The following is a 54,616-nucleotide window of genomic DNA, read 5'->3' on the forward strand; positions in this document are numbered from 1 at the left end:
GGAAACCCTGTTTTCCTGTTGAAGCAGCGGTGGGAGCTGGGTGGAGGCTGCAGGTGGCCCCCCGGCTAGAGGGAGGACCCAGACCTGAGATACAGCCAGGGTGGGCTCACCCAGGCGGAGACGAGGGTGGGCCTGGTGCTGGTGCAGTTCAGAAGTGGCCCCTGGCTCCAGCCTCCAGGTGTGGGGGGCGGCAGGCGTGCCCTCTCCCCAGGCTCCATGGGTGTTGGGACCTGAGTGGCATCACTCTGAGTTCCCTGCTCACACGCTGTGATACGCCTCCTCATTCATGACATGTCATCCACGGTCACACATATGTGCCCCAGCCATAACGGATAAGCACACGCATCATAACATGCACACGCCCATTGTGGGTCCCGACTGTGTGGACACACACATGTGATCACCTGTCGTTCACATGGGCTCCCAAGACCTCAGGAGAACACACTCCCCATAGCACACGCGTGCACACACACACACACACACACACACGCACGCACACGCGCACAGAGGCAGGTGAGCGAAGTCTCTGTTTGACTCAGTAGTGTGGAGCACAGGTGTCCCAGCGACGCTGGGCACCGAGGCCCCTTCCTAGGCGCTGACTCCCAGTGACTCTGGGTCCCATGGCGGAGCCTTCAGCCCCCTAGTGCCTGCAAGGAGGGTGGCCCAGGACGAGGGGCAGAGGCCTGGGGCTTCCCCAGCCACCGGCCAGCCCTGCAAGTCCTCTGACAGCCGGCACGACCCGGGGCTGGCTCGGTTGCTGCTCGGGCCCTGCCCCGGGTCAGAGGTGCCGGTGGGGCCCCTGGGTGCTGGTCAGCTGGGCCCGCATGGTCTGGATGCTGCCCAGGATCTTCTTCTGGTGGCCCATGAGGGTGATGCCCAGCGCACGCACGTCCCTGGGGAGGAAGGTGGCACTGGCCAGGTGGCTCTGGGAGGCAGGGCCATGCCCTCCCCTGGAACTGCCTCTGGCTCTGTGCCCCTGCCCCAAGGGGCCCAGCCGCTGCCCGCACTCACTGGGCGTTCATGTGCAGCACCATGCCCAGGGAGGAGTAGCCGCCGGCAGCGAAGTGGTCTCGGTATCGGCCCATGCGGATGGAGTCCAGCCAGTCCCCGACAGTGAGGCCCCCGCCGCTGCCACCGCCCCCTCGGAGGTCAAAGCAGCTGCGGGCGAAGGCAGGGGCTGGGCACCTGAAGCACAGGGGCTCCTGGTGAGTGGCCGTCCTTGGGACTCTGGCACTAGCCACCCTCAGCCTCCGTCCAGGCATCCAGACCTGGCAGTGGGCAGAGCAGGGGTCTGAGAGACCAGAGCCCCGCAAGGAGCGGGCTGAGGAAGGGCCCACGCGGGGTCTGGTCCAGGGATCAGGGCAGAGCTGTCCCAAGGCCTAGATTGAGTCCGGGCCACGTCTGGGGTAGGGGCTCGCCTGGGGCAATGCTGGGACGGCAGCCTGGCCGCAGTGGGGCTGGGGTGGGTGCAAGGCACCTGCTGACGGTGGCCGTGGCCCTGAGACTCTCAGGGCTGCGGATCAGCGCATCGAGGACGCTGACGATCTGGGAGAAGCGAGGCCGCTGGGCCCGGTCCTTGTGCCAGCAGTCGAGCATGAGCTGGTGCAGGGCGCGGGGGCAGCCCATGGGCGCAGGCAGGCGGTACCCCTCCTCCACGGAGCTGATGACCTGCAGAGGCACAGCGCTGGCCCGGCCGTCCCTCCCTCCGAGGCCCCACCGCGCTGCTGCCCAGCCGAGGCCCCGCACTCACGTCTCGGTTGGTCATGTTCCAGTAGGGCCGCTCCCCGTAGGCCAGCACCTCCCACATGACCACGCCGAAGCTCCACACGTCGCTGGCCGAGGAGAAGGTGCGGAAGGCAATGGCCTCGGGGGCCGTCCAGCGGATGGGGATCTTCCCTCCCTGAGAGGCCACGGAAGCGTTGAGGGGCTGCCCAGGCCTGGCGGGCCCCGGGTCCCGGCTCCTCCCCCAGCCCGAGTCAGGGAGTGGCCTGGGGCCCGTTTCCCCTTCCAAGAGCCCCTGTTCTGGTGGGGACATCTGCCTCACAGAGTCGGATCGGAGGGAAGGGTGCCGGGTGCCTGGCACACCATGGCTGCTCAGCATGTGGCCATCAACAGGCCAATGCCCATGCGGGGGCGGAAGCTCAGGGAACGGGGCCTGGTACTTTCCTAACTCTTTCTCTCCCTCCTCGTGTTTTTCTTTTTACTTTTTGGTCACAGAATCCTTCCTCTGTGTGAAACCTTCCTCAGAGGCTCAGTGGGAGAGACCCGAAGGGGGCTCTGACTGCAGGGTGGGCACAGAGCCCGTCGGGCAGCCCCTAAGGCACCCCTAGAGAAGCCCCGACCTCCATGGAACACGGTTGAAAACGGCCGGTTTTTAGCCAAACTTTAGAGACAGATGCGGAGTCTGTGTGACTGAGAGAGATTCCAACCTGCCAGAAGTCTCCCAGGCAGTGAATGGCAGTGGGGCCCCTCCCCAGGGCTCCCCCAGGCCACCGGGGATCGAGAAGGGCAGGTGGGACTGTTCTCACTTCCCAGGGAAGGGACTGGGGTGGAGAGAGGAGACCGACGTGCCCCAGGTTGAAGGCGCCCCTGAAACTGCCAGCTTCACTCAACTCCCTGAGAAAGAGACCTCGGGCCCTGGGTCGGGGGGCGCACTGGTGCCTCCTTGCCCCCTGCCCCTGGCCCCATGGCGTGGGCCACGCACCGTGGTGGTGTAGGCGGCATCGGGGTCGTCCTCCAGCACCCGGGACAGCCCGAAGTCAGACACCTTGCAGACCAGGTTGCTGTCCACCAGGACGTTGCGGGCGGCCAGGTCGCGGTGGATGTAGCCCAGGTCCGAGAGGTAGCACATGCCGGCGCCCACGCCCCGGAGCATGCCCACCAGCTGCGTGATGGTGAACTGCCCGTCGTGGGTCTGTGGAGGGACACGGCTTGGGCTTCAGGGCGCCCGGCGAGGCGCCTGGTCCGTGGACGGGCCCCCTCCCATTCGTGCGATGCTTGAGAGCTGAGCCGGCCTTGGCAACTTGCAAAGTGCTCCCCTCCCTATGCAGCACCTCGCGGTCTAAGGTGGATGCTCTCGGCCCCATTTACACTCACGGCAACCCTGTGAGCCCGGTGGGGCAGCAACGACCGCTTATCCCCGCGGCGGAAGGACAGATGGCGGCCCGGGGAGGTTAGGCACTGCGCCTGACAGCACCCAGCACAGACAGGAGCCGGGGGTCCAGCCCTTCCCGCCACACCCTCGTGCTCCTGGCTGGGTGGGGCCTGGACCCCCACAGAGCCCCCCTAGCCTGAGTGCAGGGCAGCAGGGCCCGTGGAGCAGAGGCTGTGAAGCAGTCAGACCGGCTGTCCTGAAGGCCCTCTCCCTAGACCTGCTGCCCCCCTTCCCCAGGCCTGTTGGGTCCCAGCTGGGCAGGGGGTTCGGGGGCTTCGGGCTGTCGCCCAGCACCCAGACTGAGCTTCCCTCCCGCAGCCCACGGGGCAGGCCGGGCAGACACGCACCCTCAGGAAGGCGTCCAGAGAGCCGTTCTCCATGTACTCGGTCACGATCATGGCCAGGCGGCCTGGGGAGGGGCGTGGGGAGAGGGGCTCTTGGTGGGGGTCAGGACTGCTGAGCAGAGCCCCCAGGAGTGTCCCCCACCCCAGGAGCTGGGCCACCACTGAGGACCCCAGGGTGCCTAGGGTTCCTACTGGGTCCTGGGCCCCGGGCACCCCCAGAGTCACCCGAGCACCTGACCCAAGGGGACAGGGCCAGGGCAGAGCAGAGGGAACCAGGGGATGGACCTAGAGCCCTTTCGGGCAGGAGGGGCCCTGCAGGGTAAGGCTGTCCTTGCCTGGCACCTACCGCGGGTGACGACGCCCTCGAGGCGGATGATATTGGGGTGGTTGAACTGACCCATGATGGACGCCTCGCTCAGGAAGTCCCGCCGCTGCCTCTCCGTGTAGCCAGCCTTGAGGGCCTTGATGGCCACAGGCACGTCCCGCTGCCCCGGCACCCGCAGCCGCCCGTAGCAGACCTCCCCGGACTCTCCTGCAGACCCCGACAGCGGCGGGCGGGGAGGGCAGTGGGACCCTCCTCCCCCGCCCCAGACCCCCACGCTGGGCCTGCCAGGCCCCTCTGTCTCCCCTTCCTCTGCCCTGGGTGCCCTCTGTGCCCCCTGTGCTGTCCCCCCTCACCACCCGGGGCTCACCAGAGCCGATGATTTTCTCAATGTGGATCCTGGAGGCCTCGATCTCTCGGGTGAAACTGCGGCCCGGCCGGCCCGGCTCCTCGTAGTTGTGGGGTTCCGCATAGAACTGGGGCTCTGGCAGCTTCCCCGGGGGGTGGTGCAGGGGCAGGAAGACAGGGGGTGCTAGGGCCACGGGACAGGGGCCTTCAGTGGGGTCCGGGAGGAAAGTCTCTCTCCCGGCCCTGGGGTGGGTGTGGGGGAGGCAGAGGGGTGTTTCTGGGGATCTCTGGGTGTGGTGGCAAACAGTAGGTGCCCCATAAGTGCTTGCTCAGTGAAAGTGAGGTCTCTGTGGAGTAGCCCTGGGGTCTCTATCGGGCTGTGGAGTCTCTGGTGAGTTTTGAGCATGTCTGCCATTTTCTGGGGTTACTTCTAGAGTCCCTGAGATCTTTCTACGTTGTTCTGAGGTGGGGATGTGGCAAAAGAAAGTTTTCACCACAAGTGTCCCCTTGGACTGACTGAACCCGGTTCCCTGGAAGACTGTGTTAAGAAGGATTCTGAGGCTGCACTCAGGCCCAGTGGGAATCAGCACCATAACTGACACTGGCATCTGCCTGGGCACAGGAGTGGGGTGTGGAGGTGGCACCCCCAGATGTGCCTTGTTTCTTGGGGCCTGTACAGAACCCTGAAACTCTCTGTAGTAGCAGTCCTTGTCCAGGAGTACACGAACCTCCTGAAGCACAGGCAAATGAGTGTGCACATTTGTGCATCCCCAGGGAGAGGGTCTCTGGCCTCCTCAGGGAGTACTGCGAGCCCAAGCAAGGTGACAGCACTGTCCCCTGGGTGCCCGGTCCCCGGGACACCCTGCAGCCTGTCTCTGGGGCTCTGGTCTCTTCTGCGGGCACCTTTCTCCTTCCTGCCTGCACCACCCTCAGTCCAGCACAGGGTCCCACCCTGACTGCCTCTTTGTCCCCAGGTCCCTGGGCCCCTGCACTCACCCTGCCCGTTCTGATAGTGCATCTTTTCCTCGTCCGAGTCCTGGAAGGCCTTGCTGTAGCCACAGTGCCTGTGGAGGGGGGTCACCGCGCTGCCTGGGGCCAGGCCATCCCCAGCCCCAGCCTGACCCATCCGGGGAGTCAGGGCTCCTCCCCTCCACTCCCCTCCCCACAGCTCGGCTCCTGCCCTGCATGGAGTCTGCAGGGGAGTCCCCGCCCCCCGGCCTCAGGCTCTCAACCCAGCTGAATTGTGACAGCGTGACAGTCACAAGCATTTTGTGAACTACAAAATGCCCTCAAGTCCACCTGATCCTCACAGCAAAGCTATGAGCCCCGTGTTACGTGTTACGTGGAACCACCCCTGGGGGAGGGCTTGGGAGGTGGGGCTGCTGCTGCCAGCTCCCTGTGACCTCAGCGAGCTCCTTTCCTTCCCCGGGCCTTGGTCTCCCATCTGTGGGATGATCCTCCCATTCCCGCTGTCTGGGACCCTAAGCCAGCGTTCAGTACACTATCCCGTCTCCACCTCCCTCCAGGACGGAGTGGGAAAGGAGCAGGTGACTGAGCACGTCTTCAGTTTGACAGACCTGGGTGCATGTCCCAGCTCGGGCATCTGTCAGCTGTGTGACTGGGCAAGTGGCCTGACCTCTCTGATCCCCAATTTACTTTCCTGCAAAATGAGGTCAGAATCTCTACATCACTGGAGTGTCGTTAGGTTAAATGAGATGATACGTTTGTAAGTGAGCCAGCCCCAGGCGCGTGGGGACCACTGGCTCGGTGGGGCTGGGGGCAGGCAGGAGGCATAGCACGCTTAGGGGGGTTGGGGCACTGGGCCAGGCCACCCACCTCTTCTTACAGATGAGCAGGAGCAGAAGCACCACCAGGCCCGTGATGAGTGTCAGGCAGATCCAGACGATGGTCCGGGTGTCGTATCGGGGCCCTGCAGGGGAAGCCAGGGTCGGGGGACCAGGCTCTCAGCTCTGGCCTCAGGCCCAGAGTCTGGCAGCCCCACTGGCTTGTGTGGGCACCCTGGGGTCCGGTGGGCAGCCTCCTTAGCCATGAGCCAGCCCAGAGTCAGGGCACAGGTCCCTCCTCCCCTGCTCCTGCCTACCCTCTTTCCCCTCAAGACCCTGCTGCCCTGGGCTGCCTGGCTTCCCACCGCTGGGACCGTGTGATCTGGAGAGAGTCACGTCACTTCTCTGAGCCAAGTACAGATGAGCAAGGAAATGCCTGTCCTTCCTGTTACTCTGACAGTGACAAGGCCGAGAGATGGACACTCAAGCCTCAAAGAACCCTCCCCACACCCCCTCCAGGGAGATCGTGTGCTACCTTCAGTTTTCAGAGGAGAAAACCCAGGCTCAGAGAACTCAAGGAGTTTACCCAAGGCCACACAGTAAATGGGATTGGAGGGGCACATCCAGGCAGTCCCAAGGTGGCGCCAGGCCTATGAGCACTCAAGACACACAGGTGCCAAGGGGGTGCCCGGTGGGGCGGCTGTAATCTGCCCAGCACCAGCTCGTGGCAGGGGCCACGCACAGATGAGACCCCGACTGGCTGTCTGAGCAGGGGAGAGTGGCAGGGACAGTGGCAGGGACAGCCTCTAAGTCAGAGTTTCCCAAACGTGACAGTGCCTCGGGGTCCCCCACGTGGCTGGGCGCCCAGCCCCAGGGCTTCTCAAGGGCTGGGCCGGGGCCTGAGAATTGGCATTGCTGATGTGTGCCCAGGGGCTGCCGCTGGCTCCAGGTCACATTTTGAGAACTCCTGAAGGCCAGGAACAGGAAGACACTGGGAAAGGGGCCTGGAATTTGTCCCCAAACTGCCCAGGTTCAAATCTTGCTTCAATGGGCAACCTCGGGCAAATCATTTTGCTGCTCCGACCCTCATTTGGGGACGTGGACAAACTGCTCGCTAGTGTCGTCTCTGGGACGATCATGAGGCTATTCTCCTGCGAAGGGAATTGGGGCCTGCGAGTCACACTGGCGCCTGGCAAAAGCCGGCGGGTGACGGGCGTTGCGGGCTCTGGCGCCCTGGTGAGTAACTTCCCTCCCTGAGCCTCCGCTTGCCGCCTGTAATAACAGCCCCGCGGACAACCAGAGCGGAAATCCTGGCCGGCTCCAGCTCAGCAAGCACCAGTCCCTCCTCCGGCCCGGCCTGGGCTGGGTGCGTGCCCTGCCCTCCCCGCTCCCGGCACTCACGGGGTTTCCCAGTCTCCACCTCCATGGCCTGGCTGAAGCGGCCGCAGCCTGCCGAGGTGCGGGCTCGGACCTGGAACACGTAGCGCGTGCCCGGCTTGAGGCCCGAGATGGTGGCTCTGGTGGTGACGGCCTTGAGGGTGGAGTAGCTCTGCATCTCCTTGTCCTGCAGGGAAGGGTGGTCAGCCGGGCCCCCCCACTGCACCCCCGCCCGGTCCCCCAGCCCCGCCCGCAGGTACCTTCTCACCTTCTCGTAGTACTTGATCTCGTACTCCAGGATGATGCCGTTGGGCTGCTCCGGCTCCTGCCACAGCAGCGAGACGCTGGTCTGGCCCGCCCGCTCCTGCCGGATCACCACCACCTGCGACGGGGCTGGGGAGGCCGCCCGGTCAGACGGGCAGTGGGGAGACGATGGGCGGCCCCTCCCCCCTCCCCAGGCCCTGCCCGGGAGAGCCAGCGCCCTCCGTCCTGGCAAATGGCTGGCTGCCACCCAGGTCAGCACCCGGGGGGCCCTGGCCCAGCCTGGTCTGGGATGCCCGGGTCAGCCTGACCTAGCCGAGGCCTGGGGTCCCGGCTCAGGATGCTGGAGGAAGGAGGGAAGGACAGGCAGAGGGGGGAGGGGTGGGGAGAATGGAGGAAGCGGCCCCCACTGCTTGGGTTTGGAGGGCACGGCTGGGACAGCTCTGGGTTCCCAGGGAAGGTGAGCTGAGCCCCCAGGCCCATCTGAGATCAAGTATCCTTCCAGTCACACTAGGTCACTGGGCCTCCCTCGCTGACGGACTCACCTATCCCTTCAGTCATCTGTTCCCTCCCTCCCTCGGTTACCCCTGAGGTGAGTCTGCAGGGAGGTGCCGGATACAGACACGGCCACAGCCAAGCTGAGGACCTGCCCCCTCCAGCCCCCAGGCCTCCCGTCCCCTCTGCTCAGCCCAGTCCCACTCTGCCCGCACCTCCAGCATCCCCCACCTGCCCCGCATGGCCGGTTCTTCCCTCGTGTCTGGGCATCCTGTCTCCCCAGCTGGCCTGGGAGCTCCCTGAAGGCAGGGACTGCGCACAGTAGGTGCCTAATAAATATTGTGGGATGACTCTGACATGAAAGTGAAGAAGCAACTCCAGAGTAGGGTGGAAGGGTGTGGCCCAGCCTGGAACCAGGCGTGGGCTCAGCACTCGGCCCCCTCTCTTGCCAGCTGGGACTCGGCTAAGCCAGCAGGTGTCTCTGGGCATCGGTGTCCCCATCTGTAAAGTGAGGCTGGTGGGCACCACCTGCCAGGGCAAGGGGAGGGTTCGATGAGGCCACTGTATGGAGGGACACACAGGTAGTGTCTCTTAAAAACCAGGATGTCCCAAGGCGGGAGGTGCTGCAGGGGTGGGGCAGAGAGATGAGACCGGGGCTCGGGGGAGGGAATGGACTGTGCTTCCGGGCGGGCTCCAGGAGGAGGCGGCTGTGGAGGGAGGGGGCGAGGGGCAGGCAGGAGGGACACAGTCCTCCCCATTGGCTCAGGGCTGCCGTCCGCCCCTAGGCCCCATCCCAGAGCTGTGGGCTTCCACTCAATCCTCTCCCCAGGAGGCACTGCACTAGGACCCAGGGACACTGCAGTGCCCAAGACAGCCCCCAAGGAGCGATGGTCTAGGAAGGGAGACAGGAAGGAAACGAGAAAACCAGCCGGCAGCGTTGCTGCAGGTTGTTCCAGTGCCAGGCAGGCAAAAGGAGGGTGTTGTGCTGGAGGGGACCTCACGCAGGGCTGGGAGGGCACGAGGCCATTTTAGCTGGGTGGGCAGGGTGGCCTCCCAGGGCAGAAGAACCAGCCCCGGAACGTCAGCGGGCAGAGCGAGTCATTGGGAAGGAGAAGCAAGGCCAAGGCCCAGCGGCAGGGAAGGGCTCGGGCACTCAGGGACGAGGACCAGAGGCCAGCGCGGCTGGAAGGGCGACAGCCAGCACAGGAGAGGATGGGGCATGGCGGGAGGGTGGCAGGGGTGAGGTCACATGGGCCCACCTGGGTCCTGAGAGTCCGGCCGCAGGTGCACTCGGCCTGAGCTGTTAAAGGGTAAAGGCCCAAGCCCAGCCCCACCTCGCTTAGATTTCTGAAGCTCGCTCGGGAGCGGTACGGAGAGCGACTCTCGGGGGCAAGGCGGGAGGGGGACCTGAGGCGGTCTAGGTGACGGGGTCGTTCTGAAGGGAGGCCCCCTGGGACTAGCTGGTGGATGGGTGTGGAATGCCAGAGTCAGGGTGACAACCTGGGTTTGGAGCTTCAGTGACCCAGTGGTCGGGGTGCCAGGTCCCGGGCTGGGGCTCCGCGGGAGGGACAGGTGTGGGGGTGCTGTCTGTCTGTCACACACCTGAGCAGAGACGGGCATGGGCAGCTGGAGCCCCAGGGAGAGGTCTGCATGGGTGACAGCACGAGGGTGGAACTCAAAGCCAGCGGCCTTGACAAGGCCACCCGGAAGAGATGGGCCTTGGCACACAGGAAGGAGGACGCACCGGGCACCCCAGCCCTTAGAGGCTGTGTGACGAGGGGGCTGCAAAGATGCAGGGCAGGCCGGGCAGGGAGAGGGACAAGGCGGGGTGGTCTTGGATGTGGCTGCAAGAGAAAAGTGCTCCAAGGAGGAGAGAACAGGGGCAGAAGTGCCCAATGGATGTGGCCACTCGGGGTGTCAATTCCCGCAGAGGGTGAGGAAGACGCCCGATCGGAGCTGCCAGAACAGGCCACAGAGGGGAGGAAGCGGATGTGGTGGGCACAGGCAGCTCTTCCAAGGGGACTTCGTGGGAAGAGAGACAACAGGCTGGAAGGGAATGCAGGCTCGAGGGAGGGGCTTGTCCCCTGTCTGATGGAGGTGCTGCCTGAACACCCCCGTGCGGCCCACCCCTGGCCTCAGCTGCCCCGAGAGCTCTCAGCCCTGGGCTCGCAGGTCTCCCTCACTGTGTCGCCAGCACCTGGCACAACACTTGGCGTTCAGTGGGTGCTGCACAAATGCCGCTGGACAGGGGAGGCCCCTGCATAGACGGAGCCCTGGCCCAGCGAGCGGGGAGCCCTGGATTCAGAGCCGGGGGCTTCACTCGGGAGTGGGGCAGCCCTGGGCCGGACGCCTGGCTCTGCCACTTCCTGGGCAGCTCTCTGGGCCTGGGTCTCTTCCTCTGTGACGTGGTGGGAATAGTGTCAGGGCTGCGTGGTGTTGGGAGGAGACAGTAGGTGGGGGGGGGTCACAGGCACACTCGAGGGTGGCTGTTAACAGGAAGTTGCCCTCGCTGGGCTCTCGGGTCAGGCAGGACCCCCCAGAGTCTGAAAAGAAGGAGGTTCCAGGGGCTGAATCCAGTCCACTGACTGGCAAGAAACAGATAAATGGCTGTGCTCCAAGCCAGTGTGACCAAATCCGTCCCAGGGGCAGCAGTGGCAGCTGTTCTGGAAAATGATCATCAGAGTAATTTTATTTTTTAATGACATTTATTGAGCATTTACCCTGGGCCAGGTGCTGGGCTAGGCATTTTCATTCCTCTCCTCGAAGCCTCAGGACAGCACTGTCACTCCCATCGCACCAGGGAGGAAACAGGCCAGAGAGGGAAGTTCTGGAAGCCGGGCCTGTGGGGCCACGCTAGTGTGCTTTTGGATTCCTCCCGCTTACAGAACGTGTTCTACTTTTCTAGGGCATGAGGAGCCCCTGGCTCTGGGTCCCGGCGGGGAGGGCAGGGCCCGCGAGCCATGCGCTTGCCCAAGGCCCACAGCAAGTCCGCGGCAGCCCTCAGAGCCCGGGCTGGGCGCGGGGCCGGGGAGGCCGGGCACGGAGCGTCTCCGCCTACCTGCCTGGTTCGTGGTGATGTTCACGACGGCGGCCTGGCGGGGCTCGGGGCTCAGGTCAGACACGCCGTTGACGGCCTCGATCCAGAAGGAGTAGTTCATGTGCGCTAGCAGGTTGGCCACCAGCAGGCTGGCCCGCACCAGGCTCGTCTGCTGGGGCACGAAGCGGGTGCCGCTCCCACACGCCTCGCAGTGGCTCAGGGCCCAGGGGCAGCGGCGGCACACGGCGTTGTAGGTGATGTCACTGCGGCCGCCTGGGTCCAGAGGAGGGGCCCACTCCAGAGTCACCGACGTCCCGTTCACGCTAGAGATCAGGTTTACTGGTGCCGACGGAGGCCCTGGGGGCAGAGGAGGAGAGGTGGGGCTGGAGGGTATTTGTGTGGGCTGGCCCAGCCTCCCCACTGTCAGACCAGGGGTTACCCAAGGGACAGGCTCCCCTATCGCATCTGGGGTGCCTTAGGTATAAGGTCACATCTATTCCCTCCTCTGGATGCTCCCCGAGGGCAGAGGTTGTGTCCCTCTGACCGCGGTGTCAGGGTCTGGGCACAGAAACCCAAGAGCCCCCAGCCCTCCTGAGCAGGACCACAGGGATTCCCCGGTTTGTGCTTCCCAAGTTCTCATCCAGAGCAGGAGACAGATGCACAGTCCCGAGGCACCCACAGCAGCCACCCGCTTGCGAAGGGACCCAGTCATCTGCAGCCACAGCCATTCCTTAACCCCTGTGCCGGATTTAATGTAAATGCCACTGAGCACTCACGGTGGGTCAAGTGAAACCCCAGGCAGCCGGCCACGCATCCCCACGGCTGTGTGTGCCAAACACCCCCTCCCTCACCCCTGGAATGGGGGCCCCAGTCTGGCAGCACAAAGACTTTTGGGAGAGAGGAGCAGCCCCGTGGTTGAGCAGACCGGGGGCAGGGCTGGGGGGGCACTTGGTTGGAGCCAGGAGGACATGGGGGGCTGTGTGGACCCCTGGGCTCAGGATTCCAGCTCCCAGAACCCAGGCAGGGAATCTTAGATCTTCAGAAAATGCAGCTGCAGGAGCTGAGAATCACAGAGAATCTTACCAGCCGAGGAGGAGAGAATTTTAAAATCTGAAGGGTCTGGAATACTAAAAACCTAGCTCTTTTCAGTCTTAAGCTTTCTAGAACCTTAAGACACTGAACTGTAGGCTTGGAAACAAACCAGAGTCCAGCTAGCTCTGCGTACGTGTCCGTGACCTAGAGCCGGCCTGGCCTTGCCCGAGCAGCCCCTGCTGTCACCATGTCACCTAGCTCCCTTGCTGCAGGTCCCACGTGGGGAAAATGCACAGGTCTGGGCAGAGCAGAGGAGGGCGGGCGGGCACACGTGTGTGTGTGTGTGTGTGTGTGTGTGTGTGTGTGTGTGAGCGTGTGCAGGTGCAGGCTCATGCACGTGCCTGAGAGCCCACACCTGCCACGCGCAGGGAGCCCAGGGCTCGCTGGTGACGGGTGTGTGGGAGGGGAGAGGGTGTCTAGGCTGGGGCAGATTCTGGGGCCAAGTCAGAGCAGTCTGAAGTGCCCCTCACCCCCCACAAGAGCCCAGCGTGGGCAGATGGGCTGGGCCGAGCGGGCCGGGCTGTGAGCGGCCCCTTCAGGGCAGGGGAGGAGGGAACACAGGCGCTGCGTCAGCAGAACCCCAGACAGTCACGCAGCCCTGCAGGCATGGGTGCCCGAATGCCTCCGTGTGTCCCTGGGGACGCAGGGCACACACATGCACAGCCACACCCCGGCTAGGCACACGCTTCCTTGCAGGGCCAGCTGTGCCCGTGCACACACACACGGTGAGTTCACAAGACACGCGCCTTCAAGCTTCACAGTGTCTTCCGCGTCCCCTTCAGGCACCCAGATACATGCGCAGCCCTAAGGATCCTTTGTGTGTGAGCACAAGTGTGCACCCTGCGCTCACACACAGGCGTAGAGACACTGGCAGATGTCCTCTGCAGGAGCAGCTGCAGACACAGACACGGTCACGCTGTCACTGCAGGCATCCCAGGACACACACGGAATCAGACACACACATCCGCGTGCACACACACCGCACACCCTGAAGGCGGCTGCCGGCATTCAGCAGCTCCGAACAGCTCATCCAGGGTGATGGCGGTGGGGCACCGCTGTGACCCCACACTCACCCTCAGGTGAACACTCTGAGCTGCCCGTCCAGCCCCCGGGACATGGCCTCACAGCCAGGTCTGAGGATGACCAAGGCCCCCGGTGCGGGGAAGGGCATGAGTCGGGCTCGAGTCCGCCCTCCGGAGCAGAGAGGAGAGACCAGGGAGGGAAGGAGAGATTTCCCCAGAGAGATGGCAGGTGACACACGACAGGGGCTGGACACCTAGAGAGGTCAAGGCCACCCTTGAGGGGTCAGAGTCACCCTCCCAGCCCCAGACTGGCCCCTGGCCTGAGACAGCCACCTGCCCCTGCCCCACCCACAGAGAACTGGCTCCCTGGGGACCCCGAGGATGGGGTCCTGGCCAGACCAGGGCTCAAGGTGCTGGGGTCTGGGGTGATACTCACGGGTGCAGGCTGAGGACGGGGGGTCCAGGGCTGCGCGGTAGTAGCTGAGGTCACAGCGGCAGGCCTGGGCGGCCGGGGCTGCGGAGTGGCTGTGGGGAGGGCAGCGGGCACAGAGCTGGTCCCCAGGGGCTGACTTGTAGAAGCCCAGCTCGCAGGCTGTGGAGGAGAAGGCGGCCACAGGTGAGCCAGCCAGGCCACCCTGGCGGGCCTTGGGGACAGCTCTTACTCTGACCCAGAGCCCCCAGAGGGACAGAGGTGCAGACCTCCAGCAGTGCCCAGTGCGGCCTCCCTGTGCAGGTGGAGGGATGGAAGCACAGAGAGGGCCTGTGACTGACACAGGGTTGCACAGCAAGTCAGGGCAGAGCTGAGGGTGGGACCCTGACACCAAGTCCCGGCCCCAAAGTCGGCCCCATCCCTGAGTTTCTCCAAATCCCCTGGCCCGCCCTCCTCCAAGGGCCTCTACGCAGGCCCTGTCTCTAGCCCCAGTGGGACGTGCTATCCTGTCCATTATGGGACACCGGTCCCTAGGCAAGACACCAGCCTTAGGGGCTGAGGGCCAAAGGAGGGTGTGACTTGGATGGGACAGGGAATGGGGTGGTGGGAAAGTGACTGGAAAAGAAGTGCACGTGGCAAGACCCGGGGCTCCCCAACACGGGCAGACATGAAAATACAGATTCCTGCCCCCCGCAGACGCCCGAGTTAGAGGAGCCACTCCGGGGCCCAGGAATCTGTGTAATGAGCCCCGTGTGAGGCAGCCTGTCCAGGAAATGCAGGCTCCTCCCAGACTCACTGTCACCCTGGCTGGGACTGACCCTCTCTCCAGCTGCCGCCACCATTGGCCTCCTCCCTCGCCCGGATGACTCCAGCCCTGGCTGCCACCCCGGCTGCCCGCGTGACCGTTCGCCCAGTCAACCGCGCCTCCCCGGTGCCGGCTCTGGGCCAGGTCTGTCCTGCGCCCCGGGGGCCGCGGTGACCAGGGGCCACAGTCTCGGCCCTCAAGGGGCTGGAGTGACAGAGAGGAAGACACAGCAAACAAGGCTGAGAGCATTTTCTAGGAGGGAAACAGAGGACGAGGCAGTAGAGGGGTAAGCAGCGGGGGGAGCTCCCTTCCCCAAGGAGGGGATGACGTGTGAGTTGTGGCCTGGAGGAGTCCACTGTGCAGGGCCTGGGAACATTCTAGGTTGAGGGAATCTCTAAAATTCGAGTCTCTTTTAGTCACTGCCTGTTCAACTCCCTCACTGGCTTCCCAGGATTTAACAATAAAGCCTGGCATACAAATCCCTCCCTGCTGGACCAACTCCACCCGCAGCGCCTTTAGTGTCCCCTCCCCCATCCTTAGGCCACACTAAAGCCCTGGCATCGCCACACCCAGCAGCTGTTTCCTGCCTCAGGGCCTTTGCACGTGCTGTGACTTCCTGGGATGCCTTTTCTCCTTCGTCTACCTATTGAGCTCTTCTTTTAAGATTCATTTATACTGATCCTTCAATGAAACTTTCCTAGACCTCTACACACACACACACACACACAGAAACGACCATTCCCTTCCCTGTTTCCGCAGTCCCTGCGTGGTCTCACCACCTATAACACCATGGCTGTACTTATGTTTCTGTGTGTCTGACTCTCCTTCTAGACTGGGGGTCTTTGTGGGCAGACCCTTGTGAAGACAGGTCGGGCTGCCCTGTTCAGCTCAGAGGCCCAGCACCTGGCACAGGGCTGGCCCAAAACAGGAGCTGTTAACACCAGCAGGAGTTTGCACACTGAGTCGACCCCACCACTATCTGCTCTGGGCAGAGACTCCAGAGGTTAGAGTGGGCCAAAATGCCACCCAGCCAGGCAGCTCCTTCCATGGAACCGACGTCCTTTGCGACAAGAGACCACCAGGGAGCTTACTAGGATTCTGTCTCCACTTAATCCCGTTCTGAAAACTCAGTGCTTGAGAGCAGCTTCATTTGAAAAGATGTCACGTCATTTCAGAGCATTTCATCTTTGGATGTTGATCGTATCTCTTTATTATAATAGCTAAAACCAGGTTAATTTGTAAAATCTTACGAACTTCAGAGAAAACCTGGAATCGAGAGAAATGATAATGCCCTTAAGTTGCTTTGCAGACTCAGAGGCTGCGGGGCTTGTGAGTTGTGGGGTTGGGGAGAATGGGCCCCAGGTTAGAGGCATCTTCACCCCTCTCCGGGACCCCAGGAGGGCACAGGCCTGACTAGGGGCTGGGCTTGGGGCTGGGAGCTCGGAGTTGTGGGGGCTCCCAGTGGACACCCCGTGATCGTGCCTCCTCTTCCCAGAAGCACCCTGGCAGGCTCAGTCCTGGGGCACAGCCTGGGGCACAGGCTTCTTCTGAGCCCAGGGAGCCGGTAGAGATGGCACCACCAGGAGGGGCCTTTGCAGGGAGTCAGCAGGTATTTGTTGAACCTGTTGTCAAGCCGAGTGACAGTAATCCTCACTGCAATTATCGGATGCACGTCTTAGCGTCGCATGTGTTCCTTCCCCCCATGTTCACTGAGCTCCTGCTGTGGACCCAAGAGAAATACGGGCTGGGCCTGCTCGCAAGGGTCTTTCAGAGCCATGAGGGGCAGACACATCGATCATCTTGGTGTGACGCGTGGCCGGAAGGAAGCAGAGCACAGTGGCCGCCTCTGCAAGTCCTTGACCCTTTGCAGAATTCATCTAGTCCTTGCCAGGCACAAGCAGAGACTCCGGGGCAGGCTGCCTGGGTTCTCGCTCTTGCCTGACCCCTTTTCCTGGGCTAAGTGACATCAGGAAAGTTGCAGGAACTCAGTTTCCTCATCTGCGAAGTGGGGAGAATAATCGTACCCACCTCACGGGGCTGGAGTGAGGACTGCAGGGGTGAATGTGTGTAGACTCATGCCAGGGAAGTGCCCGGCACTCATTATGACCATCGGGTGTCCTTGGCATTAATACAACTGTTGGAAAGAAGAGGAATCAGAGGCTCAGGGAGCTTGAGTGCCCTGCCCCAGGGTCCCAGCTGATCAGGGACACAAAGCCCGGTCGGGGAGCCTCGGGAGCTCTGGCCTGCACCCCCAGCCTCTCAGCACCGTCCCAGGGCTTGGAGGCGGCCGCGCCGTTCTGCCGCTCAGCAGTCGGCAGCTCTCACACACTGGGCTAATACCCATATGGCTATAACGTGTCAAGGCCAGATTAATCCACGCAATGAAAATAAAATAATCTTTAATAAGAATACTAATCACCAGGCCTCAGGGAGCCCGGAGACCTGGAGGCTGGGCCGGGTATTAATGGCTGAGACAGATGGAGCAGCTCTGGGTGGAGGGCCCGGCCCTGCCCAGCGACCCGGGGCGCTTCCGGAGTCCGCGTGTGCCCGGGTGTCGGGCCGTGGGCCAGGAGGGGCTCCTGCCCCAGCCGAGGGCACCTTGCCCAGGCCGCCTGTCAAGCCGACAGCTGCCTGCGGCCCCGGCCACCTCTCTGCTCTCTCCCGCAAAGAGCTTGAGATTTGACAAATAAGGTGTCCGCCGGTGGACGGCCAAAGGAAATTAATTCTAAATCAGATTTTAAACACAGTCAGGAAGGCAAAAGAGCTCGTCGTTCATGCTCCCCCTCTGAAATGAGACTCTGATATTTATAGAAGGATGATTAGGGCCATGGAGGGTGATTTATATTCTGCGTCCAGGTGACAGGAAGGACGGCAACCGGGACTTCAGGCTCTGGGCTGAGTCTCCATTGGGTGATGCTCCGAGAGGTCCTTCCCCCTTCTGGAGCGAGTCTGGGAGCGGGGAGGAGGCAGAGCCCAGGGTTGGGGGAGGTCAGTGGGTCAGGAACTGTGTAGCGTGGGAAGCTTTCTGGTTGAAGAATTGGGAGATCTGAGATTCCATCAAACACTCCTTGCTGTGTGCCCCTGGGCCAGTCACTTCACCTCTCTGGGCCTCCATTTCCCCACTGGGAAACCGGACTAGCTCCACACGGCTCTGACATGTTCTCATGGGTCTCTGAGGCCTGAGTGCAATCTTAGCAAGGCCTCTAAGGAACCGTGTGACCAGGCAGGTCCCTTCTCCTCCTGGACTGTTCTGTCTTCCCCTGTAAAATTGAGTGCTGCCCGCCAGCGTCTGGGGGGAGCTTTGAGGGCGAAACCAGAGCGACGGGAACCCCGAGGCAGGGAAGGTGGCTGTCGGTGGGGGCCTGGCCTCTGCCGCAGGTGTCAGGCTTCGCCTACTCCTAGAAGGGAGGGGCTCAGGGCCAGGCACGCTGGGACCCCCTCTCCCAGCCCTTCCTCTGCTCAACAGGGAATAGGAGGTCCCCACATTGGGCGCGAGTCACATGGACCTCAAGAGGGCTCCTGAAGACCCGGTCGGCTTAGGCAGAGGTGGCCGCAGGTAGGAGAGGACGTCCAAAGTAGCCCAGGACAGGCACCCACTGTGCTCCCAGCTCCTGCGTGGTCCCAGGCCACCCCCCGAGGAGGTGATGGGGCTCCAAGGGGGACAAGGGCTTCTCACAGGGAGGGGAAGGGGGACGCTGGCAGGCTCCCATCTGGGACCCGTGCTGCCTTCCCAAATGAGGTGACACAGACAATGACAGAAGCCCACCAGCAGGGCTGAGCAACGTCTTTCCTTGTGCGACTTAAAACCACACTCCGTTCCCAGATCTCACTGCCTGCAGTGTACTATGAATTAATATTTTCTATAAAACCTGTAATTATCTTGCAACTGGCATAATTATGTTGCATTATGATTTAAATGTAAAATTCAAAATATGCCTCAATTCCCTAACCCTGCTTTGGCACTTCTTTATTATTTTTTATTAATGCGCCAGCAGTGCCAGGAAATGGGGGCGGCCTTGGCCACTCCCAGCCCCGGGAGGTCCTGCTGCTCAGGCCTGGGGTGTCCAGCAAGAGCCCTGCCCCTGGCGTGTTGTGGAACCGTGGGCAAGACACGGCCCCTCTCTGGGCTCCGCCTCCCACCTCTGCCAGACAAGAAGCCTGGAGCGTGACCTGAGACCCCTAAGCAAGGCCTTGACCCCAGAGTCAGTAGGGCAAGTCTGTGTCCTGCAGACTTCTCACGCGTTATGTCAGTGTTTCGTTCTGTTGAACATCTGTGTCTCAGGGCCCACTGGACAAACGCCTGGCTCATCTGTGCTCAGTGGCTGACTCCAGAGTTGGGGGCAGACGTGGCCTTGAGTGGGTGCGCACTGGCTGGCGGCCCGATTGTTACGGCCTATGCGGTACCAGTCACTGACCATCCGAATGTCGCCCTGGGGAGGAGGGCAGTGGGCCTTTAAAGAGGGCATCGTGGACAGAGGAAGTGGCTCAGGGCTCTGGAGTCAGGTAACCCAGGATCATATCCCTACTCTGCCACTTAAGTTGAGGGGCCTCAGTTTTTGTCACCTGTAAAATGGGGCTATAATACCTCACTTAGAGGACTGTCGTAAGGATGTGAACTCCCTGAAGGCAGGGACTCCATGTGACTCTATCTCTGGTGCCCGAGACACAGTAGATGCTCAACACAACGAAACACTGACAGAAGGTGTAAGAAGCACTTGCGAAAGTGCCTGGCACATGGCAATCACTTGGAAATTGTCACTACGGCGCTTTATTATCCCCATCAGAACGAGGGGGTGTTGGGAGCAGCTCTGAAAGGGAAAGCAGCCTGGGGGGTGGACAGGGAGGGGCTAAAAGCCTGCACCTGGCTCAGAGCAACATAGACCTGCCTTGGGCCCCAGCTCTGCTGCTCACCAGCTGCCAGGCCTAAGCGGATGACACTATCTTGTGTGCCTCAGCGTCCCCATCTGTAAAATGGAATTGTAACAGCTGCCTTACTACAATGAGCAAAAAATGAACGGGTGTGTACGGGGCACCCCCGTGCAAGCTGTGAAAGCAATAGGGGGGTTTGTGTCATTCTCCATCAGAAAGCCGAGAAGTACAGGGACGTCTGTGCCAGGAGCCACGAGAGGCGGGTGGTCTGGGGAGTCTGGAAAACCAGGCTACCGAGGGCAGAACAAAGCCAGAAACAAGCAAATGTCACAGAGGGTGTTCTGGGGTTGGGGGGCAGGACAGGCGAGGACTCGTAGCAGTTGGGGTGTAAGGAAAGATTTCTTAGGAAAACCAGAGAGCCTCTGGGAAGGGCTGGGAAGGGCCCGGTGGCTGGAGGGAAGGTCCTGGTCCCAGAGATCCCTGGGCAAGGCAGCTCCTCTCCCGGACAGGCTCAATTCTGTAACAACCTGCGTATCATCTGAGACTGTCAGCCCATGCCCTGCCCAGTCCTGTTAGCACTGAGGGCCCTTCCTGAAAAGGGGTGGGTGCTGAGGACTGAAGGTCCCCTCACTGCGGGCCCAGGGCCTGTGTGGCAGCAGCAAAGGGCCAAGAGGAGAGTCCCAGCTGCTGATCAGGGTCCCATACTAGCTTTTACTGAGGGTGTCTGGGGACAGGCCCTGTCTCTCTGATCCCTGCATAGGAACAACCTCTGCCTTTCTCCTCCTCGGCCCTGGGAAACCAATGGTCTCAGCAGCCATGCGTCACTGTGCCCCGGGTGGCTGAGCTGCCATGCATGCAGCTGCTGGGGAGACCAGGGAAGGGCAGAGAGAAACCGGGCTGGGACCAGCAGCAGCTGTGGCATCCGCCGTCTGTCCACACGCGCTCTCCCAGTGTGCCCTGCTCTCAGGATGCCTGCCGCACGCACCCCCCGTGGGGTCCACTGCCCACGCACACACACGCACACACACGCACACGTGCCTGCACACCACCTGAGGCCCGGCTCACTCTCTGATGCGGGAACCCCAGAAGTACACCCATGGGAACAGGTGCCACCCTAGGTCATGACCCAGGGGCTCTCTGCTGTCTCTTCCCATAGGTCCCTGGGCAAGTTCCCCCAGACACAGGCAGCCCGGTTCGGGGGCCCAGTGACAGACCAGCCTAGACTCTGCTCCCTGGGTGCTCCTGCCCACACGCCTTCCCAGCACCCTGCCACCGTACTCTTCTCCCAGGGCCCCGGATCCACTCCCTCTGCCCTACAGGTTAGAAATTTAGCAGTTCTGAACAGCGACCATGGAGTCAGACTTCGGGGTTCAAATCATAGGTCTGCTACTTCCTAGCTGCGTGATCTTGGGCAAATTGCTTTGCCTCTCTGTGCCTCAGTCTCCCCATCTATAAGACCAGGATAATAACAGTCCCTATTTCATGGTGTAGTGGTGGCGACGAAGTGACTTAACACATGCAAGGTGCTTAGAACAATGCCTGACGTGAGTTAGCCTCCCTCCCCCACCCTTCCTCCCCCCACGCCCTCCCCCAACACACAGGCACACAGGTGGCCGAGTGGCTCTGCTGCCACAGGAACACGGAGGTCTCCCCATCCCCCCAGGTGCTGTGTGCACCACCTGGATGCCCCAGACGCTGACGTCCCCCCCACACCCGTGGCCCTGCCCAGCCGAGGCGCGCTCACCCACACAGGCATCCCGCCGCTCCTCGTAGCCGGCGCTGCACACGCACTTGCCGATGGGCACCAGCCACTCGCCCTCAGCGCTGCAGTACATCTTGGGCGTGTCCCGCTCCTCCGAGTGCCGCACGCACTGGCCCCGCACCTCCACCAGCGAGGACGAGTCGGCCCCCGTCACCGCCTCCGAGAAGGCAGCCAGATTGCGCACCATGGCGGGGCACTTCTTGTAGTAGATGCGCAGAGAGAGGATGGCGAGGCAGGCGCCGATGTCCTGGAAGGCCAGGTAGAAGCCGCGCTTGCTCAGGGGCCCCACGCCGCGCACCTCGGTGTTGAGCTTGAGCCGCCGCACCCCCAGGTCGGCACCCGTGAAGCTCTCGTCGGCCGCTATGGTGTCGATTTTGAGGAACTGGCTTTCTTGCGTGCTGGCGCCCAGGTCGCGGTCGGACTCCAGGTAGTAGAGGTTGAAGGTCTCCTTGCAGGTGCCCAGCACACCGGGCATGCTGTTGCAGTCGCGCAGGGTAAACTTGATCTCCGCGTAGACGCGCCGGGCGCCGTCGCGGGGCACCCAGCTCGTGCGCAGCCAGTTGTTCTGGTTGGGGCTCATGACGTTGCACACCTGGTACGTGTGGATGGGCTGGAAGGACTCGTCCACCTCGTTGATGGAGTCCCACTGTGGGCAGAGAGAACACAGCCCGCTAGAGCACCTGGGCCTCCTCTGCCAACGACCCTGCCACAAGCCACGGGCACTGTGTGTGGAGTCCTGGGAAGGAGGAGGAAGGAGCTGACCTTTGGGTAGATCGTCACAGCTGCCACGTGCCAGGCACCCTGCAGACATCCTCGCTCAGAAGGCCATGATCCTTCTGGGGAAGGGTCATTTACTGACTTTTGACAGATGAGGAAATAGAGGCTCAGACGCGGGAACCGAATGTCTGAGGTCACGTGCCTAGCTAGCGGGTGGTGGGTCCGCACTGGGACTCGGGCCTGTCTGATGCTGAAGCTCTGACCTCGTCTCTGTACAGCTACTCTGTCGTCCCTAGAGTGCGGGGACTTGTTTGGGGAAGTCAGCGAGTCCAGTTTCCATATCAGCTGCGGAGGGATCTTTCTAACATGTCTCTCCCCCCTCACATCCTCCAGCAGCTCCTCCTGCTGGCGCTTGTTGAGTGACTGCCTGACGGACCGACTCCCCCTGCCCTCCACCTAAGGCTGGGCTGGCCTGGGTTCTACCGGAGGGGGTGCCAGGATGCAGGAATGTCGCGTGTGATTGCTTCTGTACGGGCTGCCGGCTGCCGTCGGCAACTCAGAAATAAACCAGACAGGCTCAACAGAGTGAAAAGACAACCCACGGAATGGGAGAAAATATTTGCAAGTCACACATCTGATGAGGGATTAATATCTGGGATATATAAAGAATTCCTACAACTGAACAACAAAGAACAACAAACAGTCCAATTAAAAAATCGGCAAAGCACTTGAATAGACATTTCTCCAAAGAAATATACAGATGGCCAAATAGCTCATGAAAAGATGCTCAACATCACTAATCGTCAGGGAATCACAAATCCAAACCACACTGAAACACCACTTCAAACCCATTAGGATGGCTACTAGTTTAAAAAAGCAGAGAAACTAACAAGCATAGGCGAGGACATGGAGAAACTGGAATCCTCGTGCGTTTTTGGTGTGGATGTAAAATGATGCGGCCGCTGTGACAAACAGTATGGTGGTCCCTCAAAACATCAGAAATGGAATCACCATATGATGTAGCAGTTCCATGTCTGGGTACATATGGATCCAAAACAATTGAAAGCAAGGTCCCAAAGAGAAATTAGTGCATCCACCTTCACAGCAGCACAATTCACAATAGCTAAAGTGCGGAAGCGACCCAGTGTCCCTTGATGGACGAAGGGATGAGCAACATGTTGCACACGCACACGAGGGACTGTCATTCTGCCTTAAGAAGGAAGGAAATTCTGACACGTGCCACAACACAGGTGAACCTTGAGGACACTATGCTCAGAGAAATGGCCCAGACACAAGGGACAAGTGTTGTACAATTCCACTCAGGTGAGGAGCTTAGAATAGTCAGATTCTTAGAGACAGAAGGCAGAATGGGTTTAGAGCCTCAGTTTTGCAAGATGAGAAGAGTCCTGGAGCTGCACAGTGGTGACGGTCACACAGCAGTGTCAATGCACTTAATGCTGCGGAACTGCACACTTGAAAAGGGTTAAGCTGGCACATTCAACGTTATGCGTAGTTTACCGGCATAAAAAAGAAAAAGATATTCCAGAAATATTCCCTGCCCTCGAGTGCCCCCAGGCACAGGCCAGGCGGTGGGGGCCGATGTGCCAAAGGGAGCAGGAATCCAGGTGGGCGCAAGACTCCCAGGCCCCTCCCCGGACCTCCTGGATGTGACATCTGCGTGTTCACCGCTGGCCTGGCCCTGGGATGAGGCAGGAACCTCTGGCAGGGGAGGGGACTGTTGGGCTGAGTTCAGTGACTCCTGAGGGCTCCGAGGAGGATGGCGGGGGACAAAGGTGGGGTGATGAGGGCAGAGGGAGGGATTGGGCTCCAGTCCCTGTCCTGGCTCCATGACACATGGAACACCTTGACTGTCATCTCTATAGCCTAAAGGGGGAGGGCAGCTGATGACGACGCCTCATGACGCTCTGAGAATCCGTGGGGGTCCAAGCTCACGGCCCAAGAACCAGAGTGGAGGCCACGGGTGTCTCAAGTCTTCTCCTGCCTGCACGAGCCCCGCCGTCTGGCCTTGTCTTGACCTCAGTGCCTGCACCTGTAAAATGGGGTTCAGACAGGCCCCACCTCACAAGGCTTGACAGGCTGCAGGAGGAAATGCCCGCGAAGTGCCTCGCTCAGCCCGGCACGGGAAGGCACTTGACGAACGGACTAGCACAGGGCTGACCTGGCAGCATCTTCACAGCCCACTCTGCCCGTCTCCAGCGACCGTGGGGAAAGACGTCTGCCTCCTAGGGGGCCACAGGGAGTGCCAGTTTCACCTGAAAGCGTTTGTGGTTCCTGCTCTCCCACCCCAAGAAGAACCCCTGTCTCACACCCCACTCTGCAGCCAGAGGCAGAGCTGCAGCACATCTGGGGCTAAAGTCATTGTCACAATTAATGGAGCACCAAAGAGCCAGCCAGCTGCTCCCTGTCTGTTTCTTGCCAGGGGCCCGGATAAATTAATCAGCTCGATCTGAGTCTGCTCCAGCTGCCCCACTGACGCCAATGGCCTGGCCTGGCCCTGCCAGCCCTAGGAGCTGCCGCAGATGCCCAGAGTGGCACAGACTCCAGGAGACCTGCAGCAAGGGCAGAATCTGCTCTCTGCCTGGGGCTTCCCTACCCAACGCAGAGTCTCAAGCCCCAGAAATGGACCCCAGCACACTGCTCCCCCAACTCTGTCCTCTTCCCAGATCAGAATGTGGTGAGCCAGCTGTGCAGCCCCGGGGACATCACCTCCCCTCTCTGAGCCTTGGGCTTCTCATCTGTAAAATGGGTAGCTAATGCTTGCACCTTCCGTCTGTCCCCTAGGGTCGTGAGGATCAAGTGAGACTATGGAAACGAACAACGTGCCCTCTTACCGAAGGCAGCGTCCTGCGGTAGACGGCGATTCGCCAGGGGACCAGGGGAAGTGGAGCGTGGGCCAGCGTGTGCAGGTTCCCGGAGCAGAGCGGGGCACAGGCTAGTGAAGGGCAGGGGCTCTGGGCCAGGTTCCCCCAGCCTTGGAGTTGTCAACCTCTCAGAGATTCCAGGTTCTCATTGGTAAAACGTCCTTTTCACGGGTCACCCCACTGATGACATTCGCACGGCAAGGCCTCTGTGCTCACCCCCATGCTGTGCACGAGGAGGTGGAGCCCAGGCAAGTGACCCGCCTGCATCACGCTGGCTGCAGGACACAGCGCGCCAGCCCTTCAGGACCCCTCAATGCGTCCTTCAACCGAGTAACGTATCTGATGCTGGGGACAGCTCTGGATGGTCCTTGTCCCCAGACTATTGAACAGAGGAGCAGACAGAACCTCAAGGACGTCTCTAGAGGGTTCCCTCCCAGCTAGACAGGACGACCGCCTGGAAAACGTCCCGAGCAGGAGATGCCCAGGCCCCTCCCCAGACCTCCTGGGTGTGGGAATCTGCATGCTCACCTGCCAGCCTGGCCCGGGTTCAAGGTCAGGAGAGTCTGGGAACCAGGCACTTCACCCACTTCACCCCAGCCTTCTTTCCTCTCTGGGCAAACCAACCACCAGGCCCCATAGAGATGGGGGTGGTGTCTGGCCCAGCAGATGGTGCAGGATTGCCTCCCACCCCTCACAATGAGGTCACCGGGTAGGCCTCACCACCCGCACTCCTAAGGTAGCATGAAGGAGGCAATGCGGGCTCCAGGCCCAGAGACCTGAGTTCGAGTCTCAGCTTGCCATCACTTGGAACCTGTCTGAGCCTCAGTTTCCTCATCTGTGAAATGGGTTGGCTGTGCGCACCTTGCAGGATTGGTTGTGAGGATTAAATGACATAATGTCTGTGAACTGTTAAGAGCCACATGAATATCAGTTGTCATTATTCGCTCTAACTCCCAAACAAAATGAGAGAACGCTGAGCTATGCTGCACAGTGCCCTGCAAACAAAGAACCCAGATCACCAGTGTGACCATCCAAAACACAGGTCCAGCCATGCTCCTCAAAACCCTGATGACTCCCTAAACACCAAGTCCGAGGCTCTGAGTGGGACAGAGACACCCCAGAGCCAACCTGGGGCCAGGTGTGCCCTGGTTGCTGGGGCTCAAGGAAATGCCCACTCAGCCAGCAGCTGAGCCCCAAGCCTCACCTCCTCACGGTTGGCCTCCGCCACAGGCTGGGCCTCCTCATTCCCCAAAGCCCTTCCACACCAACACTCACCCTGGGGTGACAGCCACACTGAGTGTGTCACAGAGAGGGACAATGGGGCCCGGGAGGTTAAGGGACAGCCCGAGGGCCTGGCCTCCATCCCCAGGCAGGGCTGACCCGCTCGGGCTGCAGCGCTGGCCAGGAGGTGGGGCTCCCTCCTGGCTCCCGGGCCTGGAGAGTCAGGGCCACATGGCCTGTCCCAGCTCCCTGGAGCCCAGTGCAGGACGGCTGGTGACAGCAGGCTCAGCTCACTGCTGCCTGGTGACAAGACCCCCAGAGAGAGGAGTGGGGCTCTGTCTGGACCTCCAGCCACAGGCCACAAACGGCCCAGATGAAAACCCTACCCCAAAGTCAAGAAAGACTCTCTGTGTCTCTAGAATCATCGTTACTAACATTATTGTCCCTCTGTCCCCAGAGCCATGGAAACTGAAAGTGCTCATGAAAGAAGTGGGGTGTGCGTGGTGTGCGTGTGTCTGTGGCGGGTGTGTGTGTGTGAGCACGTTGGCAGGGGGACATTACTGAGGTGACAACCACATGCGATAATACACACTAGTAAGGATGCTAATGACCGTTACAAAAGCCCACATCTATCGAGGGCCCACCACGTGCCAGGCGTGGTGCCAAGCCTGTGTGTCGTCTCTCCCCACCCTTGCCACAAGCCTGAGGGCATCACTTGCTCGTGCCTTTCTACAGACAGGGCAACTGAGACTTGGGAAGGTGACGTGGTGACCCAGGGCCACCCAGCTCATCGTCACCAGGCCCGGGGCTCACTTTCACTCTGCTGCCCCACCCCATAGGATTCGGTCCCCAGTGGGGGACTGGGCAGCGCAGCCTTGTCGCCGGAGCCCACCCTGCAGGAGGGTGGGGGCATCACCTATGAGCACATGACCCACAGGGACCTGGTGGGCCGAGCCCAGAGTCACCACGGAGGCCAGACGGGCCTGGGGCTTGGCCACAGTGGGGACTGGCAGTGCCACCCAGGCGGTTCTGACAACGAAGAGAGAGACCAGGAGTGGCTCCAGGGGTCAGAGCAGCTCCCGGTGAGGGCAGGGCAGCTGGAGGAGGGGACCAGTCCTGAAGGAAGGAAGGCCTGGCTTTCCTCGATGTCACTGTGTCCCGGGCTACCCTGGGCCTGGTCTTGGCACATCATGAATCTGTAGGCCCAGGGCACAGACATGAGCATCCCCAAATCTAGGGTCTCAGACCTGAAGAATCGGGAGCCCAGCACCAGGGCTGGTCTGGAATCCCAAGGGTCTACGTGCACTGAACAGCTAAGAGATCAGCCTCTGACTTCTGTGTGTCCTTGGGCAAGCTCCTTTGCCTCTCTGGGCCTCTGCTTCCCTTTGATCTATCTGAGTCACAGACACTCTCTGCTCACAGAGGGATGGCACTGTCCCCACCACCCATCACTCACCCCGTGAGCCGGATACGTGAGCCAGCCCCAGTCTCCGTGGATGGTCGACGTGTCCAGCAAATTCACTGTAAAACGGAGACAAGAGGACGTCAGGCCCCTGTGACCCCCTCCCCAGCCCCACAAGGGCAGCCCAGGCGCGCCAGGCCACTCTGAGCCCCTAACACACAGCTCCGCGTCCTTGCCCACATGTTCCCTCTGCCTGGACGCCCTTTCCCGCTTCCCCCACCCTTGAAGGCCCAGTTCAAGTTCTCTGTCTTCCCAGACGCCTTCCTCGCCATCTTGGCCAGAAATCGGTCTTCTAAACTCCAGGAATATAAGTGCCCAAGTGGCAGAATTCCTTGGTCGGTGGCACAGCGGGATAGTCAAGAGGGGGCTCGGGAGTCCGGCAGGCCTGGGTCAGAACCCCAGCTCTGCCACTTACAAGCTGTGTGGCCCTGGGCAAGTCCCTTCACTCCCCTGAGCCTCAGCTTCCTCCTCTGTGACATGGCGGGTGACAGTGGCTCCTGCCTCGCAGGGCTTCTGTGAGGGGGACCCGACCCTTGTTTCACCGAGGTGACGTGACGGCATTGAGACATTCACGCTGGAAGTCACGCCTGCCGCCTGAGGACTGGCCCCAGCTGTATAATCACTGCTGTCCCCGGGTGTTGCCTGGCACCTACCAGGCCCTCTGTGCACATCTGGGGTGTAGGGGTTGAGGGGGTGGAGCTGCCTCGGTGAGCACCTACTGTGTGCTGATCTCTGCAAGGGGAGCTTTAGATGCCTCATCTGGGACCCACACGATGCCCTGAGAAGTAGTCACTGTTACCTCCATTTCACAGACGGGACAATGAGCCGCAGAGCAGCCCAGGAGCTTGTCCGGAGCCCCCAGGGTGCAGCTGTGGGGGCTGCGTCCAGCGCACCGGCCGCGGCACCACCGACAATACCGCCACCCCCGCACGCCCGGGCCGCGAGGCAGAACCTCTGCGCAGTCCCCACGGTGGGGAAGGAGCGCTGGTCCAGGAGGCGGGTCTATTCTAAGTCAGACCCTGCACAAAGGGACCCTGTATGGTCTCAGCAACATGATAAAAGAGCCACTTATGGGGTCAGACGCTCCTGGGCTCGTGCCTCAAACAGCTCCTTCACTTCTTTGACCTCAAGGTTGGGGTGAGGGTTAAGAAGCCATCTGAGAAGCCTGGAGCCAACGCCTGGCCCAGAGCCCGTCCTTACCGGCGCCACTTCCCTCTCTCCAAGGCCCGTCCCTCCTGCCTCTCTCCAGTCCCCGTGGCCACCCCTCACTTACCGGGCATTAAACTGTTTAGAACCCGGGGATCCAATCCCAGCTGTCTCTAAGTGCTGTGTGCCCTTGTGTAAGTCCCTTCACCTCTCTGGGCTGCTGCCCTTTGATCCAGCTGGGGACAGCTGTGTGAGCGGGCTCTGGGCTCCAGGGTCCATTCCACTCTCTCCTCTCCCACGAACCTCCTCTCCCAGCTGACAACAGGCTTCCAACTACCCGCATTGGTGGGCTTGGGCAGGGCACCGAGGGTTGAAGCTGGGGCCCTCCTGGAACTTTCCCACAGGGAGCCGGGGTGTCCTTCTGCCTGAGCTCTGCAGAGCTCGGAGCCTGCCCCTCCAAGCTGGAGACAAGTGTCCTCAGGAAACGCTGGAGTGAGGATGCTCTTATTTGCTGATTTCCTCTGCCTCTCACCCTCCCAACCCACTGTCAGGGACCCCGAGGAGGCCAGCTGGAGAGGGGCTGGCAGAAGCAGGGAGGGGGCCTCTGAGTTCCTCTCTGGGTCCCCAGGGGCCATGTGGGATCAGGGGATGGAGCAAATGTCCGCAGAGGGATCCCCCCTCCCTGAGCCGGCCCCACGCCAGGGGCACAGGCAGAGAGAAGAAGGCTTCCCGCCTCCCTCCCTCCTCCCTCTCAGGCAATGGAGAGAAAACTGGGTCAGGCAGCTCTCTCCTCCTGCTGGCTGGTGGGAGGGGGAGGGGGCCGCACTGCAGTTTCCCCCAGACCAGCAGGGCTGAGTTTGGGGACAGGGTGGGGAGAGGACACCTATGGGCTCCCCCGCCCCACCCCGCATCCCAGACACAGGTCTTGGGGCCGGTGCACCCCTTCTCCTCATGTGGCCAGGATGCCACTCAGACCTGCCCGTACTCCAGGGCAACCCCAACGAATGGCCACCGCTTAGAATTCTCCCCTGGAACACCCCAACTTTAGGGCCTGCAGATCCCACTTTCTGGCCCTTCCTTTTCCGCTGGGAAACCCGGCCACATCTGCGGCTGGTGCTTGGTCAGCCAGCCAGGGGGCTCAGATAATCCAAAGATAAGTCAAAAGTCGATTCTATCGGATTCAGGAAGGGCTATAGGATTCCAGGGCTGTTTGTGCCAATTCCTTCCAGACCCTTCTCTGTTCCTCCCCTCCCTCCTCTCTCTCTCTGTCCCCATCTCCACCTTCCCTACCTCATGTCCCCTTGTACGGGTGGGAACACAGAGTGTGTCTCCAGGGAGGCGCCAGGCCCGCAGGAGGGCTGATCAGGGCTGGAGAGAACCTGGCAGGAGGCCGGCCGGCCTGGGCCTGCGTCCCCTTGGAATTCCAGACCCTGCAGTCGCCGCACCTGACGCTCTCCTGCCCCCTGCACTGCTGGGCTGGGAAGCCAGTTCCCCCTCTCAGCCCACCCCCCACTTGCAAAATGGGAGGATTGGACTCATGCTCTCTCGGGACCCTTCAATGAAGCGAATCCCTTAACCTCTCCGTGCCTCGGTTTCCTTATCTGAAAGATGTCCCCAGGCATCCCTCCTAGGCCCGTCTGCCTGGGCTGTTCTGGGGGGATCAGACGGGTCCCTCTCCTCCTCTGAGAAGCACAGATAATTCCTAAGCCGCTCGTGTTCCACTGTGGAAGGCATTATGCGATTTCTTTTTTTCCCCGGCACCGTCACCTTCCCCCATTCCATTTCGCTGAGACTAATACTTAAATTGATTTACATTCCCTGAGGACACAGGGCATGATGGTGAGGCTGGAGAATTCGGGGTGGCCAGGGGATGTCAGGCAGGCTCTGAATGACTGGGAGACCACCCTGAAGCGCGGGGTGTTCCACACAAGAGAGTGATGAGGGCCCTGGGACCTGGCGGCGCTCGGGGGCATCTCTGCAGGGGCAGGGCCCTTCCCTGCAGGACCAAGGTGAGGGACCTGGCGTAGGGCACTTGGCCAGGCAAAGGCACTGTCACCTCTGCTGGACCCCAATTGGAAAGAGAGCCCCTCCCTGAGTTCCAACAGTCTCCCCAGCAGGTTCTGGCTGTTCCATACAGGCCCAGGGATGATGCTGGAAAGGATTCCTGATGTCCCTGTGGAACGCAGGCCCCAGGTCTCCACCCCACGGCTGTCTGACTTGCAATGGTCACCCGTGCCTGGCTGTGGCCACCCTGCTGTGCTGATCAGACGGACTGTGGCCTCTGGCCCTTGGACAATGCCTCCCTCCTGCCTGGACATGCTTCTCCCTGCCTGCCTCCCTTCCCCCCGCCTGCCTCTTCCCCAGCTTGTGCCCCTCCTCGGACACGTCCTCTCTCCCAGGCCCATGGTCTGTCCCCAGCATGAGAGCCTGCTCAAAGTTCCCTCTTCAAGGGGCTCTGGGGCTTGCCAGCCTGTGACTCTGGAGGGTGCTGGCTCCTCCCCATGGAAGAGATGAGACGAGAAATTGGGGTGCACCCCCCCATGCCCAGGGGCTGGCATGGGCCTCTCAGCATCCTGCTGGGCAAAGACACCGCCCCCGTCCCCCCATGCCCCCGGGAACGCTGTCTTCTCAGGCGCAGCTCCGAAGTCCGAGGCCCCTTGTGCCCCAACCCTGCCCTCTTCCCTGTGCACCCAGCACCCCCACCCCGGTTTCTCCCAGTGTCCCAGGAACCTGGGCCTCATCCCCCCCACTCCAGCGGCTTGTCTGCCTGCGTCTCACCTCTCAGCCCCTCTGCAATGGCCCCTGCTCCCTTCCGGGACCTGACTATCATTTTATCTGTGTCTGCGGGCGTTTGTTTGCGCACATGCGTTTCAGTGGACATGAACGCAAGTGAGAGGCTCTCCTTATACATGTGGAGTGACATGTACATGCATATGTGGATTTTTCATGCGCATGCATCTGTGCCTGTGAGTACATGTGCGCTCATGCACACGTGTGCTGGCTGCATTTCTGCATATATGACTGCGGTGTTACCCGGGGGGCAGAGGCACTGTCCATGCATGTGTGTCTGCACAGGCCTGGGTGTACACGTGTGAGTCCCAGTGAGTGTGTGTGTGCACCTGTGCGTGGGGTGGGATCTCACTGAGCTGTGTGTGAGGGGCGGATCTGTGCTCTCTCTGAGCGTAGAGGAGCGACACAGGCTCCGGTTCTCACAGCGACATTCATCCTGCCGGGGGACAGCCCCGCTCTGAACCCCAGACATCAGCCCAGGAGCCTGCACAGGGCGCTGGGTCTGGCTTCTCGGGCCAGCGCTGTGGGAGCAGCGGGGGTCCGAGGCAGCCGCTGGCGAGTGTGATGCAGTACTGGGGTGGCATCCCGGGCTGGCCCTGGAGTGTCCGGTGAGCGGAGGTGGGTGTGTGTGTGGAGACGAGAGGCCCTGGGTGCTCCCTCTCAGCTTTCCTTGTCCCCCCACCCCACCACCAAAAGTCACCTCCCAGACGCTTTTGGTCCCAACTGCTCAGTCCATGCCCCCCTTTCCTGGGCCCCGGGTGCCCCCGCCACCCTGGCTGGACCCGACCAGCCCCGCTCGCCAGGCCCTGCCTGCCTCAGTCTCTCCTCACTGGCCCTTTCTCCCAAGGCCACTCCTCCTGCCCCCAAGCTGCCTCTCCTCCAGCTGGTGTTCCCCAGTCCTCAGCCCCTGGCCCTCAGCCACTCCTCTCCCCAGACCCTCATCCTTGCCCCTCCTTCCCGTCCCCTCCCAGCCCTGCCACTCTCGGGTCCTGATTTCTGTCTCAGCCCCTCGCCCCCAATGCCATCCTATCCCCTTTTTCTTCAGCACTCTGACCCTTGTCCCCCATTCTTGTGTCCCCGTCCCCCAGTGCCTGCCACACTGTTCTGTCCTCTGTCCCCGTCCCCTGCCTACCTTGCCGTCCCCTCTCTCCTCCATGCCTCTTCTCTGGTCTCCGTCCAGTCCTGTCTCCTCCTCCCCAGTGTCCGCCCCCCAGTCTGCCCCTGTTCCCCACTCCTCTGTCCTTTCCCTCTGTCCCCTAGTCCCCCGTGCCTCTGTCCCTCTTCCTCGAGCCCTCGGGTCCCCATCTCCATCGCTCTGCCACTTAAGCCCAGGTCTCTCCCAGCTGCCACCCCTGCACCCCCAGGCCGAGGGATCTGGCTGCTTGGAGCTCAGGGTCGCGCAAAGCAAGTTCAGCCGCTGGCAGCGCGCGCCGCGCCCCTTGGCCGCCCCCGCCCCGCCGCCGCCGCTCACCTTCGCCGCGCGCCGCGGACACGCAGGTGGCCGCCGCCGCCGCGGCCGTGACGACCCAGAGCGCGGGGGGCAGGCGGCCCCGGGCGGGGGCCATGGCCGGGCCGGGCGAGCGGGGGCGCCGCGCACCCCGGGCTCGGCCGCGGCGGCCCGCGCGTCGCGCGCTCCCCGGCTCTCCCGCACTCCGGGCCGGCGCCCTCCGCGGCGCACACGCCGGCACACGGCGCACACGCGGGCACCCGCGCCCGCCGCCGCCGCCGCCGCCCCGGGCGGGGGCCGGCCCGTCACGGCGCCGAGCCAATCAGCACCGAGGCGGGGGGACACCGGTCCGCGGACACCGCCGCACGTGCGCACGCTCACACTCGCACCCGCTCGCGCCCCACGGCCCCCACGGGGACTCGCAGCCACGGCACCCGGAGCCAGGTGGGCCGCCCCCGCGACACCGGAACACGGACCCACCCGGGGATTCCCCCGGTGGACACACACGGGCCAGGCACCCACTCACTCGTACACGCATGACCCTCGGACACACAGAGTGCCTCTCGTGGTGACACATGCGCTTGCACACACACCACTTCAGGGACTGAGGCTCAGAGACCAACTCAGAGGCACTTTTAGGTAAAAAAGAAAAACAAAATGACCCCCCGCCCCCCACACCCCTAGAAACAAAAACAGGGCACGAAGCCAGCCAGTTTAGCCCCCCAGCCTTAGATTGCAGTGCTCATGAGTGCGGGCTCAGGGACCAGAGAGACAAGGATGTGAATCCTGGCTGGGTGGCCTTGGGCAAGTTTCTTAACCTCTTTGAGTCTCAACTTCCATGTCTATAAAACAGGGATAACAGTACCTGTGTCCTAGGGTGGTTGTGCGAATTAAATGAAAGGGCCCAGGCAGAGCGCCTAGCATGCTGCCGGGCACACGCTGGCACTGGGGGGTGAGGGCAGCTGTTCCCCAGTGAGGGCGATTACCATTCCCCACTTTTCCCGGCCTCCGGTCCTCTCCCCAGGAGGGAGTCTCATCCTGAGATGGCCGAGGGCCGTGGGAAGAGGGCAGGGGTGCGGGGCTCCCTCCTGGGGCCCACCCTGCTACCCTCAAGCCGCATTGCTCCTGGTGGGCCAAGGAGTCAGTCCCAGAAGCAAGTAAGAGACCTGCAGCCTCCTGGGGGTGGCCCTCCAGTGTGGGTGCCCATGGGGCAAGTCCCTGACTCTGCCTCCAGCTTCTGCCTGGCACAGACCATTGTTCAGCTCCCTCTGCCTCACTGCCGGTTCCTGTGGTCACCGGAGGAAGAGTTGGACCCATGGCTGGAGGTTATATAGGGTGACAAAGGCCATTTGGGGAGTGCGTGCCATGAGTCAGACCCTGCTCAAGGTGCTTTATAAACCTGCTCCAGTTTCTGCCTCGCAGCCCTGCAGGGGAGGTGCAGCTAAGGAAACTGACGCTCAGAAAGGCCGTGCTTTGCCTTAGCTCCCACAGTCGGTTAGACGGTAGAGAGGTGCTCAGATCCAGACCTATTTGACTCCAAAGCCCACTTCTTTTCTCTGCATCTTCATTTCTTACAGAAAGGGGGAGACAGTTCCATTTAGGACCTCTTTCTGACAGCTCTGATGGACTGCCTCGCAAATGTAGTGAGCCTCCTGTTACCAGAGGCATTCAAGCAGATACTAGTTAGAGATTGCTCAGGGATGCTGTGAAGGGAACGGGGTGGGGGGGTACGAGGAGCAGATTGGATAGACCCAGAGTGGCAAACTCAAATGCCGGCATACAGAAGGCAGGCACCCTCACGGAAACTGTTAGGAGAGCATACCCAGCTCCAGCCAACGTCGCCAGAGGAGATGTGAGCCCAATTCTGCATTTTCAAGAAAATTTGCGTATCTGGAACTTTTATGTGGCATCTCTTGATTTTTAAAGTTGGCAGTGAATGCAAACATTCTAATAACACCATTGCGTGGGCAAACCCGTGGCCACAGCCCACGAGACTCCAGACCATTCTTCAAGGCTTATCAGATGGAAGAGTCTGTGGCTGGGAACTCACTCCTGGGGCATCGAGGGAGTAGGCAGAGGAGGGGCAGAAAATGCAGACCACATGCAGGACAGGGTCACACACACTCACAGCAGCCCCTGCTCCGGCCCCGGCTCCCAGAAATATTTGTTGGTTGGGGGAGGCCTTGCTGGGAGTCGGCGTTCTGTATCCCTGGTGCATGTGGAGCCAACCAAACCTGGAGTTCGCCCGTGTGCAGGCGAGGAAACTGAAGAAAGTAGGCAGGAACCCTCGAAGGACTTGGGAGTGTGAGGCGTGGTTCTCAGTCAGCAGTCTGTGCCACGCTCCAAATCCTTGTTAGCAAAATAAGAGACTCATTTTGCCAAATGTCCCGGTGGTGGTAAGAGCAGCATGCTTTCAGTTGTCGCTCTTCCCCGGTGGAACTCCCAGCACAGCTCAGCCCAGGTGTGTCCTCTGCCCAGGTCTCTCCCTCCCAGCCCTCCCCTCTGCTGTCCTGTGTTTCAAAGGGGCAGCTCGCAGATAGGCCAATGGGAAGGAGGAGGCTCCTCCAGAAACAGGTGCTGTCACTGGCCCTGTGGGGAGATGGCGCCTCCCATCCTCTCCTGAATAGTCAGCCAGCTGCAAGGCAGCTGGGAGGGCCCAGGTGGGGGCTGGGGCCCGGCTCCCTGCCCCAGCTTCACCATCGGCACTGTCATTCCCTGAGCACCTTCCAAGCTGGAATCTACATCCCGTTTCTCGTTGCATCCCTGCAGTGCAGAGCTTTTACCCATTTTAAAGACAAGCACAGTGAGATTTGAGAGGACTGACTGGGTAGAAGCTCTGGGGAGTGCATGAGCAGAACCCCTGATGCTTGCGGTTTATTTTGTCTCCTCTCCCCCACTGGATTCTGACTGCCCCCCGCCCCCCACCCCGATTCTGAACTGCATGAGAGCAGAGTCCACACAGGTCCTGGCAGGGTCCCGCCGGCTCCTTCTGGTGCACAGTAGGTGCTCCGTTTGCTGGACAACTCAGCAACTGAACCAGCAGACAGACGTGCAAGAGGCCTGCACTCGGCTGGCCAGATGTGCCGGGCGAGCCTTGCTGGAGAGCCGTTTCCGGGTTCCAGGACAGCTGCATTTCTGGATTGCTGTTCAGGTGTGCTAGCTGCATGTGCCAGGTGTGCTTGGCCTGAACTCTGTAGGGGTGAATCTGAACGTGCTCAGCCTCTCCCGTCAGCACATTGGGACCCTGACAGACACAGCAGGCACGTTGTCGGGGGGCGGGGGGGAGGCAGGGGTGGGCTCGGTCCTTCCTCTCCTTCCAGCCCCTCCCTGACCATGTCTCTTCCTCCTGGGAGTGGGAAGGCAGTTTCAGGGAACATCAGGCAACCCCGATCCATGTGGACGCTCCCAGGAGTATTTCTTCTCCCTTCACCTTTCTTTTTTTTCCCGCCGCACATACGATCATTCCCATTCACTTCACCTTCCTGAGCCTCAGTTTCTCCAGTTATAAAAATGCAGATAATGCCACCAACTCAAAGGGTTGCTGAGAAGCTTAAGTGAGTTCACAGAGGTGAAGGTGCTTGGAAACCTACCCAGAGATCTCAGGTTGGAAGGTGTTACCGTATTTAGGAGGGGACTGGGAGCAGCTCTGACGCCAAGGGTGAACTACACGGGGCAGAAGGGGTGTTCTGGCAGAAGATGGGTGAGTGTATGAATGTGGGGGGCAGGGGTTAGTGGCTGCATCTTCACCTACCCTGGAGCCACCTGCCCCCTGCCTGGACATCCTGTTGCCCCGAGCTGTCTCGCTCAGAGCAGAGCCTAGACTCCCACGGAGAGACCCCTGCCCCACATCCCAGGGCAGGGTTGGTTCACTCTGTGGGAGGACTGAGGGGGGGGGGTCAGGGCATTCCTGACCTTTGTGTATAAATCTCTCCGTCTCCCCTGGCTGGAGGAGGGAGTCACTGGAGACCTTAGGAAGAGCCTGGATTCCTGACACGGGGCCCATGCTGCTTCCTCGTTTGCTTAGGGCCTCAGTTTCTCCATCTGTAACATGCCCTCTCCAGCTGTCTTCCCGAGTTGCCGTGGGTGTGGAGGGAGCTTGGTGTCCACACTCCACTGGGCTGGTGCTGGCGTTCCCAGGTGACAAGATATGACCTTGCCCTGGAAGTACTCCCAGGCCGGAGGGGACATAGCCCCTTGGAGAGCACCCCCAGAAATGAGTGAGGAAGTAGCTTATGTTCCATGGGAGAGTTTCACCCAGACCGTGGGGATGTGTTTAAACTTTGTATTTTGCCTCTAGAGTCAGGGCAGAGGTGTCCAAGACAGCCTTGTCAGACAGAAATATAGCATGTGACACATTTGTAATTTAAATTTTTTAGTATCCCATTAAAAAATAAAAACAAGTTAAACGTAAGACTCTTTTTGTTGATTGAATGTTGCCTGGTATGTAACAGTATTTTATTGATCAATTCACTGATTCAACACTCACATATATGGGCACCTCCTGTGGCACGGTGCCCGGTGCTGGGACAAAACGGTGGGCCACACAGTCCTCGATCACACAGAGCTTCGGCCTGGCGGGAAAGCAGGTAATTAAATAGGCGATTATAAGACCCCCTCCCACGCAAGGGAATATTTCCGAAACTGTAGGCACCAAAACTTAAATAAAATTTACAATTTAAAATACTCCCCCTCCAAAAGGCCTTTTTAAGCTGAATGGAATTTAGCCCTTTCTCAGTGGCTCAAAGTCATCACTATGAACCGAGAGTCATTGAATCCTGATGTGGAAGAGGACGGGGAGATGAGTTAGCCCGAGCTATTGCTTGTGGACAGCGTAAGGCAGAGGCGTCTTCGGGGCCGCAGAGGTGGGCAGATGCGTTTGCCCTTGTACTAAACCTGCTCTGCCGGAGTCGTGTTTCCATCTCTTCCTTCTCTCTCGGGCTGGCAGCTCCCTCTTCTCTCTGCTCAAGGGCTCCTGCTGCTGCCAGTTTCCAACTGCCTCCTAATTTTCCATCTCTAATCTATTGTGGGCTTAAAAAAAAAAAAATTACTGCTTGTTAGAATCATTTGTAAAGTAAGAGTCAGTAGGTTCTAAGTGAGGGACTTCCTCATGAGTAACGAATGCGAGTTTGGTGTCAGCCGTGGTGACTGCTCAGAAGTCTCTTCTGCTGCTTCCTGGCTGTTCTCCGGGTAACTGTTCTTAGGTTGGAGGGTACGTGAGGTGTTGTTGTAAATACATAAGAGCCTTATTAATGGACAGGCATGCACAGACTAATTGCTTCCTCCTGTTTACACATAATCAATCAAGTCCCCGGTTTGGAACCGCTGGCGAGCGGCCGAGTAGCCTGGAGAGACCGCTGCGTGGGGATGGCCGCAGGGCTCTGGCTGCTCCGTCCTTCATGTTCGAGCCTTTCCCGTCCTAACAAACCCCAACAGAAGCCTCCCTGGACCCCCTAGACGGCTGCTGCCTGCTCCCCCTCTGCTCCCCTTCCAGCACACTTCTGTTCTCACCGCCTCCGTCCCTTCCAGTCTCTCCTGCACCTGCCCCCCTCGCACTCGCCCCCAGCCCGTTAGCGCCTCCACAGCCCCTCGGGCACCCCCTGCCCCAGACAGACACACTAGTCCTCTCCCAGCACCACCGTCACCTCGTCACACGGGTCAGGGACCTGCACGGTGTCCCGGGACCAACTTCTCCACCAGCTGCATATCCAGGACATCCCATGTCCTGGTGATTTTGCCGCCCAAATGCACCTTGGGGGACCCACGCCCCCAGATCTGTCTCCACTGCAACCAGCCTGGTCTGCGCCCCATCACCTCTCACCAGGACCACTTCGGTGGCCGCATCGTGGCCTCCGTGCCACTCTCAGGGCCCCTCCAGCCACTCTCCACACAGCAGCCAGAAAGGCCATCCGGTCAGCCCTGCCCCATGCCCTGCCCTCCCTTCCCCGGATTAGAGCCCTTCCAGAGCCTTCCATCGCTCTCCCTGGGTAAAGACCCAAATCATTATCACGCCTGCAAGGCCCCGTCCAGGTGGTCGGGACCCTGCCACCTCTCCAGTCACCGCCTCCCGCACTTCCCCAAATGCGCCCGCCACGCCCCTTCCCACACAGGCTTTTGCCTCTGCCGCTCCCTCTTCAGCCTCGTCCGGCCCCCTGGCATCCTCCAGCTCAGCTCTGCCAGCCCTGCCTCGGGGAAGCCACCCTCCGGGCCTAGGGCAGCCCTCTCAGAGCCAGCACCCTTGCTTCTGTCTGGATCCTACCTGATTCCCGGATTCACCACCCTCCTGTGAGGACAAGGACCCCCGTGCTCTTGCCCGGTACCAAACCCTCAACGTCTGGCATGAGAGCGACCCCCCAAGGACTTTCTGCTTTGGCCCTGGCCCCTTTTGAGGCCTGGCCCAGACCTGCAATGGGGGCTCCATTCTCTTTGCCACTCACTGCCCATGTGATTTAGGCAAGTCACGTGACCTCCCAGGGGTGCTGCTCGGCATCGGGCGGGGGGGCCCTCCAAGGGCTCTCAGCATCTAGGATAATATGACAGAATATTCACTATTCGGATTAATCTTAATAACAGCCCATTGAAGTGAGTTCTATTATTATCTACATTGTCTCCGTATAAATGAGAGTCGGGTGGGGGAGGGGTGAGATGACTTGTCCAAGATGTCACAGCTACGAAGTGGCAGAGTCGGGATTCACACTCAGATCTGCCTGGTCCCCAAAGCCCAAGCACTTGGTCACGAGGCAGCTGGGAGGGGGGTGCGGGCGAGTCCTCGGAGAGTGGGGAAGTCCTGGATGGGGCGGGGCTTGGTGAGCGGTGAGGACGGAGCTGATGCCACGCTGGTTCTGGGTTATCAACTCGTGGGTTACCAGGCGGGTTTGTGGGGCCAGCGAGGGAGCTCGTGGCCCCGAGGGGAGGCTGCATCTGGGCACCTCAGGGGTCAGAGCGGGGAGGTTCTGCCAAGTCCTGGGCTGGAGCTGGGCTTGACCCCTAAGCTGGAGCACGGGGCGGGGGCAGGGGCTCTCCCTGCAGTGGGTGGGGTGACAGGGCTCCCGGGTGGCAGCTGTTGGTGAGGGGGGGGGGTCTCCAGATTTGTTGGGAGGCAGCAAAGAGCTCTGGAGTCAGACCCGGTTCAGACCCCTGGCCTGGCCCTTGCTGTGTGCTGTGTGGCTTTTGGGAGGTCACTTTCCCTCTCTGAGCCTCAGTCCCAATCGATAAAATGGGGACACCACCACCTGTCCTTTAGGGTTGTGAAGAATAACAAGATACCTGGCGCAGAGCAGCCCCCGGGCTTCATGGCCCTTTGCCCACCTCTCCCCACGAAGCCCCACGACCTCCCCCAGGGAGCAGGAGACGGGGGACCTTTAATGTCCCTGGTGTTAAAACATAACCTGTCATCATTCTGCCTTGTGCGGAGAGGAGCCTACATCGGCGTTCTGACAGAGCGGAGTAGCTCTCTGTGTTTGCGGGTGTTTTCTAGAGAGAGAGAGAGAGAGAGAGAGAGAGAGAGAGAGACAATGGGGGGGGCACAAGTGAGTGCCTGGGTGACAGTGACTTGCTTGTGCAGGTGGGGACCGTGCGGGTGCGAGTGGGTGGGTGGCACCTCTCTAGAGCAGGGAAATGGTTTCAGGAGGGTGACTTGGTAATGCCCGATACTGGATGTATTGAAATGCTAAGCAGCTCTAAAGATCTGCGTCTGATTTTCATTAAAGCTGCCGGGGCAGAGGGTGTGCCGGGAAGGTCGGATTCCAGGAGCCAGAGCCAGGGCCGTGGCCGGCACTGAGGCCACCCCATCCACACCCCTGCGGCCACCTTCCCAGCCACCACCACTGTGGCCATCACTAGAGTGGGCGCTGCAGGGAGGAAGCTCTGGCCCCCACGTGAGGCCATCCTGGTGGTCGAGCAGCCAGGCCTCAGTTGCTGTGGCCAGAACGAACGGAAGGGCGGCCAGCCCGGGGCTCTGCGTGGCAAATGCCCCTCCCCGGCCTCCTGGGCCCATTTGCTCATCTGCCATCTGGGCAAAGAAGACCCCTGTCCCACCTCCATCCCGTTCCACCCACCCATGTTTTCTGAGGCCGGACAGTGTGGGGACCCGTGCTGGATGCTGGGCATGGGTGACGCATTGTCTGCCGTTGGGGAACCGCCAGTCTGGTGGCACAGACATTTCATGGCAATGGGATAGGGACATGAACATGACCCTACTGTAGGGTCCAAAGGAGGGAGAGCTAAACGGTATGTGGGCAGATGAGGGGAGTGGCCACTGAGCCCAGAGAGGGAAGGTGACTTCTCTGAGGTTGCACAGCCAGCAGCAAATCTGGGACTAGAACCCAATCTCCTGGCTCCTTTTCCAGTGCTCTGTTCCCTGCATTAATCCATGTCACCATGCAGCAACCAGAACATGGGGGAGCGGGCCAGGCTGTAGGTCTGCTGTGTGTCCGCCCTGGGGAGGGTCGGGGAGGGGGTCTGGGTCCTGATCCCCACCAGAGCAGGCAGAAATAAGCAGCTGGACGGGGCTGTCATTTACGAGGTGCCCACCGTGGGCTGGGGGCTTTGCAATGCCCCTCTGCACTAGCCTCACACCAAGGCTGCAGGGGTCGCCGTTTATATTAGGCTCCCGAAGGCTCAGGGTGGGGGGCGCCTGCCCAAGGTCCCCCAGCCAGGGAGCAGCAGAATGCAGATGTGAACCCAAGGACATCTGACTCTCCAGCCTGTGTGTCCCCCCAGCCAGGGAACTCCCTGCGGCAGGTTTCTTGGGGAGGACACAGAGTGTAACTTGGGTGCTGGAGGCCCCTTAGTGGCTCAGGGGTCACCCAGAAGGAGTTCTCAAGAGTCTGGTTTAATCTGGATTTGCCCCAAATGCAGACTGACTCCCTGGGATGCGAGTGGACGAGGGGTGAGGGCCCAGCCCTGTCCTCGCTGCAGGGCCCAGGCTGTCTGAGTTCCAGCCAAGCCGTCCCGCGCTGGCCCAAGGTCATCTGCTCGGGAAGAAAGGCAGCTTCCCAGCCCGGCGTGCCCGCCCCCCGGCTCCGAGCTGGGAGCTGGGGCGCGGCTGCAGGACACCGTTTCTGGTGAAAGCAGATCACCTGGCGCGGGGCTGGCTGGGTGGGATGGCACCGTGGTGACAGGTCCATCAGGCCTGTCTCCCGCCACCGTGTTTCCTGGGGCTGCTGGTGACAGGCCCTGCCTCGGGCTGTGAAGGGACCGCAGCTGAGGGGGAGGCAGTCTGGCCCCACGGCCGGCCTCCCTGGTGGCCTTGCGGGCAGCGGCTCCGCCTCTCTGATGCCCCCTCCCGATTAACCCGGGCATCACCCGGTCTGCAGTTCTGCCCTGGCGTGGACCATCCATCGGTGCTGTCCCCTCTAACTCCATCCTCTGTCTCTGTCCTGGCCACTGCCACCTGCCTCCAGGTGCCCCACCTCCAATCCCGCTTCCCCCACAGCCAGGGAGATCTTTCCAAGCAGGCGACTGCCCTGCGGGTCACCTGCAGCCGTCCCACTGCTGCAAACGAAGCCCTTCCCGGCCTGGCTTCTGTCCCCCTCCCGGCTCATCACTCCTCTCAGCGCGGGCTCTGCGGTGCTGCTCCTTCTGCCAGGCCCTGCCCCGCCCTGCCACTCCCCACCAGGCCTAACTTCTCCTCTGCAGGTCTCAGCTCGACATCACCTCCTCCTTGAAGCCTTCCCTGCCTGAACTGAACCCCTGAAGTCGGGGTCAGTGCCCCAGCATTTACTCCTTGGTCATCCCATCGTCACACCAGCTCGCTGTGACAGACCCTCAGGGTGAGCAGGCTGTGCTCAGTGTTTTGCCCACGTTGCCTGAGTCCAGCCTGGCACTGACCACTGAAGACAGGGGGCGCCTTCAACACCCCCTTAGTAAGGAGGGGCTGAGTGACGTGCCCAAAGGGACTGCAGGCAAGTGGCTGACGTGAGCGGAGTGAAGGACCCCAACTTAGCCAGCACTGCACCCCACATCCACCCCTGATGGCTCAGCTCTCTGGGGGCTGTTCCGGGCTCTGGCCAGCCAGCTCTGTTCAGTCAGACTGTCGCCTGGGCCAGCCCTCCCCAGCCCCCCAGGCCCCTGGAGGTTCTGAGCAGCATCCTGTGGCTGCAGCCAGGAGTTCACAGCCCTCTCCTCTCTGGCTCTCCCGCCTCCATTTTGGGGTCCCTCGGATGACCCCTGAGTTCCTGACCCCGCCCATCATGCCCTCCTGCCTCCCAGACCCGGCCGCCTACTTGTCCTGAATCCCCACCCGCCCTTCGGAGCCGGCCTCTCGGCCCCACCCAGCCTCCAGCTTGCTGGCCCTGTGCGGGGGCTGCGGAGACGTGTTTCTGATCCTGGACGCCCCCCAAGGCCCCGCCCTGGCCCTCCATCTGTGCCCGGGCTTGTTCTGTCAGCCTGTCCCCCCTCCAGAGCTTGTGCACCCCAAGGCGGGAGCTCAGTGTTCCGGCCCCACCTCCTCTCCCCACCACCGCCTAGGGGCTGGGGGCTGGGGATGATGAAGTCGCCTGGGAAGAAGGAAGCTAAAGATGTAAACGAGCCCGTGAAATCCCCGGTGACAGCCGTGACCACTGTGGCTCCAGCCATTAAACACGGAGCTTTAACGGCCCCCGAAATACACCTGGGGCACTTGTCAGCAGCTCCTGCTCAACACACGTGCACATGCGGGCCGTGCACACGCGTGCACGCACACACAGGCTCAGCGAGCAGACGCGGGGTAGCACGGGGAACCCCTGGAGATGGTGCCAGGAAGCCCCTTGGCTTAAGGATGGGAGATTGGGGTGGGGGCAGACCTCCCCCCACAGTCTGCGTCCCTCGTGGGGCCCCCCTTCCAGGTTACACTTACCCTTGCACAGCGCTCACTCATCCCCCGCACCCTTCCCAAAAGGCTCGGATGTGGGTCAGATGCTATTTAATATCCGCCGCCTCTCGTGCCTCCGCACGGCCTCCGAACGTGCGGCACAGGGCCCGGCACGCAGCGGGCCCCGGAAGGCAGGCAAGGACATGCAGCGGCACTGGCCAGCCAGGAAGAAGCCGAACCGAGAGCCTCGGCGTTTGTCTGAGTCCCACTCGGTCGAGCTGAAAGCCCCGGAAGAGGGGTCCGGGCTCTGAGTTCTGGCCTTGCTACTAACCTCTGTGTGACCAAGGCCTCCCCATCTTTGGGCCTCAGTTTCCTCGTTCTTTTCTTTCCTTTTCTTTTTTTTCTCTTTTTATTTCTTTTTTGGAGACAGAGTCTCACTGTCACCCCAGCTAGAGTGCAGTGGCATCATCATAGCTCACTGCAACCACAAACTCCTGGGCTCAAGTGATCCTCCCGGCTACTGAGTAGCTGGGACTACAGGCGCATGCCACCACACCCAGCTAATTTTTCTATGTTTTGTAGAGATGGGGTCTCACTCTTGCTCAGGCTGGTCTTGAACTCCTGAGCTTAAGTGATCCTCCCGCCTCAGCCTCCCAGAGTACTAGGATTACAGGTGTGAGCCGCCATGCCTGGCCAGGCCTCAGTTTCCTTACCTGAACAGTTCCCGTCCTGCCCTGGTCAGAGAAGCGTCTTGCAGATGGTGGTCTGACACCAAGTGGGGGGAGTCAGCAGGCCTGTGGTCCCTGCAGCCTGGCCAGGGATGGTGGCCCAGCAGCTGTGAGGCCTCAGAGCCTGCCAGGCCCTTGGGGAAGGGGAGGCGGTGTTGGGAATGCCTCCTCTTGGGCAATCAGTTTGGTTCACACATGCTAGGCACGGGGCACGTGGTAGATTCTCAGGGCACGTTTGTTAGCCTGAACTTAGCCACTAACCCTGTTATGAGTGAATTTTCAGGAAGCACTCAGGAGTCCCTTCTTCCGTGTCACTCCCCTCCAAAAGAGTCCTGCATCCTGGCTGTCATTTCTCTCTCCAGCTGAGGGTCTCACCGCCTCTGCCTCCCCAGCTCTAAGCCCTGACCACTCCGAACTCTCCCTTCCTGCCTGCTGTGGCCTCTCTGCACCCCGGCCACTGCCCCAGCTGGCACACCCCTGCCCCTCGTCCCAGCCCTTTGCTGGTGAACTCAACTACCCCAGCCCCAGGTCTCCACGTGCCTTCCCTGCTTCCCCCTCCTGGGTCAGGTGTGTCCTTAGGGCTGCCTCAGCCTCCTGGATGTCCACGTCACAGAACTGGTCACAGTGGCACGGCCATGCTGGTGGTATGCCTGTCTTCTCCCGGCCCTGGTGACGTCTTCTCAAGGCCTGGCACATGGTGAGCACTGACACAGGCCTGTTCCAAGGGCAGCTCGAGGTTGGCATGTTCCGGCCCATGTTCCTGTGGGCTCCCACCTCACGACTCTAGCGTCCACCTGGCCCTGCAGGCACCTGAGCCCTGACGCGTGTGGCCGTTTCCAGGGCTGGGGCCCCTCTGACGGGCTGCCTGTCCCGGAGAGCCCGGGGCAGCTGCTCTCTCGCAGTGGGTTCCAGCAGTTCTGCCACAGGCACACTCCTCTGGGGACCATCCTTCTCAAGTGCCAGGCACAGGGTCGGGTGAGACAAATGCCAGCCGTCCCCTTCGGGGTGCCTTTCCCAAACGGAGCGGGCCCCTCTCCCACGTTGCCGAGGGCCTCTGAGCTCGATCTTTCCATCTCAGTCCTAGTCGCTTTTGCCCTTTCCAGGGTCATCTGTCACACACAACAGGAAGCAGGTGTCAAGGACTCTTAAAGTTCTTGAGCAGAAAGTTGCCCGTCCCTCCTTGCCTGGTGGTAGCTTGTAATAAGACCAAACCCCAAAGGATGATCTTACGGAACAGGCCAGCCCGGCGGGGGAAGGAAAGGTAGAGGAATGGCAGGCGGGATGGTGACAGCCCTGTCTGGCAAGTGTCCCCTCAGAAGGGACTGACAGCAGGGACAGGGCGCTGAAAGGGGGCAGGCAGAGGTGACCGGGTGGAAATTTAAACGCAGGCAGCTGGCAAAAGACAGGCTTGGGACAGAACTCCAGGCCTGGGGTTGGGGGCCCCGGGGAGTGTCCAGGGAGGAACCGTGAGCAAATTATTTACCTTCCTGGGCCCCATTTTCTCCTCAGGAAAATGGGGATAATAACAGTAGCCTCTTTGCAGGGTTGTTTTGAGGATGGAGTGAGTTAATATAAATAGAGCTCCTAAAACAATGGCTGACGGGTAAGTGCTTGCGTGACTATTGTTAACGACGTGTGTTTGCTATTGTTATTATACTAACAAGACCAGTTTCCTGAGCTGCAGCAGTGTGCCGGCTGCTCTTCACATGCTAACTCACGCCATCCTCCCCACACCCTGTGGGTAGATGCTCTTGTCCCGGCTGGCGGAGGAGGCCTAGAGGGGCGAGGTCCGTTGGCCTGGGTCACACCCAGGCAGCAGCAGAGGGACGAGGACCTGGACGCCGGCGTCTGACCCCAGAGCCCACGCACAGACCTCCACCCCAGGGCCTCAGGCTCTTGGGCCGGGGCTCCTTCCTCTGCTCCGTGCTGCTTGTCCATGAGCCCGTGGCTTGGTGATGCCCTGGGAGTGGTGGGGGGGCCCATGGGGCAGCAGCGTCTCAGCCTGCGAGGCTGGTGGCTGGCCCGGTGAGCCTGCTCGCGGGGAGCCCCCGATGGTAGCTGGGGGGCCGTGGCTGGGAGCAGGGGCCCCCACTCTGAGGCCCTGGGGTGGAGACCCTGCCCCAACACTCTTCCCACCCTCTCATTTCCAACAGGGACTCTTTTAAGAGCAATGACCAGCTTGCTAGCGGACTTCAAAGATGGTATTTGATGAGTTTTAGCAGCTTCAGCAAAACTCTAATTTGAATTTCAGGCGCTGGTGTGTGATTTCCTTGGTGACAGCTCCGAGGGATGCTTGGGCTCGGCTGTCATCCAGTGGGGCTTCTCGCGGGCTGCCGCACCGCCTGCCTTCCCAAGGAGACGCGGGAGGCTGAGAGGCGTGGGGCACCATTGAAGCTCGGGGAGGAGAGGCATAAACAAGTGACAGGGAGAGAGGGGAGTGGGAGGGAGGGGACATGGGAGCAGAGACAGAGGAACAGAAAGGGAGAGGAGGGGGGAGGGGGAGAGACAGAGAAGGAGAAGACGAGGACGGGAAGAGGGTCAGAGGATGAGGGTGAGGTTAGGGGGCTGCCGGGAGACACAGCGACAGAGAACAGAGAAAGGAGGGGAGACAAGAAGCCCCAGAGGGGAAAAGGCGAGAGAAGAGAGAGGGAGACAGAGAGACTGACAGGCCAAAACTAGGCTGCGGGAGAGGGCAAGAGAGAGAGCCGGGAACCACAAAGAGACAGATGCGAGGAAGACAACTGGAGCAGGGGAAGGGCTGGGAGGGGAGGGACGGAGAGAGACAGGCTTAGCGAGGAGGAAGCACCTTCTCGGTGCCAGCAGGTGGGCGTGGGGCCCCGTGGGGCCCTGGGGGCCAGTGGTGGGGACAACACAGGAAGGGACCAGAGGGCTTTGGAGGGGCCTGGGCTCTGGGCACTGCAGAGAGAAGAAAGTTCTGCCTCCCAGTCCTGTACCCCGCAACGCTCCCTCTCTCCTCAGCCGGAGCGGCTGTTCCAGAGCAGAGGGACGAAGCCTGCGAGTCCCCCAACCCCAGAGCCCTGCTGGGCACCGTCTTCCACCTGCTGCCCTGACCCCAGCATTGGGCAGTTTGCAGGAAGGGAGTTTATTTCCCGCATAGCCCCCCACCCTCCACACGCGCGCGTGCGCACACTCACACACACACACACAAACACACACGCACACTCACACACACTGGAAGGAAAGACAGGGAGAGACAGGATAAAAGAGGGATCTGGGAGCAAGAAGAATCACCTCTTTCTCTGAGCCTCGGCTTCCTCTCCTGTAGAAACCAGGATCGCATTACACGTTTCGCGGGACTCCTGGGAGGGGAATGGAGATGATCCATGGGAAGGGCTTAGCCCTGGCTCAACTGAATCTGGGCTGAAGGGACACCCTGCACCCCCCACAAAATGGAAACCAGGTTCTGAATCTGTTCTTCCGGGACACTGTCCTTCCTCGGGGAAGGGGAAGGCAGTGCCCTTCCCTCCTGCCACCTCCTCCTCCAGGGGCCGGGCAGGGTGGGCCAAGCAGGACCCCACCGGCCTCAGAGCCGAGCTCTTGGTGTCACAGGCCTCGTGACTGCCATCCAGACTGGCACTGAGTCAGGTGGGGAGGGAGGGTGGCCCACAGCCCCAAGAAGGAGCCGCCAGCGCTCAGACAGGGGTGAGAGGGCGAGAGGAGAATTCTAGAAGAGCTCTGTCCAGTAGGGCAGCCGCCAGCCACGTGTGGCTACAGAGCCCTTGAAACACAGGTTGTCCGAACTGAGATGACTTAGTATGTATGAAAAACTGCCAGAAAGCTAAACAGTATTTTTATAAGGATTCCAGGTTGAAATGAAAACAATTTGGGTGTATTGGGTTAGATAAAATACATTATTAAAATTAATTTCCCTTTTTTTTACCCTTTTAATATGGCCATTATTTTAATATGGCTATTAGAAAATTTACAATGACATACACGCCCCACTATTTCTATTGGACGGCGCTGTTCTAGAATGTCTGAGCTGGAGGAGGCCTTAGACATCAGACACCTCCACTGTGCAGGTGGGAGACTGAGGCCCAGCAGGGAAAGGGACTTGCTCCAGGTCTCGCAGCCACAAAGGACTGTTGGGAAGACTCAAACTTAGGTCTCAGGGACAGAGCTGGGAAGAGCACTCATCTCCTCCGGCGTTAACCGGCCACACGAGTTCATTAGGACGAGCTGCGAAGGCATCATTTCTGAGAGTTCAAACAACTGCCAGGCAGATTAGGAGCTTGAAAAGGCTCCCGCCAGGGCCGTCGGGGGATCCCGACCTCGGGCCCGAGGCCTCACCAAGGATGGGCCAGAGAGTTAACGACGCCGCAGCCGCCGAAGGAGTGTGCTCATTTAAAAAGCTGCAAAGGAAAAGAAAAGGTGAAGCTGAACTGCGGACCATTATGAAGGCTGCAGAGCCCTTACATGGTTTAATAACAGGCAGAACAAGAGACTGAAAGTAGGACCCACTCCCCGCCTGAGCCCTCGGGGCGCTCAGCGGACGGCTGTGCGAGGAACAAAGCCGAGTCTTGAGCCGGGCCTGGCTGGGTGACCTCGGCAAGCCTGTTAGCCTCTCTGGGTGCAGCACTCTCGTTTGTGGTGAATTTCTAACGGTACAAGCTTTGGAATCAGACGAACCTGGCCACCAGGCCCTGCCACTCATCAGTGATGCTGGGCCAGTCACTTACCCTGTTGGGGCCCCACTTCCTTACCCCAAAACTGTGCATAACGCCTACCTCAAGGGTGGCTGGGGGACCCAGTGGAGGACAGATTGTGCTTGGCCACCACCGGGCCACAGTGAATGCTGGCTCATGCGGCAGACACGTATGGACACCTGCACTGCCTCAGCACAGGGACCCTGCCGTGAACTAGAGGGGCCGGGTCCCCGCCCTGTGGGGCTCTCGGTGGGGCTGAGACAGCCCCATGAGTAACGAAACTTACACGACTGTAGGCCGTGCTAAGTGCTAAGAAAACAACTACCGGAGGCGAGAGGAGGGAGAATGACGTGGGACTGTTTAGGCAGGGGGACAGGGAGGGCTCTCAGAGGTGACATCCGGGAATCCCAGTGTCAGGAAGGGCCCTGATCTCATCCTCCTCCTGCCCCGAGTGCTGGGGGCACAGCTGGGAGCTCCGACTCGGACTTCCAGGGTTTCTGCCCACTTCCACCTTCCAACACCCGCATGACCCTGGGCAAGACCCTGTTTCCACACCTGTCGAAGGGGGATAACGGCACACATGGCCTGTGAGGGCCAGCCCGGCGGTCAGCCCAGCCCTGATGCGGACCCTGTGCTGGTGAGGCAGACGCAGAGGCGATCAGGGAAAGGACAAGGTGCCCAGAAGCACAAAGACGGCCTCCTGGAAAGGTGACATCTGTGTCATGGCTCAAAAGAATCTTCAAGGTGAGCAGGGTGCTGGTCGGGAAAAGACGTGGCCCGGGGACAGCATAAGCAGAGGCCCAGCGAGCAGGGGCTGCCCTTCCTTCTGGCCTCGGCGCTGGGGCTGGCAGGCTGGCGGGGTGGGGGCTCCCGGCAGTCTGACGGCCGGGGAGGGAAGCGGGAGGCCGGGAGACGGGGCTGGGGCTGGGTGGCTGGCAGAGGTCAGCTCTCGGAGGGCACCGTCTGGCCGACTGAGCTGCCAGGATTCATCTCAGGCACCGTGGGGGGCTGGATCTGTGTCCTAGGCAGGTCCCTCTGACAGTTGACGGCCTGTGAAGACAGCTTGCAGGCCCCTCGGGCCTTCCCTTTTCTGGCTGGGCGTCTCTGGGGCCTCCAGCCGCCCCTGAGCCCACTTGCTCAGCACGTGCTCTGCTTGTAAATGGCCCCAAAGAGGGAGAGATTGTGGCTGTCAGGTGGACAGCCCAGGGCCACCGTGGACAAGCGGAGCACAGGGGACCTGTAGGGCCTCCCTAAACCCACCCACCTCTGTGTTCTCACCCCAGCTAGGTCTGCTTTCAGCCATTGGGTTAAAATCCCGTGCCACTAACTTTTCTGTGCCTCAGTCTCCTTGCCTATAAAATGGGGCAGAATCCCCTCATCACAGCGGTGTGTGCAAGTGGACGAGGTCATGGGTCCCTAGGCCGTGTCGGGTGGCTTCTATGTGCCTCCCCCACCCAACACTCCTGTGAAGTAGGCAGGGGAAGCGATCATAGAGGGAGGGCAGCGGAGACTGAGAGGGAGTGGCCTGTCCACGGATACTCAGCACATAATGGCACGGGTGGCACCAGGACTCAGCTATTTGGGCCGGCATCAGGTTGTCACCAAGAACGATATTTCAAGTTGAGGGATGACACTCTAACGGGAGGGCTGCAGGCGTACTGCATTGGTGAGAAGTTATTTTGAGCTGAATTTCTCAGCCTCCCTCAGCCCACTCTGTTCCCTCCCCAACCAAGGGATCAGTCCGAGTGGCACCTGCCAGCTCTCCCCAAGATGGGGAGCTGGGATTGCACCCGGCCTGGCCCTGAGCTCTCTGTCCACCTGTTCTGGCCCTGCTTGGCCCAGTCTCCAGAGCCTTCCTGACCCTCTCCCTGCTCTGCCGCCCTCCCCACCCTGGCCCTGGCATGGCTCTTGTCATTGGGTACGATGACTGCCTATTTTCTCACCTGCCCCTCCGTAGAGTGCGAGCTTCCTGAGGGCAGTGTCTCTGAGCATGGGCACCTTTGTCCCCAGCACCAGGACTGTGCCCTGTCACTGTGTGGCCCAATGCATGGGTGCTCCTAGCCCTGAGCCTCCCCTCCCTCCCTTAACCTGGCGTTGCTCACCTTTCGGTATTATCCCCCGGGATCCTTTCAGGACATTTTCTCCCCAGTGAAGTTTTAATCTACAGATATACTGCACCTCTGTGCATGTACTATGTGCATATCTGCTTTATCAGTAAAAGGAGCAAGATCTCCCCCACCCCGTAGCCACTGTCCCCCTAGAGAATGCGTGCCTTGACCCACGTCACTGGTGAGGCCCCTGCACTGCGCGCCACATTTGCTAGGCTGACTTAGTTGCTTCACTGCAGTTAACCACTTCTGGTGGAACATGAAGGCAGCAGAATTGATGTCAGTGCACGTTTGCTGGTCAGATGGGTGTTCTGGGAGTGGGAAGCCGACACAGGCCCCTCCCACGCTGTGGGTGCCCAGCCCAGAGGAGGGAGAGGGTGGCAAGCCAGCCTCCCTCATGAGGTCATGGGAGGGCCGAGTTGGTGGAGCACTTGAAGACTGGTCCAAAGTCACTTTACAATGGAGAGACTGAGGCCAAGGGAGCAATGGGGGCAGAAGTCAGAGGAGAAGATTAGAGTCCAACCAGACTGCGAGCCTGTGGAGGGGACGGGCCACATCTTACTTATTCCCCTGTCCATGCCGGGCACCCTGTCTGACGCAGGGTAGACGTGCAGGGCATGTCAGAAGGACAGACGGATGGATGGAGGGACAAAGACAGGGCAGACGTGACGCCTGGCCTCTGCCCCATGCCGAGGTTGGGGATGCGTCTGAGCTGCAGTTCTGGTGATGCCGGGACCAGCCAGGACTCAGAAGATGAAATAGGAACACGGACAGGGTGACCTTTAACACCTCTGACTCCAGACTCGTACATCTCTACTTGGACGTGTAACAGGCGTCTCAAACTCGCACACCCAACTGCGTTCCTTATCTTCCCTCCAAAACCTGCCTTCTCGAGGGCGGCCCCAGCGCAGCACGTGGCAACTTCACGCTTCCACTTTCAGATCAAAGATCTTGGAAAGCATCCTTGAGTCCTCTGTTTTTTCTCAACTCCCACATCCAATCCACTGGCAGGTCCTGGTAGCTCCGCCCGCCCACCCCTCACCACCACCTGGTCCATCTCCTGGCTTGGCTAACACGGGAGCGTGCAGAAATGTCTTGTCACAGCCACATTTTCACTTTTATGAAATTCTGCTGCGAGGAGATGCTGCAATGGGCCTTAGGTAATCTCCCAGCCCCCACCCCCTTGTATTTATTCTCCGCACGGCAGCCGCGGCACCTCTGCTCAAAACCCTCCCTTGGCCACGTCCTTAGAATGACCCAGAAGGTCCTATAGAACGTGGGCCCCAACCCCCGTCCTCACTTTATCTCCTACGATTCCCTCCCGTGCCCACCCTGCTCCAGCCACACTGGCCACGCGCATTCCTGCCTCAGGGCCGTGCCCCAGCGTCCCTCTGCCGGGAAGGGTCCCTGGCATTCACACGGCCACGTCTTCAAAGCCTTCAGGTCTCTGCTCAAGTCATTTCTCCAGAAAGTCTTTCCTGGCTGCCCCCAAAAGGCCACATGGCCTGACACCTCCTGCGTGTCCCCGTGGCGCTCACCATTTCCTCGTGTGACACACACTTCACTCATTTGCTGTCTCTCCCCCAGTGAGGGCTCCGAGAGAGCAGGGGCCGCAGTCTGTCTTGCTCGTTGTGGCATCTCCAGCGCCAGCCGCACCGTGTGGCCACAGCCGTGGTCAGTAAATGCCTGTGGCACGAGTGCGTCCTAGGAGTCCAGGGACGTGCGAGAGGGGCCAGGCAGGGGACAGTGCCCGTCTCAGGAAGCCCTGGCACAGTGTCATTGTCGTTCTTCTGCCTCTTCATCTGCTCTTTTCACTCAGTCGCCAGGCGCAGGGCTGCGTGGGCTTCAGACACACGCAGAGACAAGCCCCGTATGATCCCACTTCTGCGACCCGCCTGAACCAGTCGGCTCGCGGAGACAGGGGGTGGAATGAGGTTGCCAGGGCAGGGCGGGAACAGGGAGTGACTGCGGACCGACACGAGGCTTCTCAGACGGGGGGAGATGAAGACACCTAACGGGCACAGAGCCTCAGTGTGAAATGAGGAAACGTTCTGGAGCCGATGGCAGTGGCGGCTGTGGGAACGTAGTTAATGCTACTGAACTTGACACTTAAAAATGGTTAAAATGGTAGACCATGATACGCATATTTGACCACAAAAAAAAGTTTAAAAAAGAGACATGAACACAAATGACCACGTGCTCAATACTGTGGGTTGGACGTGGTATGGGAGGAGTCCGGGGGAAGACAGCTGGGGTGGTGGAGGTGACTTTCTGGAGTGGGAGGCATTTGGGATGGGCTTGAGGCTGGGGAGAAGCTGGGTGGGCAAAGGCTGGCAGAGGGCATGGGCGGCGGATGGGGAGGAGGATGGCCAGCGCCAAGGCCTGCGGGCAGGCCAGTTTGGCACCAGGCGTGTGTGCTTGGCTGGGGTACACGTGGTTCCATTGGGAACCCTGAAGCTCTGTGACCCCACAGCCCAACGTTCTAGGCACTGGAGACACCACGGTCTAGGTCTGAGCCCCCAGGAAGGCTGATGGGAAAGGGCAGATGGGGCGGCCCGTGGTGTCCAGGGGAGCCCGTCTCCCCAGCCCTCCGCACACCGGGCTCTGGTCTTCATCCCCCGCCAGCCAGGCCTGACCCGGGAGACCCAGAGCCCAGAAGAACCGGGCCTCAGGCCCTGCCCCTCCCAGTGGGCACCGAGGCCACAGCCTTCCTGAGGTCGGGGGGGAGGGGAGGGAGGCCCTGGCAGACTCCTCCCTCCCTGTTGTCCCATGGGCACCAGAGGCTGAGCTACGAGGCACAGCCTCTCTGGGGTCAGGCCCAGGGAAGCTGATAGCCACCACTGAGCCCCCTCTGCCTGGCACCACAGGAGGCCCTTCACGGGCGTTACTGTATGCTCCTAAGAGGCAGGCAAGTATTATCCTCCCCATTTTACAGATAAGGAAAATAAGGCTCAGAGAGGGTAAGTAGCTTGCTCAAAGTCACAGTGCTGGGCAGTAACCAGGCTGGCATGTGATCGTCTGACTCCACAGCCCTGTCAGCCTGTGGGCCCTTGGCTCTTGGCTTGCTTCAGACCAGGGCTGGCAGGGCCACCACCCTCGTGCCCCGCTCTCCTCCTGGGCCAGGTCCTTCCCCCAGCTCCAGGGAGCTTCCCTCTCCCAGACCTAGATGCTTTTGTCACCTGTCCCTGCCCGGTACCAGGGACTATCACTGTTCCTCCCAGCTGTGCCAGCGGTGGGCACAGCCCCCAAGGCCCATGCCCGCTAAGGTGGGGGCAGGACTGCCCTGCCATGAAAGCTGCCACAGGAGGCCCTTCTTGGCGCTGCTCTCAGCACCTGTGCTCGCAACTCAGCCCAAAGAGGACGTTTCTCCTCCCACTTGAGGGAAACAGGACATGAGGTATGGCTGGGGTATTGTGCTCGCGGCAGAAAAGCGCCTCAGGCCCTTCCCTGAGCACGCGCCATGTGGCAGCCCCACGCTGGGCTCTTCTCACGCAAGATCTTGCTCAGTGCTCACAACCCTCCATGGCAGAGGCATCATTAAGGGTGGAGAAACCGAG

At 60.8% G+C, this 54,616-nt stretch overlaps 1 protein-coding gene across 1 annotated transcript; it reads right to left on the minus strand.

Moving 5' to 3' along the window:
• Positions 1-778: 778 nt before the first annotated feature.
• On the minus strand, positions 779-32,885 carry EPHA8 (EPH receptor A8). The gene is made up of 17 exons (XM_045546073.1): positions 32,792-32,885; positions 27,379-27,443; positions 21,085-21,748; positions 13,673-13,828; positions 11,144-11,479; positions 7,598-7,722; positions 7,354-7,516; positions 6,005-6,098; positions 5,165-5,232; positions 4,191-4,352; positions 3,845-4,030; positions 3,502-3,563; positions 2,705-2,914; positions 1,751-1,900; positions 1,478-1,668; positions 1,012-1,185; positions 779-893 (listed from the first exon to the last, which is right to left on the minus strand). Exons 1-17 carry the CDS (start codon positions 32,883-32,885, stop codon positions 779-781), a joined length of 3,015 nt encoding a protein of 1,004 aa, XP_045402029.1.
• Positions 32,886-54,616: the final 21,731 nt, after the last annotated feature.

The sequence above is a fragment of the Lemur catta genome, chromosome 3 (assembly GCF_020740605.2).
Source record: "Lemur catta isolate mLemCat1 chromosome 3, mLemCat1.pri, whole genome shotgun sequence".
Taxonomy (NCBI): Eukaryota; Metazoa; Chordata; class Mammalia; order Primates; family Lemuridae; genus Lemur; species Lemur catta.

Coding starts and splice junctions, on each gene's coding strand:
- EPHA8 (XM_045546073.1), bottom strand. CDS start 32,885: ATGGCCCCCGCCCGGGGCCGCCTGCCCCCCGCGCTCTGGGTCGTCACG. Junction 7,723..11,143: donor CATCACCACGAACCAGGCAG/GTAGGCGGAGAC, acceptor CGGCCTCCCCAG/CCCCGTCGCAGGTGGTGGTG. Junction 1,186..1,477: donor GCCACGGCCACCGTCAGCAG/GTGCCTTGCACC, acceptor CCTGTGCTTCAG/GTGCCCAGCCCCTGCCTTCG.